We start from the raw sequence: 72089 nt of genomic DNA on the forward strand, positions 1-72089 counted from the left end.
AACATTATCCATGTTACGTGGTTTTAACAAGAATCTTCTGCGTAGCCGCGGATGCAGGCACCCAGCTCGTGGGCTGTTTCTTTATCAGCGACTGAACCAACGGAAGATAGTCGCTCGGGTGTCCTGGTTAAAGACACGAGGTTCTCTGGAGGGGGGTGAAGAGCACCCCGCCAAATTCATGTCAACCTGGGACCTCATCATGGGGCCTTATTTGGGGATACGTCTTTGCAGATGGAATTAAGCGAAGGATCTGAGATGAGCTCGTCCTGGATGAGGGAGGCCCGATGTCCAATGACAAGTGTCCTTGCAAGGGACAGAAGAGGAGACACAGACCCCGAGGAGGACGGAGGCGGAGACGGGAGGGACGCGGCCACCAGTTCAGGGACGTCTGGGGCCCCAAATGTTGGAAGAGGCAGGAGCGACCCTCCGCTGGATAATAATGGTAATAATAAAAAATCGGAAAAAAACATTAAGGTCAGTGGATGTAAGTAGGATGTGTTCCGGAAGTAGCAAGACCCTTCCTTGTCTTCTGCTGTATTTTAGAGAAACAACTCAAGAGTCTTACTACAAGTGAGAGGAGCACAGAAATAAATCCACAAATATGGGAAACTGGGGTTAAAGTGGTGGAGACGGTAGCCTGGTGGAGGCACAGCGCACACTCCCCGCTCAGCGCAGGGAAGAGGACGCGCCACCCCGCCGCCTGCCATCGGCAGCCAAGCAGGTTCCCTCGCTCCGGGCCCGGCGGTACCTCATCCAATAGGTGGTAGCGGTCCTTCAGCTGGAGGTTAAACCATGACCCCCGTTAACGTGGAGCTGGGTGAGGGGCTTCTAGAACTGTCCATATAGTGCAAGATGGAAAAACTCATCTCAGCCTGTCCATCCCCTGGACCCTCCGTGTATCCCTCCAGGAGGGACAAGGCTCCGGGGACCCAGGTCAGCCTGTCCTTCCCCTGGACCCTCCGTGTGGCCCTCCAGGAGGGACAAGGCCCCAGGGACCCAGGTCAGCCTGTCCTTCCCCTGGACCCTCCGTGTGACCCTCCAGAAGGGACAAGGCCCCGGGACCCAGCTCAACCTGTCCGTCCCCTGGACCCTGCATGTGGCCCTCCCTCCAGGAGATAGCCCTGGGAACACAGGTCAGCTTGTCCTGTCCTACTAGGGATTGTGACCCTCCTGGGGGTACAGCTGGGACCGTGCCCGGGTGCCCCTGGGGTGTCATCACCTGCTCCTCTGTCCCGTCCCCTCCGTTGCATTCACCGGGCCCAGCTCAGCCCCTGCATCTGCCCACTAGCAGGGCTCCGACCCGCCTCCCTGCGGGGTGTCCCGGAAGTGGGGGCAGGTGGGCCCCAGTCCCTGTGCCTTCCCGCCCTCACTCACTTAAGCTCCTAACTTTTGCTTTGAGCCGAACTTCCCCAGATTTTCAGAGAGAGAGAGAGAGAGAGAGAGAGAGCGAGCGCTACTGACCCCTAGTGACCAAAACTTCCCCCCAACGGCAAAGACGGGGCTTGGTGGCGTCTGGGGATGAGGAAGCGGGCGCCTGGCACTGGGTGGGAAGGGGCTCTTCAGCCCCTGGGGACCCAGTCTCAGTGGCGGGAGCTCTAGGACCCCCGGCCGGCCGCACCCACGAGCGAAGCCTCTAGTCGCCGCCGGACAGCGGGTTTAGTAACAACCCCACTAAATTTAATACTGAAACCCTGAGGCCTGGTGCCTGGGATAGTGACCCTTTTTGGAAATAGGGTTGTTTTTTTTTTTTTTTTCTTTTTCTTTTTCTTTTCTTTTTTTTTTTTTTTTTTTTGCAGATTCCTAATTTGTGAGGAGACATTGGACACTTCCAGCCGTCCCCCCTCAAATTTTTCGAGGTCAAGTTCTGGGACAGGAGAACCTCAGCCCGCCTTCCTGAGACTCTGGGTTTGAAGTGCCCGCAGGTGAAAGGCGAGCCCGCGCGTGTCCCTTTCGGTATTTCCCTTATAAATACCTGCATTTAAGGCCAAATGCCCTCAGGACAAGTGATTTTTTTTTTTTAATTATTTCTTTTCCGGGGGACTTTGCTGCCACCTGATGGCCGTACTTTGTGTTCTGGTCACTGAGAAGTTGACTCAGCACTTTGCGGGTTTTAATAGTTTTTAGGTAAGAACAATGGACCCTGGACTGAGGGGTTTAAAGAAGCGGGAATGCATCGTCCCCCAGCTCTGGGGACCTGAGTCTGAGGTCCAGGGGGGACACGCTCCCTCCGGAGGCTCCGGGGAGGGGCCCTCCCGCCTCTTCGGGCGTCCCCGGGCTGGTGGCCGCAGCCTTCCGGCCTCCACCTCCGTCCTCCTTAAATTGTCTCCAGTGCCCGGGTCCCTTCCAGCTTGTTTTCAGGGCTTTGCCTCGATTTGGAAGTTTTGGTCACTAGGGGTCAGTAGCTCGCTCTCTCTCTGTCTCCGAAAACCCGGTGGGCCCGGGCGAGCCGAGTGCTCTGCAGACCAACGATGGATGAGGGGTGGTCACCCCGGGAGGGGCATCCTCCCTGTCACGGGTGTGACGCCCCCTCGTTACCCGAGCGCACCCGGGAGGGGCTGGGGTGTTCTCACCACCCGAGGACACGGAGTTTCCCCCCACCTGTTACACGCAGAGCTGGTTCTGCAAGTTTGTGCTTTTTGTGTTTTCAATAAGAAATTAGCATCCTTATCTCCCCGGGTGTCTCCAGCGGAAATCACCCCCGGGCCCCTCGCCTTCCCGCGTCTCTGCTCCTAGAAAAACCTTGGCAGAGCTCGGAGAAGCGGGATGCACCAGAGATGCCTGGGGCTTGGCTCCCCTTTGTCACTTATCTGAGGATCCCCAGACTCACCTCAAATGTCCATCACTCACCTTGAGGCCCCCAGAATCACCCCAGGTTTCCATCTGTACCCCAAGTCCCCCCCACTCATCCCGAATTTGCACCATTCCCCTGAGAACGCCTGCATCACCCCAAACGTGCACAACTCTCCCCAGAGACACACAGGTTCACCCCCAAATGTTCATTGTGCACCCACATCCCCGTTCCTGCCAAATTCCCACCACTCACCCTGAGACCCCGAGGGTCACCCCAGGTTTGCATCACCTACCCCCAAACCCTCAATTTGCCCCAAACTTGTGCTAGCAAAGGTTTTTGTAGCTGAAGAATCAAATAACACGTGCCTGTGGGAGAGACCCCAGAAGGCCACCCTCTCCCCCCTCCCCCGGATGTGACCAAGGTCACCATGTTAGGGACAAAAGCAGAGGGTGGACGCGATGGGGGAGCAGGGAGGTCTGGGGGAGGTCCGCAAGCGGAGCCAAATCCAGGCAGCCCTCCCGGAGGAGAGCTACCAGGCTTCAGACCCCTCCCCTGCTTCCTGTTCCCCAAGGGGAGACCCTCCCCTTTCAAATGCAGATTTCCTTATCAGTGCAGAAGCGCCTCGCCGCTGCCACCGCGGATGCCCGCTGCTGTGTCTGCACTTTCTTCAAAATAACGGACTCCAGATAGTCAATGTGGCAAAGATGCAGATCTCAGGGAGGAAAAGTTATCTCCCCTACGTTTCCGTTACTCATTACCCCACCCTCAGCTCCCTTCAGAAGCTTCCAGACTCACCCTCAATTTCCATCCCTCACCCCAGAGACCCCAGACTCACCCCGAATTAACATCCCTCAGCTCAGAGAGACCCCAGATGCACCCTGAATTCCATAGGTCACCTCAAAGACCTCAGACTCACCCCGTATCTCCATCCCCCCAGCCCAGGAAGCTCTAAGTCACCCCCAGTTTCCATTATTCACCCCACATACCCCCAGACTCACCCAAAATTTCCATACATCACCATAGAAAATTTCAACTATGAATTTCCATCACTCATCCCAGAGACACCCAGACTCACCCCAAATTTCCATCACTCCCCCCGCCAAGACCCCAGACACCCCCCTCCAGTTTCTACCAGTCACCCCAGAGACCCCAGACTACATGATCCCAAATCAGGGTCCGGTCCACAATTCCCTTCTTGCCGTTTCTTCCCTGATGTGCCTCTGAAAGCATTTTTTGGTTTCTACGGCTTTTGAAACCGGAGCGCAGAGGGGATTCCTGAGTCCTAGAAACTGTTGCTGTGCTGCTTCCGGACCCGCCGGCAGATTATTAACACGGGGTCATGATCCTCCGGGGCTACTCTGTGGGATTTCCAGATCCTGCCCCCGGGGGAGGGGAGGGCAGTGACGTCCCACTGAGCTGCATGACCAAAGGTTGGAGAATGTCCAACTCTGCTTCTCCAGCACGTTAAAAATAATAATAAAAGCAGACAAAAACCCAATAAAATCCACGTCTCCCTTTGCCAGACACGCTCCTATAGGGTCTTCTGATGAACACAGGTCAACAGCCTCCAAACGCTTAAAATTACTTTCCACCCAGAGTCCTTAGATTTAAGTGAAATGGATAAATGAGTGGGCCACCCTCTGAGTGAAGCCACGTCGATATTGCTCTGGGGTCTAGGCATTTGGGGTGAGAGAGGAGCAATGCACGCCCAACAATGATCAGGATCATTGCTTCGAGGGCCCATTTCTTGTCGTCCTATAGTAGGTGCAAAATGTGCTTCCTTTTCAAGGCTGCATCATGTTCCAGCGTATGGACCGCGTCCTATTTACTCATGACCTCGTCAGAGGTCAATTCTCCCCTCCCCACGTGGTAAGAGGGGTGTGCAGATCCTGACCCAAGTGGCCCTGCATGGGTCACGTCCACCGTGTCCTGTAGATATTTTGCTGATGGTGTAGCCTCATGGTGTCCTCCATGACCCTCCTGCATGAGTAGATCCGGTTGGCCAACCCCTTTGGTTTGCTAGCTTGGGGTATTGGTGTCTCCATTCCACGAGGGCATGTTACCCGCGGGCAAGACATCCTTGGGTGGTCAACTACTTGTCACCCAGCATGGGCAAGCGCCCTTGGATTTTACGATATCATTGGATTTATTGACCCAATCTCTCCTGATTGGCGGATGCTTTTGGTTCCCCAATGGATAGACACGAAATACTTAAAAGTCCCCCAAGGAAAGAAGCCATAGGTTTCTCTTACCTTCTTCCACAATGTTTCCGCAGCAAATCCTGTGGAATGGGGCAAAATTCATTTGCTGATGAGGGTCTCCAATTTAAGAGGGTCAGGATTTTATTTATTGTCCGAAAGCTCTACCCAAGACGGCTTGCCCCTCCATGGCCTCGGAAGTTCTCTAGAAGGAGGGAGAAGAACAGGGCAGCCTGGGTGGCTCAGTGGTTTAGCATCTGCCTTCGGCCCAGAGCTTGAGCCTGGAAACCCGGGATCGAGTCCCACGTCGGGCTCCTTGTATGGAGCCTGCTTCTCCCTCTGCCTGTGTCTCTGCCTCTCTCTCTCTCTCTCTATCTATCTCTGTGTCCCTCATGAATAAATAAATAAAATCTTAAAAAAAAAAGGAGGAAGGAGAACAAAACCAACAGCTAGCACTCATTAAGACATCTTCATGTGCTTGAAGCTAAGTGCTAACACGCCTGACATGTCAGCCCCCTGTCACTTCCACTGTTGAGTGAGAAGAAACTGGGGCAGATCCTGACAAAGTGGCTTGATCTATGTGACTCAGACACCAAGAGGAAAGCAGGCATCCAGAGAATCAACTGTGTGTACACACACATATATACATATTTATATACATTTACATAAATGTATATTTATACATACATATATAACTGTTTTAAGGAATTACTTCACGCACATGTCGACCTAGTAAGTCTGAAATCTGTAGGGTAAGCCAGCAGGCCGGAAACTCAGGCAGGATTTCTTTTTCGCAGCCTTGAGGCAGCATTAGTTTCTGCATCTGGAAACCTCCATTTTTTTTTAATTGAGACCGTGCCCTGATTGGATGAGACCCACCTACCATATGGAGGGTGATGGATCGAAACTCAACTGGTAGTAGATGTCAACCTCACTATGACCAATATGCTCCTCCAACCACTGGCCCCTGAGCTCTCTATGGGTGTCCTGCCCTGTGCCCATGTAGGCCAGCATCTTGCCCTCACATTACGGGACACTTTTCAATGTCTGGGGACATTTTTGTTGCCACAATTTTGGAGGGCTATTGGCAGCTGGTAGGTGGAGACCAGAAATGGTGCTCAGCACCCAACAGAGCACAGGATGCCCCACATCAGAGAGTCATCCAGCCCCAGATGTCAGCCATGCTGAGGCTAAGTCCTACCCTAGCACGAGAGACCCTATCTATCTATTTATCCATCCATCCATCCATCTATCCATCCATCCATCCATCCATCCATCCATCCATTCATTCATATCTATATCCATCCATCCATCCATCCATCCATCCATCTCTATATCTATCCATCCATCCATCCATTCATATCTATATCCATCCATCCATCCATCCATCCATCCATCCATCTCTATATCTATCTATCTATCTATCTATCTATCTATCTATCTATCTATCATCTATCTATAGATGTTGATAGCAGCTCTATTCATAATTGCCAAAACTTGGAAGCAACCATGGTGTCCTTCAGCAGGTGGATGGATAAACAGACTGTGGCCCATCCCGGCAATGGAATTATTCCACACTAAAGAGAAATGACCTTTCGAGCCATGAAAAGATATGGAGGATCCTTAAATGCATGTGAATAAGTGAAAGAAGCCAGTCTGATAAAGCCCCATCCTGTATGATTCCAACTCTAGGACATTCTGGAAAACTCAAAATCATGGCGACAGAAAAAAAAAAAAGAACAGTGGTCATCAGGGGTTCAGTGTGGGGAGGAATGAGTGGCTGGAGCACAGAGGATTCTTAGGGCAGTGAAGACATCCTGTATGCTACTATGACAATGGGTCCATGTCATTGCACATTTGTCCAAACCCTTAGGATGGGCACTGCCAAGAGAGAAAGTTAATATAGACTATTATTAACTATTTAGTTAATAACAATGTATCAGTGTATTAACAACCTCACATCAAAACTTCATTGATAAAAGTCAATGTATTAATGATAATGTATCAATTACTGGCTCACCTGCTGTAACAAATGTCGCACACAAATGCAAGATCTTAACAATGGGGGAAATATGTGTGTGAGCACATGGAAACTCCCTGTACTTTCCGCTCAACTTTGCCATAAACCCAAAATCACTCTAAAAATAATTAAAAAAAAAGCCACTTCTGCAGGTTCCCTCCCCACTCCTTCCTCTTGTCTTCATGAATCTTCTGGAGTTGGCGGCTGCAGTTGTCTGCATAGTCCCCGTAGGAGTTTCTCCTGTGAGTTATAGCACCGGGAGCAGATTCTATGGGGAGAGCATGAGAGCATGTGACCAGAGAACGAGGAACATTGACTTATGATGATTCTGACTCATGTCTGTTGAGGGGTTTGCAGTTTTTTCTGGGACTTGAACTTTTGAAAAAGGTTGTGGGGTCAGCGCCCAGCCCACTGAGTGTTGGGATGAAATAGGAGATGGGGACGGGTTGCTGACCAGAGTGTGGTTCTTGACCTGGGTTCTGCCCACCATGGAAAAAGGCCATCGGGCAGCCCGGGTGGCTCAGTGGTTTAGCGCCGCCTCAGGCCCAGGGCCTTTCATGATTTCACCCAGCCACCCAACCATGCATCCATCAATTCATTTATTCATTCACGTATCCATCATCCATCTATCTATCCAGGCAGCCGTCTATCCATCCATTATCCATGTACTTATTATCCATCCATCCACTCTTTCACCCTTCCATTCATCCTTTTATTCATCCATCCACGCATCCGTCCTCTCCTCCATCCATTCATCTGTCTACTCATCCACCTATTCATTCATCCACATACTCATTCATGCATCCATCTATTCCCTCTATCAACTTTTAGGGTCATACACTTTCTGTGTGTTGGACACAGGGTGGACACCATGTTCCTGGGAGGTGTAGACCCAGACTGACAGAGCCCTACTACATCAATCATCATCACACTCTATTTATTTAGGCCTCCGCCTAGCTAGTGGAGGCCTAAATTAACAAAATTAACTTGTAAGTTTGTGTATGAGACTTTATCACAATACAAATGGAAAAGTTTTCCTTAGTCCAATTGTATTTCCTTCATCTAGGAAAAGTCTGGAGAACTGGTTTAGTTCTCCCATAGTTACCCAGGACATTGGATGGCAACTTGACCCTGTCCTGGTACTTCTGTGAGAAGCAAGACTGGCTTGGGTTGGGGGTGAGTGGGATGGAACAGGGGAAGTCAGGATACTGGGATGGAGGTCAAGAGCAACAGCTCCTGTTCAACTCTCATTGGGAAGATCCTGTTGTTTGTTTAGGGAATGTTATTCAGCACAAGCATGATATTGTAATTATGTGGCCCAGAAAAAACCATGCAGTTAAGGAGTCTCAGTTTTCTTTGATTTGTGATGTCAGCATTGTACGCAGGTCCGTGCTCCATGTGGATGGTCGGTGTTGGCCAGTCCTTGAAGAAGAAAGGGGAACAGACATAACCGTAACATAAGCACATGTGGACAAGGCTCCCTTCCCCCAGGTCAAGACATGTGTAGCCCCATGTCTCTTCATGCACCCTCCAAAGTCAACTCTCCCGCCACTCTAGAAGGTTCTGGATAGGACCTTGTGCCTCTGCCCATCTTCCAATCCCTACTAAAACAAGTGAAATACTAAGGGGACTTTTCACATGGTCCTGTAATATAAAAACCCTGCTGTCCAAATGCCTCTCTCCCAGTGCAGTCCCCTCACTGGGGTGGGGCCATGTTTCTCTTATGTAATATTAAGTAAACTTGGACAGGTTTCTGCTCAGAGATAAATCTGATAGCTAACCACATTGCTCACGATTTCCAGCTGCACCTATGCCTTTTCACGATTACATCTAGCGTGTTGGGCAGATTTAGAAATAAAGCCAGCCCGGGTCAAGATAAGAGATCATTTCATCGTGTACATTCTGACACAGTTAAGTACAGAAGAAGCTTGACATGAAAGGCTAGTGGAGGCTTAACCATGTCTAGAGGCAATTGTCATTGCCATAAACAGTTGTTATCTTGAGACGATGTAAGAATTAAGTATCTCTTTTGGAAATAACACTAAACCTTATTAAAAACAGATGATGACCGTAGAACAATCAAAATGAGTGTGACTGCTTTACAGCAACTCTCAGAGAGAGGTGGAATCCTGTTCCTCTCCTCTTGAGTCTGGGCTGGCTCCTTGCCTGCTTTGGCCAATGGGAAGTGCTGGAAGTGACAGGTGTGCCATCCAGAACATTCCATCCAATCAAGTCTTCCAGTTGGTTGAAGGTCCCACTCAAGCTTTTGGCTGGTAGTCAGCTGAGCTGCCAGGGGTATGAATGGGCCATCCAGAACATTCCACCTAATCAAGTCTTCCAGTTCGTGAAGGTCCCACTCAAGCTCTTGGCTGATAGCTGAGGTGCCAGGGGTATGAATGGGCCATCTAGAACATTCTATCCAATCAAGTCTTCCAGTTGCCTAGAGCTTCAGCCACCACCAAGTAGAGCAGTTGAGTCCTGTTAACGCTCAGAATCCAGAGACATAACAACAGCTGGGTGTTCATCTAGGCTACTACATTTTATTTATTTATTTATTTATTTATTTATTTATTTATTTATTTAATTTTATTATTTTTTTTTTGCTACTACATTGTAGCTGATTTCTTCCATGTAGATAACCAAAATAAATAAGCAAAATACCACTTACATCAGGATGCGTGAAAACAAATACATGAAAGAAATAAGAGAAGCTTATTCTTCAGAGAAGTGGTGACATTTTTAGCTACATGCAAATCAATGGCTTACAACCCCATCTGTTGTTTTTTTTTTTCCCTTGGTTGCTGACTCATTGCACATGTCTGGCATTGTGAAATATGAACAACACAATATCGGTTTGCGGTTTTGAGTGGAGATGAAGAACAAAGGTAGTAGGAGGCATGGTTATATGTCATCCCCATGAGAGACGATGATAGCCCTCACAACTCACATGGGATGGCGTCCACATCCAATAGGGAGTACAGTGCTTACTGCCCATTTTCTCCCAAATTCCCCTGATTATTTTCTACCCAAGTGAAAGGGCAAGGCCAGAGAATACCAGAGATTCAGTGGCAGTTCATCAAGATGGCCCGACTCCAGTGATAACCCTTTTTCCACCCATCGACCTTCTCGGACCTGGTATTTTCACTGTGTGCAGCAGTAAAACATGGCGGGGGCTACCTCTTGGCTTACGAGGAAGTGGTGGAGAACGTCGTGTATTCCACATTGCTCCTTGTGCTTCTTCGGTGCATCCATCCAAAGGGCAAACACTGTTTTTCATGTCATAGACCTGATTAGCTGTGATAATCCGTTTTCGGTGAATCACACATGTTTCTTTCTCCATTAGATTCTAGTCTCACCAAATCATCACTCCCAAGTTACAGAAGAGCCAAACCGACACTTGGCCATCTTCTCAAATTGGCCTGCCCTGCCATTTCTTTTTTAGCCGTCGGCCCCGCATTTCTACCTTTTGTATGTAAACATCCTAAAATGAAGTTTCCACAGGGCAAGACTCTCTTTGGGAAAGGGCTAGAGCATCTAGCTTCCTTGAGGGCAGCAGGGAGGATGGGGTGGGTGGAGGGGAGTTAAGGGGATGACACTCCCCCTCCAAGGGGACACTTGTCTGGAGACATTTGGGTGTCATGATATGGTGGGAATGCTATTAGCCCCTGGCAGGTGGAGACCAGGGATGCTACTCAACACCCTACATCTTAGATTATCTATCATCTATCATCTATGTATCAATCATCTATGTATGTATGTTTGTATGTATATATCCATCTACCATGTTTCATATCCATCCATCCACCCATCCACCCATCCATCCATCCTGGTCTGTCCACCCATTCTATTATCTATCTATCTATCATCTATCTATCTATCTATCTATCTATCTATCTATCTATCTATCATCTACCTACCTACCTATCTATCATCTATCAGCTATCACACCAGGATATCCACATCCTAATCCCCATGTGATAAACAGAACAATGTTCCCCAAAGACATCCACTCCCTAATCCCTAGAACCTTTGAATATGTTACCTCACAAGGCAAAAGTGCTTCTCCAGATGTGGTGAAGGATCTGGAGATGTGGAGAATTCATCTGGATTATCCGGGTGGGCACAGGCTCCTCATTTATATGGGAGAGGCAGAGGGATCAGAATTGGAGAGAGAGCTGTGACTATGGAAGCTGAGGTTGGAGGGATGTGGGTCTGCCAGCCAAGGAATGCAGGCAGCTCGAGCAGCTGGGATGGCAAGAAATCCGATTCTGCTTCAGAAACCCCAGCAGGAATGCCGGCCTGCCAACACCATGATGTTAGCACAGGGAGACCCGTGTGGGACTCCTGGTCTTCAGGATGCTCAGGGTGGAAGGATCTGAGGTCAGGGGTCAGGGAGACTTGAGTCAGCCTGCATTTAATAAGTGATTGGAAGTCACTCTGTGCAAGCTCAGCTTCCCAGAAACACAGTTTTTCACTGTAAATTGAAGTTACTGCAAATTTTTCCTGTTTTTTTTTTTTTTTTTTTGTGTGTGTGTGGGGGGGGGAGGTTTTTTTTTCCCCTATGTCCTTTTGCTCATGGATTCTTTGCTAATGAAAGTGCTTTGTCACCATGGCCTATTTTTATCCATACAGTAATCACTGTGAGTATTATTTAAGAAATTAAAAAAAATGTTTTTAAATTTAAATTTAAAAAAGTTGTTTTAAGTAATCTCTAACCCCAAATGTGGGGCTTGAACTCACAGCCCTGAAACTAAGAGTCACATGCTTCCCAGACTGAGCTAGCCAGGCGCTCCCCTTCTATAATTTTACTTTATTTATTTATTTATTTATTTACTTACTTACTTACTTATTTTTTCCCTTCTATAATTTTAGTATGAGCCCTGGGCAGCCATTCCAGGGAGCGCATTTGTTTTTTTTCCTTTATTTTTTTTAAAAAGATTTTATTTGTTTGAGAGAGAGAGCATGAGCAGAGGAAAAGGCAGAGGGAAAGGGAGAAGCAGGCTCCTTGCTGAGCACGGAGCCTGACTTGGTACTTGATCCCAGGACTCCTGGATCATGACCTGAACTGAAGGGAGATGCTTAACCCATGAAGCCACCCTGGTGGGTGTCCCCCAGGAGCACCTTTGAAGGCAGAAGCTATGGACAGAAATTGGCCACTGACAGGTGGCCAGTCTCAGGTTCGTGCTCGTGAGCAACACACACCAACCAGTCTCCCCATTAACACCCCACGAACGGTGATTCTTCGTTGGAGTTCTGAAAGTCCCTGAAGTATGAACCGTAAGAACACCAGGCTCACCTCCTTCCCTGCAGCTTGGCTGGAGCCACATGGGTGGAGGTGGGGAGTGCCAAACGTCCACACCTCTTGATGACCTGCCATGCTGGCCATCCACAGCATGGCTGCAGGACTTTACCAACCAGCCAGAACCCTTTCAAGCCGAGCTCATGGGCAGCGAGTATACAAGAGTGATCTTACATTTTTGTCGTGGTTTTTTTTTTTTTTTTTTTTTAAAGAGTCATCGTTTTAGGTCAAGATTGAATCCGCTTCCCGTTGTCATTTCCTTGTTTCTGTTCCACTCTTTAAACAGAGGGTAGCCTCTGTAGATGAGCCATGAAGTCACACGGACCTTGTGCTCGCTCTGTTGTGGGTCTCCCCAAGAATGAGGACGGTGCTTCTGCCTTGGGCGTCTGCCGCCGTCTTCCTGCTGGCCACTGTGACGGTTTCGGGGGACGAGGCACTGGGTAAGCCCTGCTTGGAGATGCGGCTGCTTGTGTGCCTAGAGTGTCCTTTACTTTAGCATGCCTTCCTTTGGTCTTTCCTTCCCTCCTTCTGCTCTTTTTCTCTTTCTCTTTTGCAACTGTAGCATCTGTCGTCTTGTTTTTGTGTTTTTCTTTCTCTGCTTCTTAACAGTAGCAAGCAGCTCGCCCAGATTTCCCAGCCCCTGCAAACCCAAGTTTGCCTCTTTGCAAAGGGCTCATGTTGGATCGACTTCCAATGCATTCGGTTCTAATGTGCAAAAAAAAAAAAAAAAAAAAAAAAAAAGACGCCAATACAAAGAGTCCAGGTCCATCTGTTGCACGCAGGCTCTGGGTGGCTTCCCTGTCCCCTTTGCTTTCCCAGAGAGCAAAGCCTTTATGTTTACGTGAATATTGGTCTGTCCAAAATGAGCTCGTGTCACATCTGAGAAAAAGGTGAGGGCGAAAGAAGGCGGATGGAGGGATCAGCTGCCGTGGGGATTGTGGGGGCCGCTCTTGTGCCACACGGGATTTTCTAGCATGCGGGTGGCAGACACAGGAACTGGGGAAGGTGCTTCAGGGACCTCTCATCTGTGAAGGGTCACGTCGCGTCACTCCACGCTCATCCCTGTGTGTCTGAGCTGCCCTCTTGCTTGCCTGGTTTGTAAGGCTCAATCCAGAGACACCCCATTGGCTACAGTCTCTTGATGGCACACTGGGGGTCCCACTGGCCCAGCACTGACTCCCAGAGAGTCTGAGTGCGGGTTTCCCCTAGACTGGGCTACAGCAGCACAAACACGATTCTCGAATTGCATGTATCAGATGCTCCACTCACATGCACCAGGCACACCCTCAAAACTCTTCTAGTAACTTCTTGGGGAACACCGGAGCTCGTTTTGTTCCTGAAAGCTATTTGTGGTTTGCTTGCTTTTCCTTCAATGGAGTTGACTTGTACCCGAGTCCTTATAGGCACAGAAGCCTTAGAAACTAAGTAGTCGAGGGAACGGGGTCTCACAGGGGTGCAGCCCTGGGAAAGCTCCCCGCACGGCTCCTGGGCTCCCTGGTGTCCCCGTCATTAATCCACTGGCACTTGCAATATGCATGGGTCATACGCACTGATGGGACCAGTCGGGATCCCACAGATGTATGGGGAGGCCACTGTCGTGCCGACTGTTTGAGACATGAGGACCCATTTTGGGCTTCACATTGCACGTGTATCAGGTGCATCAGGACGATGTCCATTCTCCCAGAACGTGCCCAGGAACAGACAGGGGGCTCGTGCAGATTTAGGGACGGAGAGCTGTGTGCAGCTGAGTGCAGATGCTCAGCTCACATGCAGCAAGACTCAGGGGTGGGTGAGGGTGGAGGTGTGTGCAGGGGAGGAAGCTGAGTGCAGATGCAGAAGGGGTCCCATGTGCACCTGCTCCCTTAGAAGACAGGAGGGACACAGCCTGGGCATCGGGCTTCCTCTGCACCACGGATGTGTGCAGCTTTCACCCCTGCTGCCATGGTGCTGATGCTGGAGGAGCCTTGCAGGGCGTGCTGAGGTCAAGTGTTCCCACACTAGAATAGGACCAGACACATCCAGCCCCGCTATGAACACCCACTTACCCACCTTTCCTCGGCAACTGTGGAGCATCTTAGGAGCATCGAGGCCTATGATGATCGTTCCCATACCCTAGTGCGCCACGTGCCCTTGCTCCGTGGGCTCAGCTGCGACCCCTAAAATCATCAAGTCTGAGCCCCTACAACCTCCCCCTGGACTTTATTTGCAAAGAGGGTGTTTGTAGAGGTTCGGGCGGCCAGCTCTTAGCTGTGGGCGGGACCGACCTGTCAGCACAGAGCCCTGCATGCCGCATGTAGACCGCGCATCTGGGTGACAGAGCGGACCAGAAGAGGGAGGAGCGCCCAAGCGGGGTGGGCAGACGGGCTGACAGGTGTGAGCTTGGTTCCAGAAGGTGTCCACGTGGACGCGGCCCTGCAGGGCGGCACCGCCGTGTGGCTGCCGTTGCATTTGCGTTGAGCAACCGTTGCTGGCACTTCAGCTGCCTGGTAAATAAAGTAGGTGGAGAGAAAGTAAGAGAGAGAGAGAGTCCAAATCACACGATTCACATTGCAGACCCTATCAGAACCATCACACGGGTTGACCGCTCGCCGCTGTGATGTCACGCGGACCCGCTCTGCCTCGGGGAGGGGTCCGTGAGGCTGCGTTTTCTGCCACCCTCCTTCCACCCGGGGAGCCCGCGAGCGCCCAGGAGGAGGGCATGGGGGCATCCCGATGTGACTTCATGGGTTCTGGAGCTCGGTGCCCTCGCTCTGGGGACACACAAGAACCATCCGGAGTTTCCTGCGTGACTAATGCTGTGAACCCTTGTGGTCTCTGCCCGCGTCTCTGCACTGGCAGCTGTGAACCCTGCTGTGAACCCAGAACTGCACCCCTGCCCACCCCCTCAATGGGGAGCGACCGAGGATTTTTACAGGACGCCGCCACCGTCCGACGGGTGCATCCGTGGTTTCCCCACTGGGCCTGCCACTGCTTTGGTGGCCCACTGGGTACTCACCCCAAAAATACCCAGCGCTGCATCCAGTGGTGGCGACACCCACACTTGTGGTAGCAGGTTCTCGTGCTGCGTCCATCATCTTCTCTGTTCCTCTGTCTGTGTGTCTTGAACTGGGACGTGGGTACCACACCCAGAAGGAGATTGTTGGTGTTCAAATGACGCACCCTCACCCACTATTGTCACTATTTGCAAATGCTCCGAAATCCGTCAGTTCCGGATTTCCCTGCAGCTTTCTGATTGGGTGTTACAGAAACAAATGCAATTTTGCTAAAGATCCGCAGGGTCCTTGCAACCGGGGAGCTGGTGGTCCCAGCACGTTCCTATCGCAACATGTTTGTGGGGGGGACCCTGCTCATCACAATGGAGGGGGGTTAGCTCTCCCTCAATAGAGGAGAAGGCCACAGGCAGGGCAGGGCAAGAAGGTGAAATGGGACACGTCTTTCTGTTTTATTTTATTTTTTTATTTTTTAATTGGTTGATTTGAAAACAGCCTTATTGATATATAATTGGTCCATTTAAAAATGTAGATTTTAGGGATCCCTGGGTGGCGCAGCGGTTTGGCGCCTGCCTTTGGCCCAGGGCGCGATCCTGGAGACCTGGGATCAAATCCCACGTCGGGCTTCCGGTGCATGGAGCCTGCTTCTCCCTCTGCCTGTGTCTCTGCCTCTCTCTCTCTCTCTCTCTGACTATCATAAATAAATAAAAATTAAAAAAATAAAATAAAAAAAATAAATAAAAATGTAGATTTTAGTAGATTTTAGTAGATGCATAGATATGTGCAACGAGTTCTAGAGCATTTCCGTCATCCCCAGAGGGAACTCTAAAACCCTGCTAATCTGTCATTCTGGGATCCCGATCCCGTACCCAGCTCCTGACAACCACTAACAGGCTCTCTGTGTCCCTGGATTTCCATATCTGGACACTTCCCATCCATGATATCACACACTCTGTGAGAATTTTTGTGGGTCCATTCACACGGCTGCTTATTTTCATATTTCAGCCACATTGTAGAAGTGTTTTTTTTTCTTAATTCCTTGTTATGAATGATGCGCCATCATATGGATGGATCGCAGTGTGTTTGTCCAAAGAAACGGTTTTCAGAATTTTGCCCAGGGGTGCCTGGGTGGCTCAGTCCATGGAGCATCCAACTCTCAGTTTTGGTTCAAGTTGTGTGACCTCAAGGTTGCGAGATTCAGTGTGAGGTTGCAGGGAGACTTCTTAAAGATTCTCCGTCCGCACACAGTCTCACTCTCACCCTTTAAAATAAGTCAATAAGTAAAATAAATAAATAAATAAATAAATAAATAAATAAGGGGACAGAACGTAAAGACTGCTAACTCTGGGAAACGAACTAGGGGTGGTAGAAGGGGAGGAGGGCGGGGGGTGGGAGTGAATGGGTGACGGACACTGGGGGTTATTCTGTATGTTAGTAAATTGTACACCAATAAAAAATAAATTAAAAAAAATAAAGAAATAAATTTAAAAAAGAAATAAAAAAGATTAAAAAAGAAATAAAAAAAGAAAAAAGAAATTAAAAAAAGAAATAAAAAAGAAATTAAAAAAAGAAATAAAAAAGAAATTAAAAAAGAAAAGAAAAAAGAAATTAAAAAAAAAGAAAAGAAAAAAGGAAATTAAAAAAAGAAATTAAAAAAAAGATAAAAAAAAATGGTTTAGCCCCGAATGAAACAGGGTGGAATACCTGTCTCATTGGTATCAAAACAAGGCAGCAAAATTCATTTCAACCATTTCTTGGAGACACACGCTCCCAAATCTAGAGCATGAGCGATTACTTCAAGAAGTATCGTAAAATTATGTTGCCAAATGCAATTTTTGTACAAAATTAAGTTGCTTATTGGTTTTTTAAAAATGATGGTTAGCTATATATAGAATGTTCTGTCTATAAAGTGTACATTAAGTACATTCACATGGTTGTGTAACCACCTTCACCATTCATTTCTAGAACTTTCTCATCTTCCCAAACTGAAACTCTGTCTCCATTAAACACCGAGTCCCGTCTCCTCCCCATCCCATGGCGTCCACCATCTAGTGCATGTGGGGCTCTCCTGAAAAGTGGGGATTTTTGAATACAAGTGAACTATTGATGAAGTCTGGACATTGGTGTCCGAAGCATCGTTCTCTGCCTCTTCCTCTCTCTGTACAGACAACTTCTATCGCTAGGACTGCCTGCATTAAAGGGCGTCGGCTACCATGTGCAATTTTACGCCTTTGCGTCTTGACGCGGCCTAATAAGTTCACCACATCTCCTAAAGCCGACGCGTGCTTTCCGAGCAACAACTGGAGGGGGAAAGCACATTTCTGGCATCCGTGCATTCCTTTTTGTTGAGGAAAATCACTTTATTATAAAATAGGCATTGAAGCAGAATGCGACACACGTCTACCGCACACAGTGCACCAACGAGATCTACAAAGACGAGACATCTACAAACACAGAAACCCTTTACTAGAGCTCGTGGACACAACTCATGACACACGTAATCTGTGAATAAATAATGATTAGTCCTCGACCTGGTGACCCCTCAGCACCTTTTGTCAGACAAGGTTTTCCCTAACTTCACCTGGTAATTGGAGACACTGTCTGTGTTAGCTCATTGGATTTATCCCATGGGGGAAAAAACTCCTATCTTTACGACAAGATGTGTTCCAATGTGGAGCCAGACTTTCCCTCACACTACAAGTGGGAGGTGGAGCATCACATTCCCTGGTATTTGCATTTCAAAGAGTTGGTTTCCTTGAGAAAGATACCCCTGGGTCCTGAGTCTGGTAAAGATCTTATTAAGTTTTAAAAGGATTTGCATGGATGTCAAAGACATGGAGAAAGATCTGACAAGTTTCCTAAGTAAATTCTCAAGAAAATGGAGGGGGGAGGTCTCTCTTCCTGTATTTCATTTTATTTTATTTTATTTTATTTTATTTTGTTTAATTTAATTTAATTTTACTTTTTATTTACATTTTACTTTTAATTCAATTTCATTTTCATTTTATTTTATTCTATTTTTCCTAAGATTTTACTTATTTGGGCAGCCTGGATGGTTCAGGGGTTTAGCGCCAACTTCAGCCCAGGGTATGATCCTGGAGACCCGGGATCAAGTCCCACGTCCGACTCCCTGCATGGAGTCTGCTTCTCCCTCTGCCTGTGTCTCTGCCTCTCTCTTTCCTTGTGTCTCTCATGAATAAATAAATAAAATATTTTTAAAAATAGATTTTATTTATTTATTTGACTGAGAGTGAGCACAAGCAAGGGGAGGGGCAGAGGGAGAAGCAGACTCCCCACTGAGCAGGGAGCCCAACTGGGAGCTCAATCCCAGGACCCTGAGATCCTGACCTGAGCTGAAGGCAGGTGCTTAACCAACTGAGCAACAGGGGTGTCCCAAGTCTTTTGTTTTTAAATTTTGATTTGCCCTTTCAAGGCACAGGCAGGGCAGGGGTAAAGACCAAACATGCAAAGCAAAAGTTCTCTTTCTATTTTGCAAACTGCACACAAGACCTCACAAATATCTTCCTAATCTTGGACCGGCTTTTATGCCCAGTGCTACCTGAAAGAGCAACCCTGTGCTACATGAAAACATTTTGTAGGATCAGCGGGAGACCTTCTGTGCTTTCCTTTCCCTTCTCAGAGAAGTCTCGCCCACACCCCAGTCAGGAGAACCCCAATCACGTCCCTCACCTACACTGGTTAGGAACATCTGAATCCGTTCTGAGAAGTTGACAAAGAAGTAACAGAGACAGGGTGACTTGCTTTTTTTCTCCCCTTTCCAAGTCTGATCTCGCTCCCTCCTGTCCCCGCAGCTGACTCATCCTGTGGGGGTGGCAGTGAAGTGCAGAACAGTTCTGCTTTCCTGCTGGTGCAGGGGCATCAGGCTTTATCCATTAGATGTGTTCCACAGACAGAGGTCCCAAGATCTGAAATAACGTTGACACCTCAGCTGTAAACTTCCCTCCCTTTCAGACCCAGGAGGTGTTCACTGTGAGGGATGGATACTGGTTCCTTTCCTGAAAGTCAGAGATTTCCAGAAGCCATGACGTCCTTCCTGACATCTCCTCTCTCTTTCTGGAACCAATGGATCAATAGGTCTGAGGTTACCTGTCTTGTGATCAGTCACATCAGGAACAATGGTCAGCACAGAACAGAAGTATTCCATACACCTCGGGCATCTGAAAGGCTTTCTTAAAAATTCAAAGAACATTTTCATCTCTCCTTCTACCTTTAATTGGACACCAAATGCACTTGATGGTGGTCCACTCCCTGGTACGGCAAGCTTTGAATAAACGTACTCTCCTTGTTCTTATTTGGGTGTCTTTTGTTCATTTCTACAATGTAGATGGTCACTGGCCGATCACACAAAAATATTGTTTTGGGAGGTCTTGAAAAACATCAGTGAAATAGCAGATTGAATTTGGATTGGTGAGAAGGTGTGATGGGAAAGCATGGCTAATTCTGGACCATGAAGTAGGATGCGACCCCATGAATGTTCAGCAGGCCAAGTCTTCCAGCCCAGAGACCTTATGGGGTGTTGAGCAAACAGGTCCAAGGTCATGATGTATATTTGCCTCCTGCTTTAGGGGTGGGGTTGCTGAACCCAGGACTGAATGTGAAATGTGAGTCCCTGACCTGGAGACTTCGAGACCCTCTTTCTCAGCATTTGTGAACATGTATCTCTTCAGCTCATCATGTATCTCATCATACTCATGACCTGCTGGGTGCTAGAAATGTGTCCATTGACCATCCATCCATCCATTATCTATCTATCATCTATCTATCTATCTATCTATCTATCTATCTATCTATCTATATCTATCCATCCATTCAACCATCTGTCATATCTATCATCTATTATCTATCTACCCATCCATTATCTATCTATTTACCTATCCATTCATCATCTACTATCTATCCATCATATCTACCATATATCATCTATCTATCTATCTATCTATCTATCTATCTATCTATCTATCTATCCATCCTATTGTCTACATACATAACCTGATACTTCCACTTCTAACTCAACACCACCGGGTTCATTCTAGCCTTCCATATTCCCGAAATTGTCACTCCCTTCCCTGGCAGTTGGGAACTTGCCCTTTCTTATCCGCAGCATCACAGCATATTTACTTAATCCTAGAATACACCCATTAACTACTTTCACAATGACTAACCCAGGCATGTGTGAAAATAAAAACTGCCCAAGCCTAAGTCACTTTAAAAGCAAAGACAGAGGGTTCATTTGTCTGTGAACCTTTCCTCAAGTTGTCATGTGTGAGTTGTAAGTTTTCTGAGTGAGACCACGAGTTTGGTGGATGGGGCACAGTGTCTAATGCCCCCTGTGTGCCCACAAAAGAGGAGGTCATCAGACACAGAGTCAATACTCAATAGCTGCTCTTCATACTAATTAATGGTCATTACGTCTTGCAAACATATGAAGAAAAGCAGCCGTAATCTTGCTCCTGACTTATTCCTCTGTCCCCAGTAACCCTTTGTATATCCTGCAGCTCTTAACTGACATAATTAATGCCGGCTTGTTTGAGAAAAATCTTGATTTTATCCATCCCTATAAAGCATTCTATTATTCTTATGACTCAAGTGCTAATGTCCTTTTATAAATTTCCAACCAGTTTCAGCATTGCCTCAATGGATCCTCTATTTGTCTCTTTTTACCCAGAAGGAGTATTGCAGCTTCAGATGATCAACTTTAATTTTGAAGCTGTGCAGGTTACATGGAATGCAAGCCAATACTCGGGGACAAATTTGACTTTCCTCTACAAGTAAGTGCCCCTCAGGAAGGGAACACCATGCCTTGTGCTCAAATAGTTCTTCTCCTGAGATACCAGCAATTGCGTGTGAAGGGCCAGCTAGTGAAGGTGTGAAGAATCAAGAATGTGCAAGTGTCAATGTGTGTGCTCTGTTTCGCCCTGACCCCTCACCACAACCGCAACCACACCTCTTAACCAAGTGATGACTAAGTCACACTCTAAACCACCTAGATTCATCCAAGGACATCCACAAGGTGCTTATTCATCCAGGACCATTCACAATGTCTTGACAGATACCTTTGACGGGAACCCTGTTCCCTTGAAACAAGGTATGCAACCGTGGCAAAGGTTGACCTTCTGAGACGTTTCATGCCAGCTTTCCAGCAGCCACCTTCCAAAAGTGTGTCTCCCTATCATGGGCTTTTTTTTTTTTTTTTTTTTTGGTCTCAGTATAAATGTAGGAGAGAAGCATTCTCCAATTAACTTAGCCTCAATTCTGTGAATGGGAGAGATGTGTGATTGATTCTTCACAGTTTGATAGCATAGGAGATGAATGGGAAAGTGTACACAGGAGGGACATTTTAAGGTGAATTGGTTGGGAAATAAACATTTAAAAAAATCTGCTGGGTCTCCTAGATGGTCACATAGGTAAGTCACTTGAGCGTCAGTTTCTTTATTATAAAGGACATAATTCTCGATCAAGTCACTGCTTGGATTTGAGGACCTCAGGACAGAGCCTAAACTGGTCCCAACTGGGCACCATATTTTTTTTCTTAATATTGTAGGAAGCCTCAGGGAGATCTCCAGTGTTGGTTCATCCTTATTAAAGTGCCTCCTCAAATCAAGGGCATGGTGACTCTGCAAGTCAAACTGTACTTTTATTAGTTTTCTGGGGCAGTCATAACACAGTACCACAAACTGAGCAGCTTAGAACAACACAAATTCATCGTCTCCCAGTTCTGGAGACCAGAAGTTTGAGATCCAGGGGAGGCAGGTGCTTCCAAGGAGGGTCCGTCCTGCCTCTTCCAGCATCTGGGGCTGCAGGCATCTCTGGGCTGGTGGCTGCATCCCTCCCATGTCTGCCTCCATCTTCACCTGGCTTCTCCTTTGTGTCTGTGTCTCGTCTTGTGTCTCTTATAGGGACAGTGTCACTGGATTTAGGACCCACTGTAATGCAAGATGACCTTATCTTGATATCTTTCCTTTAATCACACCTGTCAAGACCGTATTTCCAAATGAGGCCCCATTCACAGATTCCAAGGATTAATGCATGAACAGACCTTTTGGAGAACCACCATCCAACCCACGACAGGGGGCCTTCAGGGAGCATACTGTGTTGAGAGAGGGGGTATTTTTCTATTTGGACAGTTCTTGCTGTGCTTTAAGAAAGGGTTCTTGAAGCGAGTGAAGGGGGTTCCCAATCTGTGGCAGAGATATGGAGCAGAGGAGTGAGCCAGGAGATGTGTGAAGATGTTATTTTCAAAGACTCTCTATGGCTGAATGGTTCTATGTTTTAACCACAGGTTAACCAGTGACGAGACTGATAGCCAATGCTCCAACTATATTCTTCAACAAAGTCGCACTGCTGGATGCCTCCTGGAGGCAAAAGAAGATGAAATTCTGTGCTTTTCCATCTGGAATGGAACACGTCTCCTTCTCAACAAATGTCAGTGGATCAGTGCTTACTGTAAGTACCAAAAATGAACTCGTTGCCAAGTGCCCCTTTCCTACTCCAACTTCGAAGAGACTGGCCTTCTAGAAAATTCGTCTTGATACACACATTGGACAAAGATGTGTCATGGCACTCTGTCCTCCAACAGAGAGAGAGAGAGAGAGAGAGAGAGAGAGAGAAAAGCCCCCCTTTCCCCTCGATACCACCCCCATTGGTTTTCTTAGGTGCATTCAGGGTTGGCTGTCAATCTAGGGTTATAAAACACTGCAAATAAAAAGACCACAAATCAGGCAGCTTAAAACAACAGAAATTAATCATCACTAAGCTCTGGAGACCAGACTCTGAGCTCCAGGTTGGGGAGAGTTGTGCATCCTCCAGAGGCTCCAGAGGAGGGTCCTTCCTGTTTCTTCCAGCGTTGGGGGCTTTAGGTGTCCCTGAGCTGGTGTCCGCATCCCTCCTGTCTCTGTCTCCATCCTCATGTGGCTCCTCCTGTGTCTGTGTCTCTCTTCTTCCATTTAGGGACACTTGTTCTTGGATTTAGGACCATCCTGCTCCAGGATGAACTCATCCTATCTTGATTAGATCTGCAAGGACCTTATTTCCTAATAAAGCCACATTCACGGTACCAGAGATCAGCTCATGAACGTACTTGTCGGGGGACACCGTTTAACTCATGAAAGCGTTCATTTCCCAAAGGACAGGCTGGTGGGGAAGGAGTCTCATGTGATGTTTTCCATGTTCTGTCTTCACTTTAGTTTGCTGAGGCTACTGCAACAAACTGCTACAAAGCAGGTGGCTTAAAACAACAGAAATTTGCCCTCGCACAGTTAAGAAGACCCCGGGCATCTGAAATCAAGGTGTGGGCAGAGCTGGTTCCTTCTGGAGGCTCTAGGGGATGACCTGTTCCATGTCTCTCTCTCTTGCCTTCTGGTGGCTGCTGTTCCTTAGCTTGTAGATGCATCAGCTCCATCTATACCTCTATCTTCACATGCCCGTTTCCCTCTGTGTGTCTGTGTCTCCTCTTATGAGGACACTAATTATATAGGACCAGAGCCCACTCTACTCCAGTAAACCCCATTTTATCTTTAATTATCATGCCTGCAATGATCCCAAATGCACATATTCTGAGATATGGGGGCTAGGACTCCAACATATCTTTCTTAGGGGGACACTATTTATCCCATAACAGACATTTTCACACAATTTCAAAGAGTTCATTTGACGATACACATTCAGGTCCTTGGAGCTATGCTATAGATGTAATGAGGATGAATAACACCCTCATCCTCAGTCTAATAAAGTATTTTTTAAGATTATTTATTTATTCATGAGAGAGAGAGAGAAGCAGAGACATAGGCAGAAGGAGAAACAGGGTCCCTGCAGGGAGCCCGATGTGGGACTTGAACCTGGGATGGCAGGATCACACCCTGAGCCAAAGGCAGATGCTCAACTGCTGAGCCACTCAGGCGTCCCAATCCAATAAAGTATTAAGGAAAAGATTAAGGCAGGCCAGAGAACGTGAGTCTAAGCAAACTTACCACTATAATTTTAGAGATGTGGAATCTTTATCTTTGTAGAGGTGGTGATCATTTTTTTGTCTCTCCTTCTCAGTGAAACCCAGCTCCCCAAAAGACTTGAACTTCCAGTGGCATCAGGAAGCCATTACAGTGACCTGTTCTGATCTGCCCTACAAGCGTCTCCTCTATGAAATCCAGTACAAGAGTATGTTCGACACTGAGTGGCAGGTGAGCATGGTAGCATCTTTTTCTCAGCCCAAGGGTGAGCGAGGATCCCCAAGTGGTAATCAAGAGAGACGTGGAGAGACACAGAGACAGATGTTGGCATTTGTTTTAAGGAATTGCTTATGGGATTATAGGGGCAGACACATCTCAGGCCAGCAGGCTGGAAACACAGACAGGTTTCCATTATGGTCTTTAGACTTCTCTGGGAAACTCCAGTCTATGTCCTCTCAGGGCCTTCAATGGATTGAGTAAGGCTCACCCACATTATAGAGTGACCTAAAGATGGCTGATTAAAAACATCAATCATTTCTATAAAATACCTTCACAGTAACACCTAGGGTATCATCTAAGTAAAAAACTAGACACCAACCTTGGCCAAGTTGACAAATAGAATTAACCATCACCATACCCTGTACCACCCACCCCTCTTTGCATGCCTTTTGAACATGTGAGAACCCTTTCTGGTACTGACTATTTGGGCGTAATCAATGGAATAAATTAAAATGATGTAAATATCAATGACTCAAGGGCTCACAGTTGTCTTCCAATAATCACATGACCACCATATAAACAAAGTATTAACATCTTTGCAAAAGCAGAACTGGAGCCAATGGGCAAAATCATCTGTAGAAGGCAGATGGAATCACCTGGATCAGGTATAGTGAGGTGCCCACCCCCGGAGGTGCCCAAGGAGAGTCTTGAAGTTGGCTTGGACGGGATCTCGGAAAGACTGCCCTGGAAAAGTAGTTAAGCTACCTGGGCTATGAGCCGCCTGCCTATCCCAGAAGTCAATGATTCCACAAGTCTGCAAGGACACCTGTGTCCATCAAGGTTTGCAGACTTGGATGATGGGATCAACCAGAAGCATCATATCTCATGGGACCATCTAGGGAGGAGGGGGAGCTAAGGCAAGGTGAGTATAACTGAACATCTCAGACTAGGATAGTCGATGTCTGCTGTGTCTACAGGTGTTGGGAGGGGATCCTTTCCACATTCACTCAAGATTTACTTACTGAGGATCTACTATGTCCCAAGCACTGAGGACATAATAATAGCACCTAGCCACAGCAACTTGGGGATGGATGTGATAACACGTGAAAAACATTGAGTAAGTTCACCCTTACTATGGTTACTCTAATTATTTTCACTACTAGGCTCACATCTACTACTCACTCCTACTACTCTTACTCACCCTTATTATATTTGCTGGTGTCTGCACCAGCAAGGAGACAGCGAGGAGATCTGTCAACAGATGGAAATCCCTATTCTTATGAAGAGGCAAATCCTAAGTGCCCATATAATACATCCCTAAATCTGGAAATGGTGCAATAAAACGCAGCAATAAGAATAAAAATGAGAATACCGTTGAAGGCCGTTGTATGTAACCCAAGCAGGAGGGGACCTATCAGAAAAGAGAAAAGCTGACCTAATGCTGGGTCTAGTAGAATACCGTCACTGAAATGAAATTTGATGAAACTCGTCAAAGAAATGCAAAGTAAAGCAATCGATGGGTACTGGAGAGCACCTAAAGAGTGTGGTAATAATAAGATGTGATACTGGTCAAGGATGTTGAGCATTAACAAACTTTAAGAGCTTATCAGTTGTCCTATTTCTGACCTATTGAGCCCCTTTTTAGAAATTGATCTGGGCACCTGGGGGGCTCAGTGGTTGACTGCCTTTGGATCAGGTCATGACCCTGGGGTTCTGGGATCGAGTCCCACATTGGGGTCCCTGCATGGAGCCTGCTTCTCCCTCTGCCTGTGTCTCTGCCTCGCTCTCTGTGTCTCATGAATAAATAAATAAAATCCTGAAAAAAAAATAGAAATTGATCCTAAGGAAAGAATTAAAAATGCGGATGTGGTTTTATACACAGAGACATCTGTTGAGGCATTATCTAAAATAAATACAAAGCATTGGAGGCCACCTCTATGCCATACAATAGGGAGATGGTCAAATAAATAATGGTACATCTGTATGATAAAATATGTAAGTCACCAAAGACACTATAGTGATAAATGATATTTAGTGATGAAAGCAATGTGTACAGTAAAACATCGCATTATATGAATACAATATCAATTGTTAATGGTGATTATATGATGGAACTGGAATAAAGGTTCCAAGGAAAGAAACAAGGAAAGAAACAATATCAATTTGTTAATGGTGATTATATGATGGAACTGGAATAAAGGTTTTTACCGTTTTTAATTGTGTGTTTGTATGTGCATATGTTTTCTAAAGTCTCCAAAGTAAGCATGAGTTACTGTTGTATTCATACAAAAAAAATTACTTTTTCTTTTTAAGGAGTAACTTTTCACCAAGTAATTCTTAAAAGCATCTGTAGTACTATCTGTTACGAAGGATTGTTTCTTCTTGGAGGGGAGCATAGAGATTGTTGGCTGCGTTTGTTTTCCTTAGGCAGACAGATGAAGTGCAACCGGAATGTGAATGCTGAAAAGTAGGTGCCTTATGTGACTCCCTAGTACAAAGACAAAGAGCTTAGGTCAAACCACTGATCCCGTGCTTGCTTTTTTTCCTTTCAGTCCAAGGAGGGAGAAACCTGCAATGTTACGACAGATGGCTTGGATGCTGAGAAATGTTATTTCTTCCGGGCCAGAGTGAAAACAATGGAGTCCAGCTATGGCCCCGACACATACCCAAGTGACTGGTCAGAGGTGATACACCAGCAAAAGGGGGAGCTGAGAGGTAATGCTTGCTACACAGCAGCGCTGCACCTGTACATGGGCCAGCGCCTCGTCTTTTGGGGGAGAGAGGATTGGAGGTTCCTAAAAATGAATGACCTCACCTCCTACTTCAGAGATCAATTTGAAAGCATTTGTTTTGTTTTCCAGACCCCCTACGTTATTGGGCTAGTTTTCACTTTTATTTCTATTAACAGCAACAATGATAATAAGTACTATTTATGAATGCTGATTCATTGATATAGGCATAGATCATAGATATATAAAATAGATGATAGATGACATCGACATATAGATATGATAGATATGTAAGTGAATGATAGTTCATAGATAAGTAGATGGATAGATGAATATAAGTGGATGGACGGATATATAGGTAGATGATAGATATGATGGATGGTTAGGCAGACAGACAGATACAGATGGACAGATGGATGGATAGATAATAGATATGATGGATGGATGGGTGGATGGATGGATAGATATAGATGGACAGATGGATGGATATAGTATGAAAGATGGATGGATGGATGGATGGATGGATGGTTAGATAGATAATAGATAATATATAGATAGATAATAGATAGATAGATAGATAGATAGATAGATAGATAGATAGATAGATAGACAGTAGCCTAAAGCAAGCCTCAGTTTCCTCAAACACCCCTGGCAACACAGGTACTTGAGAGCAGTGTGTTGAGTCTACACCACTTGTGCGGTGGCTACCCTGATGGGTGCCTGTCCGGAGACACCATCTCTCTTTCCAGGATATGTCCCACCGCAATCAAGATTTACTGTCATTGCTGTTTATAAAGGAAAGAAAGTGGGGGATTGGAGCCTGACCTACTATCATCTTGAAAACTGACAGCAACTCATTCTTTTTTGCTTTAGATTCGTGCCAGGAGAAAAAACTTTTCCCCAAATTTATTTTAGTTTCTGGCATGGTTGCGTTGCTGACAGTGTCCCTTCTTCTTCTGTCTTTATGGAAAGTACGGAGGTAAGGATGACTCTTGACAGCCTTGTCATACACACAGGACGGGAGGCTTTGTTTGCAATATGTCCACTAAGTAGAAAGGGAAAAAGAATCATCTGATAGGGTTATTCGTCCAATAGGTGAGCATCCCATTTCCCACAGTGCACGCTTCGCCAACAGCGTCTTTTAAGAAAATTGAGGGAAACAGTGCCGAAAATGCAGGGATACCTGGGGTATTTGTCTTGTAGAAACAGTAGAATATATGAATGTTAACTCCTACCAGAGGATTAGCTGGCTTCACACACACACCCCGCTGAGCCATTGTCCGCCTACCATATTGGAGCAACAGGTGCTTAAAACACCTCTCAATTATTATTGAGACTTATCAAACGGAACTGTTGGGTGAAGGGAGAAGAATCGCACGTAGAAGCTCGTCTCGTTTTCGAATCAAGTGACAGATGTAGCGAAACAGAGCCCGTAGACAGTTTTTCATGAATATCATATTAAATAGTTTTCTTTGCTCAGCTTTCTTACAACCACTTAACCACCGCCATGTCCATCCCTATGTAAACTGAGTCACGCTGCCCAGGCGTCTTGGCTGTGAATGATGCATGAAGGTACCGATGCCCAGGGTCATGGGCACCATCTTGGGATGGTGGTTTCTTGGGATGAGGTTTTCATAGCAACTGCAGGGGGCCCGGGTAGAGAAAGATGGAGCAGCACTCGGGAACATTGAGCCTGGGTCTGCACCAGGGTGAGTTGGACAACTCCACAGGGTCCCCCACTGAGAGCCAGATTCAGCACCGAAGTGCCTCGTTTAATTCTTGCCCACGACCTTTCCAGCCTCGTCACCTCTCCTTTACTGACTCACATGCATGCCACCCAAACGGAGCTCTGCTAGGGTGGAGATGAAGCAATCAGATAAGGGTGCCTACCGGTGACAGGCCCGGTGTTTTCAATAGAGAGTTGAAAGCACCCCTAGGGGAAACTGAGCCCCATGATTCTTGGAAAACACTAACGCTTGCCCTGCTTCAAGGGAATCCCCTTTGCAATGACGGGTGAAAAGTCAACTATATTGGTTGGTGTCCTAGGGCGGCCGTCACAAAGGACCAGACACACGGAGGCTCAAACCAGAGGCATTTATGAGATGTAGGTGTGGGCAGGTTGATTACCCGAGGCCTGTCTTCTTGGAGTGTAGACGCCATCTTGTCCCTGTGTGCCATCCCTCTGTGAGCACACACATCCCCGTAATCACTGTCTTTTTATAAAGACACCGGTCATGTTGAATTAGGACCATACTAGATCACAACCCTTTAAGTCCAAGACCCGGGGGCCTATGAACTAAAGTGGCCAAAGGCAGACCAACAGGAGAAAAGCCAACTGTTTCTCTATTGATGTTATCATATTACGAGCGGGGAGGACCCAAAGATAGGAACTGAAAACCCAAAGAGGTAGTTAGTCTGGGGAGCCTCGCATACCACTTGAACAAAGGGCAATGGTTGTAGAGACGTGAGTAGGTGGAGGAGAAAGGGTTCTGAAGCTGTGGTGGAGATAAATTCTGGGAAGGTGACTACAAAATGGAGACACAAAACAAATGACACAGAAAAGTTGTGTATGTGGAAAGATCTCAGCGAAAGAGAGATCTCAGCTGGGGCGGGGGTTGGCAGGGGGCGGGGAACCTTTACAAATGGAAATTTCTATTGCAAAATGGTAAAGTGACGCCTTGTGTTTAGGCAGCTGGAGAAGAACACAGAGCTCCTCCTATGTGTCCTGGATCGTAATAGGCTTCAGCCTCAAATAATCAATCTTCGGAGGGGGGGGGCGTATTTTAGGGGGCAGCCCCATGAGGCGCGTCCCTTATGACTCGTTTACGCTCCATTGTTACCGCTTGAAAAGCACAATCTCCCCACACGAGTCCCAGAGAGGGTTACGGCTTTTGACCTATGATGTCAACCTCTATGACTGACACAGTTCGGCCCATTGCATCAAGCAAAGAGACGGGATGGTCCGTGGGTGGTGGGAATCGATATTGCGCATTAAGGTGCTCTGTGCCCCGGACATCACAGTGTCGGTGGGAGGTGTCAAGTGGGTGCTGGGAGACGAGTGTCTGCGGAGTTGAGGTGGGGGGAGCACATGCCTTGACACGACAGGTACAGTTCCCTGCAGGCACCACATCTCTGCGGTGCAGCTGTGTCCCCATCCTCGGCCCCTTGGAGGTCCCCAGCCCTGCTCGGGCATGCTCGCCTGCCTGACCAGACTCTCCGTGTCCATTTCAGAGTCAAGAAGCTCCTCATGCCCAGCGTGCCCGATCCCAAATTCACCTTCCCTGGGCTCTTTGAATCCCACCAGGGTAACTTCCAGGTAACTACCACCCCCCCAACCCCATGCATGTTCAACACGATTCCTTTATGTCTAATCCCTCCCCGTGCACCTTCGTTAGAACTGACATTTCTTCCAGCTATCTCCTTTACGTACCCGCGAGCCTTTTCTGAAATGAGAGCCGTGGCTTCATCATTTTCTCCTGGTCGGAGAGATACCAGATCCAGAGAGGGGCTCAAGGGGCAGCTCGTCTTTAAACCAGCCCCACAGAGCTCTGCCCTCCCGGGATTTTCCAGCCCAATCGCCCTCTCATCTCAGCAGGAAGTTGTGTTCTTCGTGGGCTCACCCTGCACGGCTGAAAACAAACCCAAGACTTCCGCTTTTAAACGGTTTACAGGCATTGTTTCATTCACTTGATAAAGGCTTGCTTGTGGAGGGCTGGGCATGAGCAGCTAGGAACCGGGGAGAAGGGTCCAGCCCCCCCTCCCCAGGAGCTCGCCAGGTGGGGTGTGCATTTTCCAGGATAATGCATTAGAAGTTTCTCCGGAGATGTCACCAATCAGAGGCTTGAAACAACAGAAATTAATCATCTCCAAGCTCTGGAGACCATAGTCTGAGCTCCAGGGGGGGCAGGACCCCTGAGGTCCAGGGCGGGGCCTCCGGGGAGGGTCCCTCCTGCCTCTTCCAGCGTCTGGGGCCCCAGGCATCCCCGGGCTGGTGGCCACATCCCTCCCATCTCTGTCTCCGTCCTCACGTGGCTCCTCCTCTGCGCCTGCATCTCCTCTTCTGTCTCTTCCGAGGACCCCTGTCGTTGGATGTAGGGCCACCCTCGTCCAGGACGAGCTCATCTCAGACTCTTCACTTATATTTGCAAACACCCTATTTCCAAATAAGTTTACATTTATAGGTTCTGGAGGTTAGGATGGACAAATCTTTATTTTGGGAAGGGGTGTGCACCATCCGACCTCCCACAGGGGCAAGTTTAATTTCCAACCTCCTTAGACATCAGGGACAAAACAAACAAACAAAAAAAACGGGGGAAAATTTTTTCCTACACCCTCTTAGTTTCTCTGTTCAGGGCCTGCAAATTAAGCAGATGAGGACAGATTGGCATAAGAAAAGGTTGACTTAAAAAAAAAAAAAAAAAGAAAAGGTTGATTTCATAGGCACCTGGGGGCGGAGGGGTGTTCACAGAAAAGAAGTGAAAACCCCAAAGAGGTAGTTAGAAGCCCGGGCTCCGGCGCCATTTTCACACAGCGTGACAAAACGGGGAGAAGTGACAGGACAGTTATAGGGCAGGGGAGGGTGGGACCTGTGGGTGGCAGGTGTCATGTGGGAAGGTGACTGGGGTGAAAGTGAGGTTTGTTATGCAGACTGCAACCCTCTGGGGTGACGGGGGCTCTCCCTGCCCCTGTAGTGACACCTTTACACATGGAAATCTTTACTAAATGGAAATTCTTGCCCAGACTTTTGTGCAGAAAAGGGGAAGGCAGACAGCTCCACCCGAGCTTGTTCTTTCTTAATCACCTTCAGCTCAAAATAATCTTTTGTCCAAAGTGCCTTCTATGGGGTGGGGGTTTCCGGAGGGAGGGGCACGTCCTGATCCTCTTCTGGGGGAGATCCTAGGGAGAGAGGAGGGGGTTAGAAGAGCATTTTCAGGACAAAAGACATGAAGGAGAGGAGGGAGGCTGGGCAGGGGAGAGCAGACATAGGGCCGGAGCAAGGACACCCCCACCCGGTTGGCATAGCGTCCCGTGGAGACCCCTCCCCTGCCAGTATCAAGAACGTCCCCCCACCTAGGTGTGCGTTAGAATGGCAGCGTCCAGAACCCGCCTGGACCCGCTGGGGGATAATCCCGCTCACGAGAGTCCGGGCAACTCACAAACACAATTCAGTCGTGTTCCTTGTCGTTGCCCTCGTTCAAAGGGCCGCGGAGGTATTTGCAGATACAGCGTTTTGAGGGTGACGGTAAATGCAGGTGTAAGAAGAACCACGGGGCGGGCTCAGGGATGCTGGAGCTTTCTGTTCCCAGGGGATTGCTGTTCCTGCCCAGGGATGCTGGCTCGGGGGCCTGGCACCTGCCAACGGGCGTCTCCCTGAGTCCGAAATGCTCTGTGTCATCCCCGCAGGAGTGGATCAAGGACACCCAGAACGTGGTCCCCTTGAATAAGATGGAGGGTGCGGAGCACGATTGCGGCCCGGAAGAGGCTCTCATCGTCCACCTGGCCACGGCTGAGGCCGAGATGCCCATCCTGACGACCGGCCCGTCGTGTCCGCAGACCGAGGAGGAAGAGGCCTCCGGGGACCCCAGCCAGCTTCCTGGCCGGCCCCTGCAAGGCGGCGGTGGCGGCGAGAGGGTCTCTCTTGGTGGCTTCACGTTCGTGATGAGTGACAACTCATACGTCATGTTATGAGGGCTCAGAAGCCAACATTGGGGTTTACGTTGACGTTACAGCATCTCGGGGGCTCAGCACCACCGACAATGCCGTGTTCAGGGTGGGGTTCAGGGTCACGGAAGACCCCCAACGCCCAACCGGTGCGCTCCTTGTGTCCGCTTCCATCCCACGCATGTCTACTCACGGGCTGCAAGGCAGACTCCCCGGAGATGGGGCCCGCGGCGTGTTGGAGCGTTTCTTGCTTTCAGCTCACGTCTCCTCGTGGCTGATGTTTTCATGTAAATTGTATGGCAAGATGGCCCGGGTGCCCGGAGGCCTTCTTCCTCTGTGTGTGTCACCCACGCCCCGCCCTTACAACGTCTTCACTCGCGAGCACTTTCTCCGCACTTTCGAGATGCGGCCCACGGACCCAGCAAGCGGAGCACTGGGCCGAAACGAATCCTGCCTTACAGACGCCAACCAGACACCCAGCTATTAACTGTGCGCGCCGGAAAAACACCCACTTTTCAACAACGGCGGGGAGGGGAGCGCTTATCTTCCGGAGACTCTGTTTTTGTTGGCCTCTTTGCTCACGACATTCATCGATGAGGCAGGTGAATGCAAACGTGCCAAGTGCGGTCACCCGGAGCGTCTTCCCCTTGGGTGGGGCCTATCACACTGTATTTTGCAAAATGGAAATAACGAGACAAAAGAATTAGGCGTTTGTAGGTTTTCAAGGTCGTGGTTCTTCGCTCCAGCAGGGAGGGTACCTGCTGCGTCTCTGTGGGCTGCAAATAGGATAAGTTGGGAGCCCTTGTGGGGGAGTTTGTGTGTCGTCACGCGGTCGTCCCTCTGTGAGTGTCTGCGTCCCCATTCTCTCTTCTTATAAGCACCCCAGTCCTATGCAATCAAGGCTCATCCTACTGACCTCATTGTACCTTAATTACCTGTTTAATGACCCAATTCTCTATTATAGCCACATTCTGAGTTCCTGGGTTAGGGTCTCAATTTACGGGTTTTGGGGGATGCAATTCAGCACCCCCATTTAATCAGAAAGAAGAGGTGAAATTAAGAAATGCAAGCCGTGCACCATGAGGGCAACCCGCCCACAGGTGAGGTGCCAGGGAGCCCTTGCACGTGCATCCCCCCCCCCCCCCCCATTTCCCGATCCTGTAAACATCACCATTTTGTGATGGAGAGAAGCTCACAAGAGCTGCACCGGCCAAAGCAAGAAACGCGAGGGATGCGTCTCTGTCACCCGCGGGACAGTCTTGGAGAAGCAAGTGTGTTCTTCGCTTATGCGTTCAGTGCTCATCCTCCGCGGGAGGATGGATTCCTCAGACGCCACCGTCAGCACCTGCTCAGGTGGGAAGGGAAATAGGCGGAAACACAGCCCAGACGAGGGGAACCGTGCGTTCTCCAGTGATGCCGAACGCCTGTTTATGTCACACAGAAAGCAGGTTTTGCACCTGCCCAGGAACATCCCCCTGTTTCACGGGCTGGCGATGCCCTAGCGCACGTTGGCCTGGGGCTCGGGGGCTCACACCGTCCTGTGTGAAGCATCACTCTGGCGTGTGTGTTTTACTGCTGGTCCCGGCCGGTGGGCAAGTGGGCGGAGCTGGGGGCAAACACTACCTCCAGGCAGACGTGAATCAGCACTATTAGGGAAAATGAGCTTTGTGCAACTGATTATGAACCGTGCGGGGCTGGGCAGGGGGTGCGGGTGGTGGCGTCCACAGTGCAGGACAAGCCTGGCTCCTGGGTTAGGAGAGGCCCCCCTCCTTGGAACATGAATGCCAAAGAGGGCATGGGCTTCCTGCACATGAGTGCTGGGTCTGCACACACGCGCACACACACACACATGCTCACATCCCTGCACAGAGGCACGGTCAAGCGCTCGCCGCGTGGTCAATATCAATAGCTTCCAGAGGCAGGAGGAAGACCCCAGCTCAGCCCTGCTCCCACCGGCTCCTCCACAGTAAAGCCCGTGTCCAGTTCTCAAACCCCATTCGGCCCCATTTGCAGGCGTGCATGGTGCCAGGCACCCCCGCACGATGAGTTGTGTGCTTTCAGTGACATGCGTTAAAAAAGAAAAAAAAAAAGGAGAGGAAGAGAGAGAATAGGACGGTAGTTACAGAGGGAAGAACAGATTTCATTCAGGGACGTTGCAACAGAGGAAAGGAGACCCCGGTGGAGAGCTGGCTCGGCTCTGAATACACTGTGAGAAAGTGGGGTTTACAGCCAAGGAGCAGGTGCATTCATGGATGGACAATTACCAGTGAGCAGATCTGCAGTTGATCAGGTATCCAGGTGACCAGGTATCCAGGTGAACAGATATTGAGGGTGGTGGAAGATGAGGAACCCAATCAGACATCCAGGTGACCAGATATCCAGGTGAGCAGATATTGAGGGTGACCAGATATAGGGGATGGTAGGCAGTGAGGAAACCTATCACATCTGTAGGTGAGCACATCTCCAGGTGGCCAGGTAGCCACGTGAGCAGATAACCAGGTGAGCAAGTACCCATGGGAACAGATATCCAGGTGACCAAGTATCCAGGTGAGCAGATAGCCAAGTGACCCAGTATCCATGTGAGCAGATATTCAGGTGACCAAGTTCCAGGTGAGCAGATCACCAGGTGACCAAGTATCCAGGTGAGCATTGACATGACCAGAAATCCATGTAAGCAGATATCCAGGAGACTGGGTATGCAGGTGACCAGGTATCCAGGTGACCAGTTATTGAGGGTGGTGGGAGATGAGGAACCCAATCAGACATCCAGGTGACCAGATCTCCAGGTGGCCAGGCATCCAGGTGGCCAGGCCACCTGGTCCATTGACCAGATATTGAGAGTCAAGGGTTCCCATGAAATGGAGTGAGTTGCATTTTTGGTAAAACTGGGTGATGCAGAGATGAACCCAGAAGCCCAAGAGTCAGGCCTAGTTGAGAAGGAGCTCAGCAGAGGCTGGTGGAGTCTGGTGGGGGAGACAATCTGTAGAGTGCTAGCCCCATCTTTGTCAATGCCCTGCATGGGTTTCCTGTGGCCACAGTAACAAACTACCCCAAACAGGTGACTCAGACAGTGGCTACAACAGAGGCCGGGAGCTGAGAAAGGGTCCTCCCCGGAAGCCAACGCCATCAGTGTCTGTTGTCCCAGCCCCGGTTTGTGGGCATTTGGCAGTCCCCCCAGAGACAGACAGTTGTATGGACAAAGCTGAGTCTGTGTTTGGGGTCACCAGGCCACACTCAGGATTGGCCCCGGGGGCCGGATGTTAATTCTCATAGTGCTGACTTCTCCCAGGGACATCTGTCTAGTGTCAGGAGTGCCCTGCAGGTGCACACCGCCCCAGGGGACCCCGTGTCCTGCCCTTTGGTGGGTTCTGGTTTGGGGGGACATGGCCGTTCTCTGCCAGGAGGTGTACATGGGGGCCCTGGAGCCTGGGGTCGGGGGCTCTTCAATGTGAGTGTTTGAGCTTCAACCACATGCCACTCAACTAACTGCACAGGTGATCCCAGGGACAGACCCTGGGCTCCCTCCCTTCACGGCTAGCCTCCCTGCCCCACAGAACGCCTCCCCAAACCCAGGATCTATGAACCATCACTGGGTTCCGAGGACATGCATTCGGAAACGGGACCCCCCCACACACACCCCCCACCCTGTAACGCGCACACCAAGCCCTCGGGTTTGCACACATCATGCATTCTTCTTCAGCCTTGGCGAGTCTCCGGGCACATAGCTGGGGGCTGGCCTGACACTGGGTCTTGCGTGCATCCTGAGAACCTGTAGGACAAACAGGCGGATGTTCAACAGAATCGTCGTGAGTCATAGATGCTATCTGTGCCCTGTGTTGGCATCCCGTTTCCCACCACGGCCCCGTCACCCCCACCGCAAGCTGTCCCCACCTCCACACCCTGCTTATCGTGATCAATGGCACAGATTACAGTTAAGAACTGAGGATGGTTCCCCAGCTGCTAACAAACCCAAGTCCCCCATCTCCCCGGCGACCACCCTAAAAAGGAGAGGGGACGTTGCCACGTGCAAAGCCCTTTCCACTTGGGCCGAGGGACACCTGTATTCAGCCTAAGACAAGTGTAGCTACCGCACACCCGCAGGAGCGAATCCTTTGCTACCATTCGCGATATACAATCTATGGCAGAAAATCTGCATGCAGACCTACGCATCCAGGCTCATAAAAGAAAATATTTGCACTTTGTTGCAAGGATGTTGCTGAGTTAATCAAAAACCCGACCCTCTTGGTGCTAGGAAGCATGTGGAGCTCACTGCATGGACGCGTTGTAGCAACATTCATACGCATCAAGCGCTTTGTATCCTATGCATGATATTATGTATCACGCACAGGCTACAATATGCGCACAAGACGTTTTCCTGCAACATAGTCTCTATAGCAGCTCGGAGTCCGTGCAAAATCATCCCAAGTCGACCAGAATTTTCCAGAAACAGAGAGCTCCATTTTCTTTCTTTCTTTTCTTTTCTTTTCTTTTTTTTTTTAAACTCCATTTTTTAAAGGAGTTTAGAATGATCGACGCAGATCCTCCTGGAAGAACGTGGAATTGCAACGCCTCAAAAACCCCATAAAAAACGCTCACTTCTCCTTAGATGCGATGGCATCAAGTGGGAGCTGTCACGCTGCGGTCTGCGTGGGAGCCCCCGGAAGGCTTGTGGCCATCCCACCAGGGCTTCTGATTGTGCAGGTGCCTCTGCAGGTGTGTCCCAGGCAGGTCCAGCCCCGCTCCGCACCTCAGGTGAGGTCTTGGATTTGGACGAGAGAACGTCGGTTCACTTTGGATGATGGCGCTCCAGCAGCCCGGGGTGTAAAACCCGGGGTGTAAAACCCGCGCTTTGCTGACCATCATGGAGAAAACCCACAAGGTGATGCTGTCTTGTGAAATAATAAGAAAACAGCGTACCATCCGACAATGCGCCCGCTCAGTGTTTATCTGAAGGAAACAAAATCCCTAATTCAAGACGACACCTGCACCTGCACGTTCACAGCTCCCGGATTCACAGCAGCCAAGACATGGAAGCAACCTAAGTGCATGGATGGGTAGATGGTTTTGATGCTTCTGGCGCCTTCTGCCCCCATTTTCAATCCAGTGCACACCCCAGAAGGATGGAGAAATGCAGGAATGTGGGCTTCATCACCTCATAGCCGGGTGGGAAACCCGCAAAAGTCTCTGTGGTCAACTCCCCCAACAATGACCCTGGTCACCAGTGTCCACTCCCAACCCCAACGACACAAATCCCCACACTCACACGAGGAAACTGCAAAGCAACCCCTACATCCACTTTTCTACTGGGATGGCTCATACCCTTCACGAGTATGTCCACCACCCAGTGACCCCAAACATACCTCCTAAAAACCCTACTGATGAGAGACTCTAGGCACACACCTCAGAGCTTCAGAAAGACACGTGAGTTAACTGTTGCAATCAAATATTGGAAGAAGTTCACTGCTTATCAGCTGAGCAGGTATGTATAGGGTTTGTACTCAATGTGAGGGTGTAGTGAGTGGGATGGTGTCCCCCCAAATTCACGTCTACCCGAGAACAGGACCTTATATGGAAATGGGGACTTTGCAGATATGATGAAGTGAAGGCTGTGAGATAAGCTTGTCTTGGATGAGGTGGCCCTACATCCAATGATGGGGGTCCTCGTAAGAGACAGAAGAGGAGCCGCAGACGCAGAGGAGGAGCCCCGTGAAGATGAAGGAGGAGACAGGAGGGACGCAGCCACCAGCCGGGGGATGCCTGCGGCCCCAGATGCTGGAAGAGGCAGGAGGGACCCTCCCCGGAGCCTCTGGATCTCAGGGGTCCTGCCCCCCTCCATCCCCAGAGTTCAGACATCTGGTCTCCAGGGCAGGATACATATCTGTGGTTTGGGGGCCCCCTGGTTTATATTGTTTTTCTATGGTCGCCCTTGGGTGACTCACACACTGATAACATCCCAACCCCAGTCAAGTCCTCTGGGTTCATGCCCCCGTCCATCTTTCCATCTGCCCAAGTCTGTCCCGGAGGGTGAGAAATATGACTCTCATGATCCCCATTAAACCCGTTCTTCCGCCCGAGCCCAGAATGCACAGGACGTGGTTTCAGGACACACACACCGAGCTTGAATGATCCTCGTTCAGCGTTTCTGTATGTTCAGCATTTAGCCTTAAAAACATCTGCTCAGAAATCCCTGCAGACAAGGTGGCCCTCGTTTTAATGAAAGGCTCCGTCCCGTATCCCCCGTGAGAGCAAGGCTGACAGATGCTTTCGGTGGGCGCTCAGGTTACACAGGAGAAGCAATTAGGATGCTAACAGGAAAAAAAAGAAGAAGAAAAAAGTCGAGACATTTGCCAGGCATCGCCAGATGCCTCCTCTGGTTATTTTGGAAAAATACGTCGTAAAAACGTCCGTTGCGTGAGCATCGCAGCTCACTACATTTTCACCATTTTTTTCAATTAAGAAAAATCCCTGACGATGAATCTTTGAAGGCGACACGTTGCATCTCTGCATGCCTGCCAAGAAAACATGAATTTAAGAGGTGCCGAGCTCCGCGGCTTGGGACCCTCCAAGTCTTAAGTCAAAAATCGCTTTTTACGAAGTTCTTCCAACGTCTTATGTCAAAAGCAAGTGAAACGCGCACAGACACTCCAATCATTCACGTCCTAAGAACCCAGACCTGCGAGCGCCTGCTCTTGCAAATAGTTAAATTTTATAACGCGCAGGCCAGCGATTTCCTATTTTGCCTCTTTTTCCCTCTCGGCTCAGCGTTGGCCACGCCAGGGTTGATGAGATCAAGACATCCGTAAAGACGGCATTTCCAATTTTCCTCTGGCTTCCTGCCCGGATCTCACATCTGGGTGGTCACCGGCCTGTCACGCTGGAAATCCCGGGATTCAGGGAAACGCGTGGTAGCAAAACGTTGAGGACTTTAAAAAAAAATTTTTTTTTAACGTTGGCATCATTTGCATTAACGTTTGCATCTTTCGCGCATGCCTTTGCATCCGATACCCCTTGGAGGGAAAGGCTCGTAAATATATCGTAGGACGACCACACGTGTCACGTGGAGGCAGCCCCGTGATCGCCCATGGCTGAGAAACTCTGGCCGGCCACAGACTTCTCTGGATTCCTTCAAACATAAAAACTGGATGGCGTTGACTGATGACCTACACTGACAACCGTGCACTCGCTCGGGTGTAAAAGAATATTTTTTAACAAACTCACTCAGCTTCTCTAGAGGGCTGTCTGGGATCCGAATTCCCCAAATCTGCCGAGGCGATGACTCGGACCTGGATTCCTTTCTGTTACGGATCGCACTATATCCCGCGCGCCGTCAATAGACCGTCTTATTCTTTCATACACATCCTCTTCCCTGCAAGTTATAAGAATTCTCTATTTATACGTAGGTGCTTACTCCAGGACACGGCGGTGTATGTAAATGCCGAGTTAGAGGTTGTATTAGTCAGCTCTGCTGTGTAACAAAACAAACCTGGCAGCCTCACACAGCATCCACGTTGTAGCCAGCTTTGTAGCTAACGTTTCTCTTTTTTTCATTGCTTTTTTATTTTTTTATTTGTTTCATAAATTTATTTTTTATTGGTGTTCAATTTGCCGACATATAGAATAACACCCAGTGCTCATCCCGTCAAGTGCCCCCCTCCGTGCCTGTCACCCAGTCACCCCCCCCCCCGCCCTCCTCCCCTTCCACCGCCCCTAGTTCGTTTCCCAGAGTTAGGAGTCTCTCATGGTCTGTCTCCCTTTCTGATATTTCCCACTCATTTTTTCTCCTTTCCCCTTTATTCCCTTTCACTATCCTTCATATTCCCCAAATGAATGAGACCATATAATGTTTGTCCTTCTCTGATTTATTTATCTCACTCTGTAGCTAACATTTCGTGGCACCAGCTCGACGCTGCCACATGGGGTTTTCAGCTCAGAGTCTGTTCCTACACCTGGAATCAAGGTGTCGGCACAGATATGTGGCTTCCTGGAGGCTCCAGGTAAGAATCCACTTTGGAGGGGGGCACCTGGGTGGCTCTGTGGTTGAGCGTCTGCCTTCGGCTCAAGGTGTGATCCCAGGGCCCTGGGATCGAGTCCAGCACTGGGCTTCCCACAGGGAGCCTGCTTCTCCCTCTGCCTGTGTTTGTTGTGAATAAATAAATAAAATCTTAAAAAAACTAATTCACTTCATTCTCATGGTTTTTTCTGGCTCACTTTCAAGGGCTCATGTGATTGATCATATTGGGTAAATAAATCTCCCCGTCTTCTATGCAGTTGAGTAGGAGCCTTAATGATATCTTCAGTCTACCTGACGAGCATTGCGATATATGCATGGGGGTGGCAGCAGCGTGAGACAGTCCTAGGGGCCCAGGTCATGCTCATCACAAAGATTTAACCTAATTTGCTTTTTTTTAATTTTTAAATCTTAATTTTTTTTAATGGATAGCTGGTTCTACACCATCTACCCAAGCATCCATCCTTCCTGCCACCCTGTTGCATGGTGATGCTGTCTCTGTCACCAACAGAGTTGCCAATTACATACAGATATGTGTCTGTTCTTTTTTTTTTAAATATTTTATTTATTTATTTGAGAGCAACAGCATGAGGATGAGGAGCAGCACAGAGAGAGGGAGAAGCAGACTCTCTGCTGAGCATGGAACCCAATGCAGGACTCGATCTCAAGACCCCGAGATCATGACCTGAGCCAAAGGCAGGTGCTTCACTCACAGAACCACCCAGGTGCCCTGACATGTGTCTGTTGTGTTACCCTATCGATTCTCGGTCCAATCCTTCACGCTTAAAATAACTTTTTTTTTCAAGTTTATTTATTTATTTTTTTTGTAAGTAATCTCTACACCCAACATGGGGCTTGAACTCATGACCCTGAGATCAAGAGCCGCACGCTCCACTAACAGAGCCCACCAGGCGCCCCTCACTTGAGCTTTATATATTGATATTCAGTAAGGCAAATGCAACCCCTCTTTTTTTTTTTTTCTTTTCCTTCTTCAAAAATCTCTGCATCCTTTTTCCTTTTATCCTGAGTTCAATGTCATCTCTCCAAGTCCTGAGAGACTCTGTTTGGCTTTGCCTAGAGATTCATTCAGTGAATCCATCAGCCTCTCTGCCCATCCACACAGCTGACCTTCCTGTTTTCTGTTTTTGTTTTTTTTTTGTAGAGGTTCTTTTGTGTTCTTCTCTAAAAACGTCTATTTTTTCCCAGTAAACGATTCGCTTGCCATTTGTGAAACCTCTTTGGGGTCCTCACTGCCAGTTGTACCAGGTCAGAGAGGCTCTCTCAGCATCCAGCCAACAATTGTCTCCCTGGAGGAACCGTGCTAGACCCTAGGCCCACCTGGACCACAGGGCCTGGATGCTGTGATTGGCCGGCACAGGTCACAAGGACAGCCCTGCATCCCAGGGGATGCTCTGTGGATGCAGGAGCTCCCTGACAGGTGCAACAGGGTGCAACAGGGATGCCTACACTACAGATGTCCTCTGGACTGATCGCTGTGTCTCTATGGGGGAGGCTCAGAGTTTCCCCACTGATGGGGCTATGGGACCCAGAGGAAGTAATTTCTATAGACATCACATACCTTAGTCCTCTTCTCCAAAGGGCAAATCAGCCTCTTAGCAGTCCCGCATTTCAGAGCCAATCCAGCTCCATTTTACCCACAAGATCCTGTTTTGTGTGACATCTACTAAAGTGAAGGAAATCTCCTTTCCTTGGTACATATTTGGGGATCTCTTTCCACCCCATCCCCTAAATATTGGGCCCTAAATTGATTTGCAATGTGTATTCTAGGAACGGTTGCTTCAAGGGGACCCTGGGTGGGCTCATCAGTAAAACATGCAGTTCTTGATCTCGGGGTCATGAGTTTGAGCACTACATCGGGCATAGAGCTTCCATCCGTCCATCCATCCATCCATCCATCCATCCATCCATCAATACAGTTGTCTCAATACATATGTGTATTAATATTCTTTATGTCAGACTATTTATTTATTTATTTATTTATTTATTTATTTATTTATTTTTATTTACTCATGAGAGACCCAGAGAGAGAGGCAGAGACACAGGCAGAAGCAGAAGCAGGGATTAGTCTCAATATGGGACTCGATCTCAGGTCCCCGAGGTCACCCCCTGAGCCGAAGGCAGATGCTCAACCACTGAGCCACCCAGGTGCCCCTCTCCAAAGTGGATTCTTACCTGGAGCCTCCGGGAAGCCACATATCTGTGCCGGCGTCCCAAGGTAATATAATTTGGGGGGCGGCGGGCTGAAGGGAATCTGAGAACATGGGGCATCTATACCGTCCTAGCAGGTGTCGGGCGGGGTGTGGGAGGGGAGTCAGGATCTTACAGGAACACAGGTGAGTTTTGGGAGCCATCGATGGGTTTTCTGAGGATAAACAGCACATCAGAAAGTTTGCAGTGATGTTGTTCTGCACAGATATGCATGGTCTCTGCGGCCCTGGTCTCCTCAGGGCCGTCCTCTGCCCTGGAGGAGGGGTTTGGGTGGGTTTGACTGCTTTCTGCCTTTGGGGAGGAGAGGTGTCCTCAGGAGGAGTTTATGGAGCTTCGTGTTAGAGAAGGGAAGCTCGGGACAGGGTTCATGCTTTCTCTGTGGATTCTCAAAAGGCTTCAGCTCCAGGTAATGCAGACCCCCTGCGGGTCTCCAGGCCGCACAGAAACACAGGAAGGGGGGACAAACATCAAGCTGTGAAATGAGTTCTGGGTGCATCTGGGGAAGCCTCTTTGGGGTTTCTTTTGAAAAGCAACAAGCACCAAAAAGAATTTGTGCGGAATGCAGTTTTCTGGTCTGCGTCTGCAGGAAGGCAGGGTCGGGTGACCCTTGGCGCCAGAGGAGGGGGAGGGGTGGCCCGGCTTCCTGTCTGGCCTCCGGTGGAGGGGGACGGGGGCTTCGGTGAGCGCCAGCCTGAGGCCTGGAGGGCACACGGGGACCTAGGAACACACCCCAGAGGAGCTCATTTCTCCCAAGGGCGCTCGGGACGGCCGTACCCAGACTACAACAGAGCATCCCCCCAAATCAGGACCCGTAATTCCGCCCAAAACAAATGGTCTGATACCACTAAAATATATGTGTGGGACAGTTATGCTAAAACGGTGCAAAAAAATAAAATAAAATAAAATAAAATAAAATAAAATAAAATAAAATAAAAAAAATAAAACGGTGCCGAATCATCCCCCAAATAAAAACGAATTCTGTTAATAACAAAATGATTGGATAACGTAAAAAAATATATTTTTATTATATATATATAAAAAATATATAAATATGAATATATAATATTTTTGGCCAGGTGCTGAAACTATGCTGAATCATTCCCTACAGAAAAAAAAAAAGATAAAATATCAAAGTCATCAGATAACATTAAAAAATATATATGGCAAAGGATAAAATTAAAAAAAAATATATATATGGTACAGTTATGCTAAAACTATGCCAAATCATCCCGCAAATAAATAAAAACATAATTCTGCAAATAACAACATAATCAGATAGCATTTAAAAAATACATATAAAAAATAAAATAAATAAAAAATACATATATATATGTGACAGGTGATAAAACTATGCCAGATCCTCCCCTAAATAAAAAGCCATCATTCTGCCAATAACAAAATGATCAGAAAACATCAAAAATATATATACGCGTGCACACACACACACATATATATATGAATGACAGATACTAAAACTATGTGAAATCATCCCCCACATAAAGAAACATTTCTGCCCCATATAAAACAATCGGGTTAGATTTTTTAAAAAACCCCACAAAGGATTCTTTGGCGCTGCTGTTCACTGTGGAAGCAACAACTACTTTACAAAATTTGGGGCAGAAACATCACAAATGGTTTGGGACTGATTCCTGCAGGAGCAGGAGTTCTTGCCCTACTTCCCAGCAGTGCCTGCAGCCCCTCCTGTGAAGCTGAAGTCGGGGGGCGGGGAGGTGGGTGGGGTGGGATCAAACCTTCCTTGGATTTAGGATATTTGACATTCCCCAGGTAAGAAGATCTCCCTTGTCCCAGGCAGTGAGCACACCGTGCCCTACGGGTTTCCCGGGTTTCTGTAAGGGGGTGGCTCAGCCTCCACTGCCAGCGCTTGCCATCCTACAATCCTCCGGGAGACCCCACATCGGTGTGGGGTGGGAGGCAGGGATGCACGGTGCTTTCTCCAATGGCCACCTGTCAATCCCCTTGTCACCCCTGCACCCTTCCGGTCAAAATATGCATGATGCAGGTGACCACCCAGATGCTGTCCACTCTTGGGGGTTCTGGGGCCTCATCCTGGACCTTGGCCTGATTGTCACCATGATGGTGGTGGCGGTGACGTTGGCCTCACTGTGGCATCTCCCTGAAGCATCCTATTCTCAGGTTTCTCTTGCTTCCCCTGCATTTCCCACAGCGGGACGTTCTTCTCGGCCCTTTACATTCCCAGCTTGTCAAAAGGGCATTAAGACCCAATCCTGAGCATCTGAATTCACCTGTTGTCAGCAGATCAGAGGCTCCATCAGGGTGTTGAGGTTTTCCCCCTGGAAAGTCCTTCCCATCTTCCCTTGTAGGGTTTTTCCTAAGTCCTTAATTTTATGCTATCCTGAATGGGATCGTTTCTGGGACGTTCCACCTCTACTTTTTTTCTTCTTTTCTTTCCTTTTTTCTTTTTCTTTTCTCTTCTTTTTCAGAACAAGTACAAAGAATCCCTATTTTGTACATCAGTCCTTCAGCTCTTGCATGATTCACTCAATCACTCGTCAATGTATTTAGATTAGATGTACTTTAGATTATTTCGGGATTTTCTACGTAAGCAATCATTTATCCCCTCACAATCACTATTCCACTTCTTGTATTCTAGCACTCGCAACTTTGTGTTTCTTGTCTTGTTTGCTTTTCTGATATTGGCAACTTCAACCCTCTTTCTTTTTTGGTCTCCCTCCACCCCCACCCCGTTTCCTTTTTTCCCCCGTTTGTTTTGTTTCGTCTCCAATGCTCTCAGCAGGGATTTGTCATTGTTCTCAGTTTTCTGGAAAAAACAAACTTCAGTTTCAGTTGTGTTTCTTGTCTTTGCTATTTTCCGGAACCCACAGCTTTTGAGAGATAACCATCCTCGGCGTTTAATTTAAAAACAGTTAAAAAAAAAAAAACAACACACCACATTTTTTTTTCCATTGCAATTTCTTTAGGCTCCAAAATTAAATGTGTGTATTCAAATGTCCACACACATGGAAGTTCTTGGTTTTCTGTTTCTTAGTGATTTCTGGGATCCCTTGATGGCTTTCAGAGAAGATGCCTTATTCAGGCTTATTGAGATTCATTGGATAAGTCTGTCTGTGGTTGTTGGGGAGGAAAGAATTTTCCTTCTATCCTACTTGGTTCCATCACTGGATCCCTGCAACGAGGAGGCCCATGCAGGTTGATGGGGAAAAAGGTGAAACACATTTGTCCGTGGTCACTTTTACAACAAGGGGAAAACATGGTACCTAAAAAAGCAGAGAAATCTGAGAATTTAAACAGGCTCTTATTAGGGGACAGGGAAGGTGTGTGGGCTTTTTGGGGGAGAACAGGTGGTTTTGGGGACAATGACTTGTCCACACAGGAGGTATTATAGTTTGTAGACAGAGTCTGTGTGGCTGTGGGGTCCATGTCTGTGTCCTCTGCCGTGACCGGAGTCCACCTTTCTGGGTGAAGACACCCCACGAGGGCATTGGTGACCATTTGAGTTCCTTTTGGGGGAACAGGAGGCAGGTAGGTTCACAGAGCAATCCTCTCATGCACCTGCTGGTTTCAAATGCCTGCAGCTCCCAATAATCAATACACCAAATGTGCCCATTCTGGGGTCTGGGGCGCGTCCCCAAACTCCTTCACAGTCCATCATGCTAAATTCTTTTGTGTTTGTCCCCAAAAGAGAATGGGAGCCTTGGATCCTTGGCAGTACTTCGGGCAATCTCCAAGGCCAAAGGACCCTGTTGTCACAGCCTTGGGGAAGGGGATCTTCTTTCAAAATCCCTTTTATTTTGAAATCATGTGTAACTTTCAGAAAAGTTGCAAGAATAAGATAGGAATTCACATGCATTACTTGGATTTGCCGAGTACATTTTGTACACATTTTGTACACACATTCGGTGTACATTTTGTCGTGGGTGTGTGCAGGAGGGTGGGTGGGTGGGTATAATGCCTTTCAGTCCCTAAACAGGGAAATCACTGGGAAGCAAAAAAATTTTACTTTTTTGGAGTATCTACCACAGTTCTTTATATAAATATTAGATAAACATATACTCTACATAGTGGGGGAGTGTAATTTGGAAAAATGTCAAAAAATAGTCCTTGAGATGGATAATTAAAAAAAAAACAAGTTTATTTATGAAACGGGGAAAATACTTGGAAACTACATATCTGATACAGGGTTACTAGCCAACATATATAAAGAACTGATACAAATGAACACCAAAACTGCATATAAGCCCATTTAAACATGGGCAGAAAACTTGAGCGGACATTTCCGCAAAGAAGATGTACACATGGTCAAGAGATACAGGAAAAGATGTTCAACACCAGTCAGCATCAGGGAAATAGGAATCAAAAGCACAATGAGGTCCCACCTCACACAGGTCAGAATGGCTAAAATTAACAAGTCAGGTAACAACAGGTGCCGGAGAAGATGCAGAGAAATGGGAACCCTCTTACCTGCTGGTGGGAATGCAGGCTGGTGCAGCCGCTCTGGAAAACAGTATGGAGGTTCCTCAAAAAGTTGAAAAATAGAGCTACCCTATGACCTCACCATTATATCACTGGGTATTTATCCCAAAGATACAGATGTCATGATCGGAAGGGGCACCCGTACCCCAGTGTTCACAGCAGCCATGTCCACAGTAGCCAAACTATGGGAAGAGCCCAGATGTCCATCAACAGATGAATGGATAAAGAAGATGTGGCCTATACATGATGGAATATCACTGAGCCATCAGAAATGATGAAATCTTCCCATTTGCAACGACGTGCATGGAACTAGAGGGTATGAAGCTCCGTGAGATCGGTCCAATTCTGCATCGACTCATTTTTACGTGGAAGCTAAAATAGTCAAACTCACAGAAGCAGAGAGTGGATGCGTGAGGCCTCGAGGTGATGGAGATGCAGAAATACGGAGACGAAAAAAAAAAAAAAAAAGAAATACGGAGACGTGGGTCAAAGCCACGCACGGCCGTGACTGAGCGAACAAATCCGGGAATGGGGACCGCCATCAGCAAAGCCGAGTTGTGCCCTCCAAGGTGGCCAAGAGAGTAGATATGAAATGTTCTCAGAGAGACATTAAAAAAAAAAAAAAAACAAGTAATGATGGGAGCTGATGAGTGTGTTCGGCCGCGGTGAGGTGATCACCGTTTGGCACCTTGCGGACACACCAGCCAGTCACGTTGTAGGCCTTAACCTCACACACTTGTCGATTATATCTCAATAAAGCGGGAAGGAAAAGGCAAAAAAAAAAAAAAAAAAAAAAAAAGGTAGAGAAGCACCCATCGATGGAATTTTTCTCTCTAAGAATGTTTGAGGGTGAGCGACACCCAACCTGTGTCGTTCCCGCGAACACGTCAGCGGCTGTTTACGGAGATCGAGGGTTTCCCGTGACGTGACCCATCAGAATTTCCAAATTGCGAAATTCAGCGTGGATGGAATTCTGCAGACCTCCTGGAGATTTTACCTGCTGCCATAAATATGATGTCATTTTTGACATTTCTGCCTCCAACCGCTAGGATTCACCCCAGGATTGTGTGTCCGGATGGGCTGATCCCTTTCCTGCCGAAATCCTGCATTTCTTTCTTTTTTTTTTTTTTTCCTTCTGCATTTCTCTTTGACTTTCGCGACCCTGGCTTTTTCACTGATTCATTTCAAGAGCCATTCGGGGCGGGGACGAGCACGTACCCGGGGATCTATGCCCTTCAGGAACGAGGAGGGCGCCATGACGTCTGGGACTCATTCATCTTCCTGAATAGAAACTTTATTCTCAGTGATGAGCATCTCTGTTTCCTCTTCCACCCCAGACCCTGGCAACCGCCACTCCACTCTGACTGTACGAATTGGACTCTCATATTTTTTTTATTTTTATGTATTTTTAAGGATTTTTAAATTTTATGTATTCATAAGACACAGAGAGACGCAGAGACACAGGCAGAGGGAGAAGAAGGTGCGGGACTCGATTCCAGGACCCTGGGATCACGTCATGAGCCAAAGGCAGACGCTCAACCTCTGTGCCACCCAGGTGTCCTTATATATTTTTTTAATCTTTCTCTCTTTCTCTTTCTTTCTTTCTCTCTTTCTCTTTCTTTCTTTCTTTCTTTCTTTCTTTCTTTCTTTCTTTCTTTCTTTCTTTCTTCTTTCTTCTTTCTTTCTTTCTCTTTCTTTCTCTTTTCTTTTTCTTTTTTTTGGAGAAAGATCGAGAAGGGGCAGAGGAAGATGGAGAGAGAGAGAATCCCAAGACGACTCCATGCTGAGCGTGGAGCTCTGGTGGGGTTTGCAGAGAAGAAACACATGCAGGTGAGCAACGGGTGCCCAGGAAGATGCTGTGCTTCACTGATCATCACAGAAATGCACACACGAACCACAGAGAGGTACCACCTCACCCGTATTTATGGCTATTGTGTATTTATAAAAAAAAAAAAATAGCACGTGACCATAAGAAAGTGGAGAAAATGGAGCTCTCACCCGTTGTTGGTGGGAATGCCCCACGGAGCCACCACCGTGGAAGAGAGTTTGCAGCCACTCTGTATTACCTTTCCCTCTATTAATGTTGTCAGGTAGGAAAAACCTTTCCTCTACCCTCTTAGGCTCTGTCCTTGGGGCCTGCAAATTAAACTGGCAAAACCCAGATTGTTTTTCCCTCTATGAAACTTCTCCTTTGCCCTTTGAGGTTCTGTACCGGCAACTTAGAGTGACAAAAGCCAGATTAGTAAGAGAATAAAATAGATTTACTTGCACACACATATGCACACATATGCACACGAGTTCACAGAGAAATCTGACTCGAGGAGGCAGTTAGAATTTTGAGTTTAGGCACCGTTTTAATATGGGATGAGCAGGGGCCAGAGGGCACCTAGGAGCCTCAGTCAGGTGCGGCGGCGCCGGAGGTTCCTAAGCTGTGCCCTGCATCCTCACCTCTTCTAATTTATTTCCCACATTTCCAGATGCCGCTCCTCACCCCCAGCCCTTAGCCTTCGGAGGGGCATGGGCTGCCTCTTTTCCAGTCCTGGCCCCAGATGCGGAGCTCTGCCCCTGCCCTCTTCCTGAACCCCTGACCCCGGGGCACCAGCCAGCACAGCCATCTCCTTCTCAGCCCTCTGCACCCCCCCGCCCCAGGGGCTGGTCGCCACACGTGCCCCCCCCCCCAGACGGTTGGTAATGCTTGTTTTCTGCATTTCTAGATTCCGAGCACAGCAAGGGGGCTGAGTGCACGCTGCCCACGGTTGGACGCTGCTGGTTTGGAACTTCCCAGAGGCCCAAGGGTCTGTGCATCGTCTCTGCCTCCCCGCGACATCTGGAGCTGTGCTTGCTTGCAGATATCACTTCCTTCCAGGGTGAGGGAGTGCACGTCCTGACGTCTGTGCTCCTCTTTGTGCTTCAGGAGCACAATTCCCACCTCCACCCCCCCATGAATTTAGTTTGCCCGTGAAAGGACAGGCAGCTGTGAAATGCACCTTATCCTTGTGCCCTGGCACGTCCCTGCATCACAACCCCCTCACCTGTCCCTGCATCACAGCCCCCTCACCTCTCTAGACGGGCTCCGTGTTTCCGCCCTGGCCTATCGCCTTCTCTGAGCTTCTGTGACAAAAATCACATTAAAAACAAAAAAAAAAAGATTTTATTTATTTATTTGACAGTGAGAGAGAGAGAGCACAAGCAGGGGGAACTGAGGCCGGAGGCAGAGGGAGAAGCAGATTCCACATGAGACTCCATCCCAGGACCCTGAGATCATGACCTGAGCCAAAGGCAGATGCTTCACCGACAAAAATCACACGTTTTTAAAACTAGAAAAATATGCTGTAGATCACAGCACGCCTGCGCCCCGTGCAAACCAAAGCTTCGCCATCGGAGAACACGCCTTCCCCGCGCACACCCTGGTGGTACCTGCCACGGCGCCGGGAGGTGGCACCGGTGCGTGGGACGCGCAAAACCCGACAGGCGAGACTGGAAATGACTCTTTATGAAGAGTCGAGAAGCCTGGTTCTGGGGATAATGAAGCTGTCAGAGTCGTTGTAAACGCGCAGTCTGTGTAATCATGTTTATAACGCATTTAAACAAAAGCTCCCTTCATGCAAGAAAAGCAACTCTGAGCTCCCCTACTTGCAATATCTATTTATTAGGCAAATAAATATATAAAGTCAGGCAGATACACTTGCCCTCCTATGTGTTGCGACCCAAATGCACGGGATCGGATATTTCTGACCCTACTATGAATTTCGACTTCGGTGCGTAAGATTAAGATGCATCGTGCTCCACTCGGCATTTTCCATCTAACTGCATGGAACGACATTTATTTGATTGTAGCATTTATTTCTACCTCCACGGGATTCGATACATTTTTATGTAAGGTTGTAAGGTTGGATACAATGTATCCTACTATCCATTTGTCCCTGGATGCATAAGGTTATATTATACATACATGTTTTTTCCCTTATTTCCACACTCCGGTAGTTGCATCCCTAGACCTGAAAAGCGTCCTTTGCAAAGTCAGAGGCAGGTAATTTCTGCAAAGATGTCGTAGCACGTGACGGTAAGCATTGCTCACAGGGATGTGGATTGCTGACTGGGCACCTGTGGTGGTGCCTCTGGACTGGGATTTGGACAGAAGGTTCAGAGGAAGGTGCTCAGACACTCGTTTTTTTGGGTCTGGGGTCACATATACTTTCTGAGCAATGATTATCCCTCCCTCCACCTCTGTAATTCTGCATCAGGTCAGCAAAGCACTTTGTTTTATCATCAGGTAGGCTTGCATCCTAAACAAATACATATGCCTCCCCTAAGGGGGGGTCCAGGGCCAACCCCAAATACAAAAAAAAATGATTAACTGTTCTTCCCAAACAGAAAAAAACTTATCTCCTAACGGCAAAGTCCTTGGTAACAAGAGTAACACTGCGTTTGCTGCTCCGAGCCACCTCAAATCAGAGTAGACCCATTCACAAATAACATGGCCCTTCCCCAAAAAGATGCCAACTGATTTTTAATTTTATTATTTAATTGCATTTTATTTTAGTATTTGTTTTATTCTATTATTTCGTTCATTTTAATGTTTAGTTGCATTTTATTTTCTTTATTGTATTTTATTATTTATTTTATTTTATTTATTCTATTATTTTATTTATTTTAATTTTTACTTGTATTTTATTATTTTGTTTCTTGTATTTTATTTTAAAATTTATTTTATTATTTTGTCTATTGTATTTTATTATTTCATTTTGTACTGTATTTTATTATTTTTTATTTTATTATTTATTTTATTTTATCTATTGTATTTTATTTTATAATTTATTTTATTTATTATTTTTATTGTGTTTTATTTTATTATTTTATTTATTGTATTGTATTTTATTATTTATTTTATTTAATTATTTTATTTTTTCATTTTTTACTGCATTTTATTGTTTATTTTATTTTATTTATTCTATTATTTTATTTATTTTAATTTTTACTTGTACTTTATTTTATTATTTTGTTTCTTGTATTTTATTTTAAAATTTATTTTATTATTTTGTCTATTGTATTTTATTATTTCATTTTGTACTGTATTTTATTTTATTATTTTTTATTTTATTATTTATTTTATTTTATCTATTGTATTTTATTTTATAATTTATTTTATTTATTATTTTTTATTGTGTTTTATTTTATTATTTTATTTATTGTATTGTATTTTATTATTTATTTTATTTAATTATTTTATTTATTTCATTTTTTACTGCATTTTATTATTTATTTTATTTTTTTGTTCTATTATTTTATTTATTTTAATTTTTAGTTATATTTTATTTTATTTATTGTATTTTACTTTAGAAATTTTTTATTATTTTCTTTATTGTATTGTATTTTATTATTTATTTTATTTAAATTTTATTTATTTCATTTTTACTGGATTTTACTTTATATTATATTTTATTTTATTATTTATTTTATTTTATCTATTGTATTGTATAATTTATTTATTCTATTTTTTAAAGCTTATTTTTTTATTTTTTTAATTTATGATAGACATAGAGACAGAGAGAGAGAGGCAGAGAGACACAGGCAGAGGGAGAAGCAGGCGCCATGCAGGGAGCCCGACGTGGGACTGGATCCCGGGACTCCAGGATCGCGCCCTGGGCCAAAGGCAGGCGCTAAACCGCTGCGCCACCCAGGGATCCCCTATTTATTCTATTTTTATTGTGTTTTATTTTATTATTTTATTTATTGTATTTATTTTATTATTTATTTTATTTCGTTATTCTATTTATTTCGTTTTTTACTGTATTTTATTTTATTACATATATTTTTATTTTATTTTATTAATTTATCATTCTATATTTTATTTTATATTTGTTTTATTTCTGCTAGAGCTCCTAGGTGTGACCGCAGCGTGTTCCTCTCCATTTAAAGTCTGGCTTTGTGGGATCCCTGGGTGGCTCAGTGGTTAAGCACCTGCCTTGGGCCCAGGGCGTGATCCTGGGGACCTGGGATCGAGTCCCACGTCGGGCTCCCTGCATGGCAGGAATCAGCAAAACCTCATTTACCACGGCCAGGCCTCCTTGTCCCCCGAAGCAGGGCTGGCCGGACACGGACGCACGGGCTCTCTCCTGTTCGTTTTGCACGGAAACGCCGCAACCGTGAACATGTCCGGGACACACACAGCCGTGCACAGGGGGTTGCAGGAGGTGGAGACAGCAAGGGAGGCTCCGGGGACGTGCACCCTGCAGGGGGGCTCTCTGTGTGGCTCTGGCGTGGGGCCTGCAACCTGGGGAGCGGCGGGGTTGACTCCAGCCTCAGGAGGCGGTTCGCAGCAGGCTCCTTGCAGGCCGGCCACGCGGCCACGCTCCCCACATGCCACTGGGTGGCAGCAGGTGTCTGCGGCTTCTCAGAGCTGCCTGCTTCCCGGACGCCGCGGGCGACAAGCAGTGCGCCCCGACTGCAAGGCTCCGACCCACAGACTCGGTGGCGTGGGCAAGGACCGCAGAAGCACGGCCCCGTGATAACCCATCCACCCCTCCGGGGACTCCCACCTCTTCCTCGTGGAGGAGTCCCCGGCCGGCCGGGGGGACGGCTGGAGCAGCCGCGTCCTGTAACAGACCGATGTGAGGCTCTCTCTGCAGGAGCAAGTGACCTCGGAGACGCCCCGCGTGCTTCGAGGTCACTTGCGGGGGGTTTGCTGCAGCTGGTGGGTCTTGCACTCAGCTTGTCTGACGCAGGATGCCCTTGGACGGGGCAGCGGCAGCCCGTCCACCTCCCCGGTCCTGCACACAGCCCCGCACGTGTGAGCACACAAGCCGCCTGCCCCTGCCCGCGCCCTCCCATGACCTCCCCTTGCCCCCCAAGCCCTGGCAGCGGGAACCCCAGGCACAGGCGCCCCTAGCTCCCTGCAGCAGGTGGACGGGCAGCTCCTCTGGGCCCGGACTGACCCTCTTGTGCATGGAGGGGAGTCCAGCAGCCACGGTGGCTGCAGGCGGGGATCGTGGTTCCCCACGGCCGTCGGCCATGCCGGGGCGAGGCACGCGTGTTGCCTGCATCGTTTTCCAAGCCTGATTGAAATGGGGTCCCTTTTATGGGGAGGACAGTCCCCTGCGACGCTAGATGAACCGCCATGAGCCTTTGCCTGGGTCCCTGATGCTCGTGTGCACCCTGAAGCCAACCCAGCATCAGAAAGCGTAAGAAAGGGGAAATTTGGGGCACCCGAGTGGCTCAGCGGTTGAACATCTGCCTCGGCTCAGGGCGCGACCCCGGGGATCCGGAATCGACTCCGACATCTGGCTCCTCGCACAGAGCCTGCTTCTCCCTCTGCCTGTGTCTCTGCCTCTCTCTGTGTCTCTCGTGCATAAATACATAAACATATTTTTTAAAAAATTAAAAAAGGAAGTGGAAACTTTTCCAAAAAAAGGGAAAACTTGCAGTGGGTTCCAGTGTCACCAAACGCATTGTTAAAATGGCGTCAAATCCAATGCCCACCGTCCCCCTTCCCCATAATCCCAAACCTCCTAGTGTTTTTGTTGGTTGGTTAGTTCGTTGGTTGGTTTTTCGTTTTTTTGGTTGCTGTTGTTGGTTCTTTTTGATTTGACAGCACACTGCGCAATGATTTGCTATTTACCCAGACGGTCAAGAGTTACCCTCTGTCGCCTGCGTCTGAAATTCGTGGGCCCCACGCCACGGACCCCAGGCAGGCGACACCGGTCAAGGTCGGATTCTGGAGGCGCGATGGAGGATTCCGAAACGTGGACGGCACCCGGGCGGGCGGGAGGCAGGTGCTCGGGTCACGGGGATCCCGCTGCCGACGCCAGGACGATTTTTCCTGCAGATAATAGGGCTTTGTGCGAACTGGCAACAGAGCAGGCCAGACGCGTCACGACGGGCTCTTAGGCGCGTCCAGGTTTTCGGCTCAGACAATGCCCGCCTTGAAGGCTCCCGCCCAAACGCTTCAAACGGCCCACGTTCTCACAGGAAGAGGGATGGTTTGTATTATTCGTAAGTGGGGTTTTATTGCATCCCGAGGGCAGCGTTCATTTGGGGGGCGGTCCATTCTGTAGGGAGCCGCACGACAAGGAGAGGCAGTGAAAAATTAAAAAAATAAAAATAAAAAACCAAGTGACTGCATTCAACTTTCTTCTCTTTTTTTCTTGCTTAAATGCTGGTGAAATAACACAAGTGTGAAGTTTGGCATCTCTAAGGCCGCCACGCTGTGGCATCGAGAACACTCACGTCGTCCCGCGCCCGCCGTCCATCCCGTCCCAGCGTGGGACCTTTTCATCGCCCCAAACTGAAGCCTTGTGCCCATCTAACTATTTTTGTGATTTTTTTTTAAGTTTTATAAATTTATTTTTTAGTTTTTTAGGAAAATTTTTTTTTCCATTACACGATTTAAAGAAAAAAAGTCGCCCCTCCTTTTTTCTTAAATGTTGGAGACATTTATCTAGGAAAGAAAGTCTTCCCTGGAAATGTTAGTGGCTCGTTTTATTTTTTTATTTTTATTTTTTGTTTTCTTTTATTTTTTATTTTATTTTATTTTTTTATTTTATTTTATTTTATTTTATTTTATTTTATTTTATTTTATTTTATTTTATTTTTAGTGGCTTGTTTTAGTTCGAATCCGTTAAACTTGAAACTATCACCACCAGCATCCTGAGTGTGGACGGTCTCATCCTCCCAAACTGAAGCTCTGTACCCTTTAAACAATTGTTGTGATTTTTTACTTTTATTGATTTATTTTTTAAGTGTTTTAAACACTTCTTCCAGTAAACAATCAAAAAAATTTTTTTTGGGGGGTGATGAAGACATATATCTAGGAAGGAAAAATTTCCCTGGAAATATTCGTGGTCTGTTTCAGTTCAAATATGTTAAGTTTTAAATATGTTAAGTTTTAAAGTCTATCCCTCCAGCATCCCATTGGAGCGTGGACGTTTTCATCATCTCAAACCGAACCTCTGTAACTATGAAAAAATTTGTGTGACTTTTAAGTTTTATTTATTTATTTATTTATTTATTTATTTATTTATTATTTATATTATTTTATTATTATTATTTATTTTAAAATACTTAAAAATCAAAAAAATATTTAAAAATCAATTTTTGTAATTTTTAAGTTTTATTGATTTATTTTTAAATTTTTTTAAAAAAGCTTTTCCATTAAACAATTAAATACAATTAAAACAAAATAAAAACGTATATCTAGGAAGGAAAAATTTCCCTGGAAATGTTAGTGGTTCATTTCAGTTCAAATATGTTAACTTTTAAAGTCTATCCCACCGGCATCCGATCTGAGCGTGGACATTTACATCACCTCAAACTGAACCTCTCTACTCATGAAAAAAATTTGTGTGACTTTTAACTTTTATTGGTTTATTTTTAAATATTTTCAAAAACGATTTTTGTTAAGCTTTAAGTTTTATTAATTTATTTAAAAATATTTTTAAAAAAGCTTTTCCGGGCAGCCTGGGTGGCTCAGTGGTTTAGCGCCGCCTTCAGCCCAGGGCCTGACCCCGGGGTCCCGGGATCGAGTCCCACGTCGGGCTCCTTGTGTGGAGCCTGCTTCTCCCTCCGCCTGTGTCTCTGCCTCTCTCTGTGTGTCTCTTATGAATAAATAAATAAAATATTAAAAAAAATAATAAGGGACGCCTGGATGGCTCAGCGGGTTAGCATCTGCCTTCGGCCCAGGTTGTGACCCCCGGGGTCCCGGAACCGAGTCCCTCGTCGGGCTCCCTGCAGGGAGCCTGCTTCTCCCTCTGCCTGTGTCTCTCATGAATAAATACATAAAATATTCTTTAAAAAAAAAGTTTTTCCAATAAACAAATTAAAATCGATTTTTTTTGTTTTTTTGGAATGATGAAGACATATATCTAGGAAGGAAAAATTTCCCTGGAAATGTTAGTGGTTTGCTCTAGTTCAGACATGTTAGGTTTAAAATCCTACGATCAGCGGCATCCCATCTGAGCGTGGACAATTTCATTATCCCAACCTGAACCTCTGCGCCCATTAAACAATTTTTATAATTTTTAAGTTTTCCTTATTAAAATTTTTTTTTTTAAAGTTTTTCCATCGGGGGCAGCCCCGGTGGCACAGCGGTTTGGCACCGCCTGAGGCCCAGGGTGTGATTCTGGAGACCCGGGATCGAGTCCCACATCGGGCTCCCTGCATGGAGCCTGCTTCTCCCTCTGCCTGGGTCTCTGCCTCTCTCTGGGTCTCTCATGAATACATAAATAAAATCTTAAAAAAAAAAGTTTTTCCATTAATTTTGATTTTTTTAATGATGAAGTTATATCCAGGAAGGAGCATTTCCAGGGGAATCTTAGGGCTGCTTTCAGTTTAAATCTGTTCCGTTAAAAATTCCAGTTTAAACCATGTTGGGGGCACCTGGGTGGCTCCGTCCCTTACGAGTCTGACTCTTCACCTCCACCCAGGTCTTGATGTCAGGGTCATGAGTTCAAGGTCTGCGTGGAGGCGACTTAAAAAAAATAATTTAAAATACATTTAAAATTTGTAGAGAAAGATTTGGGGAAGGTCCTGAGTAGGAGGTGTTGGGGGTTGGCCAGAGATTGGAGTTTTGTGTGGATTAATCTCCTTCCTTGGAAGAAGCAGGACACCGAGTCTTCTGATGGCCTCAGAGACAGGCTGCCACGGTGCCCTGTGGAACCGTCCATCATGTTCGCACGGTGGTCCCGGGGGCGTTTACATCCCCACGAGCTGGCATCCTTTACGCACAATAGGATCGCGGGACCAACCAGTGCGCAGGCACGTGTGGGGAGTCTGAGCTTGGCGTGTCACCTGCCACTGCGTGGACGTCCACGGGGACACAGAACTGTGAGAAAGGTGCACAAGACGGAAGGACCGCGAGCTGACCCACCGCGCACCCCAGGAGCACCAACTGCGCCCTGGAGAAGCGCCTCCCGCCGTGCCTGCTCTTGAACCCAGTGCACCTGCTGGCACTTTGCCGTGATGACAGGGATCCAGCTCCGTCTCTGCTCTTTGAACAGGACACCTTGGTGTCACCCAGCCCACGCCGACTCCCCCCTAAATGCAATGTGTGGCGCTCCGTGCTGTGCACCTGTGCACCCTCTCTGGTCACGTCCCAGGGGTGCAGTGCACGCGAGCCTCCCTCTCACGCTGCAAGATGGGAAGTCCTGCTGGCGGTGGGAGCCACAGGAGGGGACAGAGAAGGAGGAACAGAACAGCAGGTGCAGGATGCTGTCAGGCCAGGCTGCGGGACGGTGGAGGGAAAACGCGCCAATGGGTACGTGGGAGCTGTGGCTGTGCGCAGGGTGGGCAGGGCCTCCCGACAAGGGATCGCTGTGTGCATGCAATCTGCCGCTGTGATGGGGCCGCGGTGCAGGCAGGGAGCAGGTCAAGGGGGCAGGACCCTTGCTCCAAGCCCTGCACCCAGGAAAGGACAAGGCAGGAGGGGCCCTGGGGTCGATTCAGAGTCCGCGGTGAGCAAACATGCACCATTATCCCCTCCAGGGGCGCAGAGAGAGAGCCTACTCATGCACAGCTGGCCGAGGGGGCTGCCTGTCCTCCCTCCCTCTCGCGTGAAGCCACAGAAGCCCTTTTAGGGTCCACCCCACCCCTCCCCGCCCGGCCGGGGCCGCCTGCACAAGCCCCCACTGTTGCCACGTTCTGCGCCCAGAGCAGGACCAGCCAGGACCTGCCTTCAGCCGCGGGCCAAGCTTCATAATTCATGACTTGACCACCGAGGTGAGAAGCCAGGGACGACATTCGCTAAATAGATTCTTGTTGGGGGAGAAAATAAAAAAGGAAGTGTTCTACAGTGAGTTCTAAAAAAAAAAAAAAAAAAAAAAAAAAAAAGGTTGGAGAATGTGAGTAAAAAGGAAGCTTTCTTTCCCCGAGGGTTTGGTCAGGCTTGACGCACACACACATCACGGTGGATGGCCCGTCTGTTAAGTGGAGAGTTCGCACCCCATCCTGGGTGTGGGGACCATGTTGGGGGGCAAGAATTATTTCCCAGATGGTGAAAGTAGAGGTGTAGTCCGTCTGCAGGCTGAGTAGTTTTGTAGGACCAGGGAGGCGGCAGGGCGAGTGGGGATGGGGGTCTAGCCTTCTGCTCCCAGGCGAGAAAAGGCTTGGGAACAGGGGTTCTCAAATGGGGGCGATCGGGCCTCCAGGGACACTCAGCAAGGCTTGGGCATGTTCCTGGGTGTCATGGCTGCCGAGGGGAGGACCCTACCTGGGTATGGTGGGTGGAGACCAGAGATGCTGCTTATCACTAGGACACCCCACATCACACAGTCATCCAACCCCAGATGTCACCAGTGCCCAGGCTGAGACATCCTGACCTACCATGATGCAGTCTCTCCATCCATCCATCCATCCATCTATCCATCTATCATCTATCTATTCATCTATATATCCATCATATCCATCCATGTATTTATCATCCATCTATCCATCCACCATCTCTCATACCCATCCATCCATCCCTCTATTTATCATCTATCCATCCTTCATCTCTATCTCTCTATCCATCTATCATCTCTATCCATCTATCATCCATCCATCCATCCATCCATCCATCCATCCATCCACCCACCCATCTGTCATATCTATCTATCTATCTATCTATCTATCTATCTATCTATCTATCCATCTATCCATCATGTATGTGTCTATGTATCTATGCCCCTGTTATCCATCCATCTACCTACCTACCTATCTCGACAGTGATTTGAAATTAGGGATGACTCTGCCTCCAGGGAACATGGCACAATGTCTGGAGGCAGATTTCACCTTCTCCCCTGGAGGTGGGAGCACCCTTCTGGCAGGTGGAATGCAGAGATGCTCCTCAACATCCTGCAACACACAACACCCGCCCCACAAGTGTTGAACCCCAAATGCCAACATGGCCCAGGGAGACACGTCCTGGTCCAGCCTAGTTTGGTTTGAGCGCGTCTGAGCAATGAGCACTTGTGTGTGAGGGGACACTTTCTGTCTACGTGGCCGTGGCTGTGACATTCAGTCTTGAGACAATTTTTGGGTAGAACACAACCCTCCCGATCTCCAGCGGAATCGAGGTTTGCTTTCCTGAACTGACCCGATTGGCACCGGAACATGGGTTCCACCTGCCATAGTCATCTCCGTTGCCACGTGGACCCCTGTAACGTCGATCATAGCACCAGCCTTCCCGTCACAACCTCCTTCACGCACCAGTCAAGGTGGGCGGGAGGGGGCAAGAGCATGAAGAGGTTCAAAATGATAGAAAATGCTCCCAACTCCCCATTACTTGGAAGAAAAAAAATGCCATTTGCACGCCACCTGATTAGACCTAAACCCTGCTTTGTGAGAAAGGAGAGTTTGTGGTGGTTGGAATAAAAGCGCTGAGCGTGACAAAGAAGATGGCAGGGCAGATGCTCGCATGTCTGGGCCCCGAGATCCAGGTGGGGCTCTGGGTCGGTGGAGGCAGGCTCTGCTCCCTTCTGCAAAGACGTGTGTGTCCTGATCCCTACGTGATGCACAGAGGATCATGACCCGAAACCATCCATGTCCCGATCCCCATGTGGTGGGCAGAACAACGGCCCCAACGAGGCTCACAGTCTGTGTCATAATTCTTGAGGACTTCCAAGTTTAGAGCCACGTACACACACGCTTTTGCGGAACGGTGGCTAATTTTCCGTGCAAATGCAAATGTAACTAAAACAGAACCTGCCCCCCGAATGAACCAGGATTGTTGTAAAATAGTGCGAGGAGGGAACGTTCTACTGATATTTTGCTACCATTTCCAGTTCATGGCTGGTGAGTGTGATGGTTATGGGTCAACTTGACTGGCCGTGGGGTGTCCAGATGTCTGGTTCAGCATTATTTCATACGCGTGTGTCCATGGGGCCATCTTTGGATGTGATTGGAATTCCAATCAGTGCACCGGCTGAAGTGACTCGGCCTCATCAGCATGGGTGGGCCTGGTCTAATCAGTCGAAGGAGGAGGGACGTCACTGTGGTGCGGTCTGTGCAAAGGCAATGGGTTTCACAGGTGACGTTGGACCCAGCAGAGGGCTTTGCAGACGGACTCGCTCTCATTTACTCGGCGTCCTGTTTTACGGGCCGTGGCGACGAAGTGCGAGGCAAGAGGGCTCACGCGCTCCAACGGTCTATGTCGGCCTCGGCAGCCGTTGGGCCTTTGCTTGCTTTTACTTTGTGCCGGGACTCAGGGTGCATTTGTGGGGTGACGGTTCCCGGGGCGGGTGGGGGTGTCAGGAGTGACCCGGGTTACCGTCCCCTGGGTCTGTTTGCACACGGAAGATGCGGGAAGCAGCACTTGGCCTCCTGTGTGGAGGCCGCCATCCCTCCACGCCTTTCGCATTCGGGTCAAAAAAACCCACGGTTGTCCCGGGGTCCCACCTCCATGGTGCATGGCGAGGCGTCAGGCCAGACGACACTTGGCTTTGCCAAGTCCCATGACGCTGGACCATTTCCTACCCGCTGCACCTGTCAGAACAAACCCGACGTCCCGTTCTTTGCCTCAATTTTTTTTTTTTTAAGCATCTTTATCGTGTTCGCTCCCTCTCCTTCCTACGGGCGACGTTACATTGTTCACCGTTTCCTCCATCTTCCTTTATTTTCTCGTCGATGATTGTTTTATTACAGACACAGCACCCGGCTATCGTCACCCCGGCAGGTGCAGCCCACCCCCCCGTGACCACGGCAAGCCAACGCCATGAAAGTGCATTTCAGTGATGACTATAACTCAGTTATCCGGGTTGCCCTGGACCTGAATGAGTCCCTGAGGACTCATTTCCTTTGTCTCGAATATGTTTATGATGCTTAAAAACGGGCTAAGTTCCTGCGCTTTTATTATTTATTTATTATTATTATTATTTTTAGTTCCTGCGCTTGTAATAAAACCCTTCTGCGCACCTGTTCAGCCCTGTAAAGCGCGTCCCTCAAACGTCTCCGCCAGTCGCCAGGCGTTTGGACGTCGTGGGTTTCCAGGAGACTTCCGGGTCGGGATGCCCTGGGTCTGTTACCTGTAGCCTCCTCCTCCAGGAAGGCAGCAGCAGTGCACCCCATTGTCACAAGGACATGTCTGCGGGCCGTGTGCGCTGGTGATAGGGGCCGGGACACTCTCCGATTTCCACCACCGCAGAGCCACCAATTAGCACCGAAACCAATTTGACTGACAAATCTCACTGGGTTTTCCATGCGCCGTCACCAGAGGGAGGGCACCGATCCCCTCGGTTACTTCGGGAATGTTTGCTTGAACAAGGTGCGTGGATAAATCCCAGATAAATATGAAACTGTGGATTAACTCAACTGCGCACCCCAGAACTCACTCCATTGGTCATCTTCCTCCACAGAGGCCCAGCCAATTTTGGCCCCGGGCAGGGTGGGGTTGGAAATCTTTGAAAATGAATAAATAAATAAATAAATAAATAAATAAATAATAAACAAAAGGAAATCTTTGAAAATATACCACTGTCCCCGATTTGGGGCACATGCAAAACTTTGGGAAATTTGATTTGTATCCCGTCTTAGGATCTTCAGAAACGGGGGAAGCCCGTGCAAGAATGGCGGCATTGCAAACCAGTGTGAGGTCCCAAAGCTAAACTAAAAATCAAAAAAAAAAAAAAAAAAAAAAAAAAGAAGAAAAAGAGAGAGAAAAATCCCAGAAAAGCCAAACAGGCGAAGCAATCGTGCATATTAAGGTCACACATAGACACACTCAGGTCGCACTTCCCGAAGTGACCAGGCTGAATATTGAAATTCGAAGTCTGCGGTCACGCCGCCCACGTGCCGGTGACATTCTGGACACTGGGAGAATGACCCACAGTCTGGATCTCAACCCCAGAGCATCGCGTCACCTGCTTGGCGGCATCTTCCAGAAACAGCTAGAGACGTCGCTCTCCTCCTAACACCCAATGTGGTCCCGGGACACGGGGTCGCTGAGGCCACGGGTTTACGGCAGACACAGTTGAGGGCTAATTCAATTAGGGGCATTTCCCGGAACCCCGGGGATCACTTGTCAATGACGGATCAATAGTTTGCTGAATCCTGGTCTTCCACCAAGTGAGTCTGGAAATGCCGCCAAGTGGGAAACTTCTGAGCAAGTGGGAGACACATCTTGGCGGCAATGGGATGATCATGGGTTCAATGGCATTTCTCCAAAATGCGTGCCCACTGGGAACCTCGCAATGGGGCCTTATTTGGGATGGACCCCTCCTGGATCTCAGAGTTCTGGCCTCCAGACCCAGAAAGCACGAATTCTTGTGTGTGTGTGTGTTTTTTTTTTTAAACTTGTCATTTGGGGTCGTTTCTTACGGCCACCTCATAACAAATAAAGAAAAAAAAAAAAGATACCAGAAGGCAGTTGTTAGGGAAGGAGGTTTGCTTTGGATATGCACACACCCATTTCAACGTCAAGGAGCCTAATATTTAATGATATTGGACAGGTTTGGGGGATTAAAGCCATTTTTGCACCCGTGACTCTTGCCTTGTCCGCCCACACGCACACCTGCTTGCCAGGCAGGGGGAGGAGATCCCACACGAGCTCACGAACGCACACCACATGCGTCCACACTACGAGAAAGCCACGGAGGCGGGAATTCACAGCTTCAGCAAAACCACCGAGCGGTGCCGATTTCCGGGGTCGCACCGCAGCAGGCGGGGCCGCCACCCTGCAGAGAACGGCTTCCCCGCTCGGCTCCCCGGAGGGAGGCATGTGTAGGAACCAACGCACGTGGTTGCCAGAAACCTTCGGCGGCTTCTCTTGGAATCCAGAGCGCAGGGCACCGAGAAGGAGCGTCCGGAGATGGTGGCAAAGGGAGGCGAGAAGAACGGGGAGGCCGTCGGCCCCTGGGGAGGTGGGCAATCCCGCCGCGCACGGTGTTCAGGAAATCAGCCACAGACGTTCAAAGGCTCCGGCCCGCGGCGAGGGCAAAGGCCGGTTGGGGGGGGTGCGGTGCAGAGCCGCCACGCATTCCTCCAAAGCGCTACATGAAAGTCCCGTAGATTAGGGCCGTAGATCATACCGACGTGACACAAAAATGTCCAGGGTTCCCCGGCTTCCACTGTATTCGATTAGCACCTCATCAGGCCGCAGCTCGGCAGACAGATGCCAACCGGACCCCAGAAGGAGCCGCCGAGCGCGGCCTGCTCTGTCTCCCATTAGGACCAAATGCAATTTAATAGGTTGAGAAGAGGCAGGAGGCGTAGATCGGGCTAATATATCACGTGCGCCGAACACGGAGCCAGCCGGGGGAGGAATGCGGGCAGCCTGACGCTGGAAACCACGCCGATGACCTGCACACAAAAGAGAGGCCGAGACCTGGGTCGCCACCCCCCCCCCCCACCCCCGGGAGCTGGGAAGACAGCACGTGGGAGCATCCGAAGGGCCCCTCAGCCGTCCAACCCCGCGCGTCCTGTCGCCAGTGGGGGTTTTGCGGGAACAGAACAGACATGGTCCTTTTCGCGAGTCGTGTAGGTGGTTGGAGAGGCCAGAGGGAGATGTGAGAAATCACATTTTGGGGTGAACAGGACCTACGTCCTGTGGGAAGAAGGTGCAGCAGGAAGACGCGGGGCGGGGACGCACGAGCTGTTTGCACGTTAACTATGTATGGAGGGACAGTGAGCATGTATGCAGCTGGATACCTGGGGAAGAATGTTCCAGAAGGATGAGCAGGTGTGTGCAGACAGGGAGGAGCAGCAGTGGGAGCCAGGTGAGTCAGGAGGAAGGAGTGGCCGCCAGGTGCGCGTTGCGGGTCGGTCCCGGAAGGCACTGTCTCCCCGCACCATCAGCGGCCTGGATAGGAGCCACCTTGTGCGCAGGTGAGGGGTGAGGCAGTTCCCGACAGGGGCGCCCCCTGCGGTTGGAACAGGGCACCCACAAAACGGGGTGGGCGCTGCGGCGGGGGGGGGGGGAAGGTGCTCGGGAGGAGGTTTAGACGAGGAGCGTGTTTCCGTGCTGGCGGGAGCGAGCGTGTGGACCGCGAAGACCCGTGGAGGGGGCTGCTCCGCCGGTTCCCTGCACGAGTCCACGTCGCTGGCCCACGGGGTGCCAGGCATTCGGTCACGGGGTGTTCTGCGCGTGTCTGTGGGGGTTTTGCACTTGCATCTCCGTGGTGGAAAAGGCAGGAGGGTGGGTGGGTCTCCCCGGTGTGGGTGGGCCTCATCCGATCCGTTGAGGACCTGAGCAGGGCCGCACGCAGAAGAGGTGAGAATTATTCACGCTCTCCGCTCCATGCCATTGGAGCTGGGGCATCAGTGCCCTCCTGCCCCTGGACTGGGGCCCGTACCATCCGGTGCTGGGCGCCCAGCTACCCCATGGCGCACTAGGGCCCCCCAACCCGGCCTGTAACGCCACTGGTGACCTTTGCTTCAAGGAAATATGGGATGATGACTGCGCCATAGGCACGTCCTTCTGTACCTACACCTGTGTCTACACTTACACTTGCAGATGCACCTACAGCAACAGTTACACCCACACCTCCTTACACCCACTTACATCCACACCTACACCTGCATCTACATCTGCATCTGCACCTACACCTCCATGTACACCTGCATCTATACCTGTATCCACACCTGCACCTCCACCTCCATCTACACCTGCACCTCTACCTCCATCTGCATCTACACCTCCATCTACACCTGAACCTGCACCTACACCTCCATCTCCATCTGTGTCCACACCTGCATCTACTCCTACATCCACACCTACACCTGCATCTCCATCAAAACCTGCATCTACACCTGTATCCACACCTACACCTGCATCTAAACCTGCATCTGCACTTACACCTCCATCTCCATCTACACCTGAACCTTCACCTACACCTCCATCCACCGGCCTCTAATGGCACTGGTGACCTTTGCTTCAAGGAAATATGGGATGATGACTGCGCCGCAGGCACGTCCTTCTGTATCTACACTTACACTTGCAGAAACACCTACAGCAACACTTACACTCACACCTCCATCTACACCTGTATCCACACCTACACCTGCATCTACACCTGCATCTGCACCTTCACCTCCATCTACACCTGTACCTATACCTGTATCCACACCTGCATCTCTGTTGAAAGCTGCATCTACACCTGTATCCACACCTGCACCTCCTTCTGCATCTACACCTGCACCTATACCTCCATCTCCATCTGCATCTACACCTCCATCTACACCTGAACCTTCACCTACACCTCCATCCACCGTCCTCTAATGCCACTGGTGACCTTTGCTTCAAGGAAATATGGGATGATGACTGCGCCGTAGGCACGTCCTTCTGTATCTACACCTGTATCTACACTTAACACTTGCAGATGCACCTACAGCAACAGTTACGACCACACCTCCACCTACACCTGCATCCACACGTACACCTGCATCTAAACCCGCATCTGCACCTGCACCTCCATCTCCATCTCCACCTGCACTTATACCTGTATCCACACCTGCATTTCCATGTACACCTGCACCTACACCTCCAACTCCATCTGCATCTACACCTCCATCTACACCTGAACCTGCACCTACACCTCCATCTACATCTGCGTCCACACCTGCATCTACTCCTGCATTCATACCTACACCTGAATCTCCATCAAAACCTGCATCTGCACCTGCATCCACACCTGCACTTATACCTCCATCTCCATCTCCACCTGCACCTACACTAGTATCCACACCTGCATCCACACGTCCATCTCCATCTGCACCTGCATCTCCATCTGCACCTGCTACTTCCATCTACACTTGCATCCATACCTGCAACTACTCCTACATCCACATCTACACCTGTACCTCCACCTCCATCCACACCTGCATCCACACCTACAGATGCATCTCCATCTCTACCTGCACCTGCAATGACACCTGCTTCTCTCTCTGCTTTCGTGTCTATCTCTCTCCCACCGTGGGGACACGACTCAGTCCTCCACACAGGGGTCAGGCTGTGGGCATCTTTGGGGCCACTATTCTGTCCCCCACAGAGGCCACTTGCCTTCCACGTCTGTGAACGGAAGCGAGCATCCTGCGTCCTGCTCCTGAAGCCACGTGGCCCCTGAACCCGCATCTCGCGGAGTCTCGCAGTTTTCACGTCCTGCACAGTGCAAGGAAGAAGATCCCCGCTGTCCCCCTACTGGACCTGGACAGTTTCCCCGGGTGCTCTGTTCCCACCTCCGCGGGGCAGGGGGGCAGACTCAGGGCACAGAGCCAGCTCCCAAGGGAGGCGAGGCACCACGGCCATCTCAGGAGGTTCCAAGCCCCTTCCAACAGCGCGTGGACGGGGAGCCTCCCGCCACGTGTGGTTCTGCGCAGCGCGCACATCAAAGCGCTCTTGCCGCCTCCCGCAGACGAATCCCCCCAGCGCGGAATCCGGAACGAGAAACACATTGAGACGCCGAGTGCCAGCTAATAACCAGGAGCGTTGGTGGGTAATCCCGTAGTTATGAGACGTAGGTCCTCCTTGCTCTCACCTTCAAAGGGACTCCCAGATCCCAGGTGGCAACAGAGTCGCTGAGTGTTTCCAGGTCAGGGGTCCCTTGGACGCTGTGGAGTCTGACGTCTCGGGACTAGTTGTGCACATGTACGTGCATGTGTGTGCATGTGGGCTGCTGGCCGCCGTCCCTCATGCTCAGACGGATGGGACCCCGGGGTCCCCCAGGGTGCACAGCATCCCGGTGAAGTCCCAGCCCTCCATGTCTGGCTTCCCATCCAGCCCCGCCGTCTCCGCCGACCTGTCCTGCGTGCCCTCTGCTCTGGAGACCTGCCCCCCAGACACCAACGTGAACTCCCCCTTCCACTGACAACGGCCCAGCCATAATGCACACGGCCTGGCTCAGCGGCTGTCACCACGGCACCCCCCACCCCGAAGGCACCCGGTGAACGGTGCTGGAAACCATGGGCACGCTGCACGATCTCTGTGCTTTTTGTACAAATCTGAGACTCACAAAACTAAAATTTGTTTTTACAAGTTCACAATTAATGCACGTATATGCATATATTATGTGCATGTGCCTCCCGAGGGAATATGTTATACGCTAAAAAGATAGACTCACATAAAGTTTAACGTATATACGTTGCACGTGTGGCTTGGTTAATCTTGTGTTATCAGGTCAACAGGGACATGAGATGCCCAGATATTTGGATAAATAAGATTTTGGCCGAGCTGCGGAGGGTAGTTCTGGATGAGAAGATCATTTGCTTTTTTCTAATTTTATCCATTCACAAGCGACATAGTGAGAGAGGTAGAGACACAGGCAGACGGAGAAGCAGGCTTCCTGCGGGACTCGATCTCAGGACCCTGGGATACAACCTGAGCCCAAGGCAGACCCTCAACCACTGAGCCCCCCAGGAATCCCAAGAAGAGCATTTGTAATGGTAGATAAGTAAAGCAGGTGGCCTAGCTCAATGTGGGTGGGCCTCGTGTCATCAGTTGAAGACCCGAATAGCTCAAAAAAGGTGGCGGAAGGGAGAATTTGTTCTCTGTACATGACTGCTTCGGTTGGACATCAGTCTTCTCCAGGCCTTGGACTGGGATTTATGCCATCCGCCCCTGGGCCTCAGGCCTTTGACGATACAGCATGGGATTCTCACCTCCTTAATACTGTGAACCAATTCCTTGCAAAAAAATAAAATAAAATAACAGTCCGTATATGATGTATCTTGTTGGTTCTGTTTGTGTGGAGAGCTGTGACAAATACCATGTGCGTGGACGGTATGAACTAAAACTTTATTACGCGTATATGCACATGTCGGTGCACATAGATACTAGGCTTGAACATTATAGAGCTTAGTATGTACACCTGTATGCATGCGCATAGGTGTATGTGCAGGTCTACACACACAGTATGCTTTATAATGTGCACGGCGTATGCAGTACATAATGTACCTGATGCACACATATAGCACGTGTAGGTACGAACACGTGTGTCTATAGCGATGTTGGTCATCTATCATCCACCCACTGATGTATTGATCCATCCATTTATCTATCTCTCTATCATCTGTGCATCAATCCATCATATCTATGCTTCCGTCATATCTATCTATCCACTCATCCACCCATTATATCCATCCATCCATCCATCCATCCATCCATCCATCATATCTATCTATCTATCTATCTATCTATCTATCTATCTATCTATCTATCATCTGTGCATTAATCCATCATATCTATCTATCCACTCATGCACTGATTATATCTATCCATCCATCATATCCATCTTTCCATCTATTAGTCTATTCATCGTCTATCTATCCATTCATTATATCTATGTATCTACCTTTCCATCCATCATCCATCCATCATATTTATCTATCTATTCATTCATCATGTATGTGTCCATCTATCAATCCATCATCAGTCCATCCATCCATCCATCCATCCATCCATCCATCCATGTGTCCATCTATACCTATCAGTTATCTAGGTCTATAAATCTATCTATACATATCTTATCTATCCATCCATCCTTCTACTATCTATGTATCTATCTATCATCTATCATCTATCAATGTGTCCTTCTGTATCTATTTAGTTATGTCTATCCATCCATCCATCATCTATTCCTTTATTTAAAAAAGATTTTATTTATTTATTCATGAGAGACACAGAGAGAGAGAGAGAGAGAGAGAGGCAGAGACACAGGCAGAGGGAGAAGCAGGCTCCATGCAGGGATCCTGATGTGGGACTCAATCCCAGGTCTCCAGGATCACGCCCTGGGCTGAAGACAGGTGCTAAACCACTGAGCCACCCGGGCTGCCCCATCTATATTCTTATCTATGCATCAATACATCATATCAATCTATCTATCTATCTATCTATCTATCTATCTATCTATCTATCATCTATCTAATCTATCTATCTATCTATCTATTTATCTATCTATCTATCTATCTATCTATCTATCTATGTATCTATCTATGTATCTATCATCTATCTAATCTGTCCATCCATCTACCTACACAGCCATCCATATAGTCACTTCCCATAGGCTTCAATAAATCTCCAAATGACAGGACCACAGTGCACACAAACCACCCCAACCAGTGTTCGGCATGTGTTCACCATGATCCGTGAGTAAATCTGCAAACCCCCTTTGACGCCGCCATCAACAAAAGACCCTGTGTCTGCCGCCATCTGGAGCCCGGGCATTTCCCACATCCGTGTGGTTTTGTGCAGACAATCGTTTGGAGCGCACACACACATGCCTTGTAGACTTCAGCGGGCTGGCGGCTCCCATGAGCAGCTGGCCTGTACGATACTCCTGATATTTTCATTACCTTTTAAAACGCGAAGACCGGCCTGTGATATATAATGTGAGATGGGAACCATGTTTTTCCTCCCTCTCTTCCAGGGGTCAAACACTCCTCATAGATGGATGTCACGGCACGGAGCAAACACGGGGCCCCGCGCGTCACTACTCCGTTGCAAACCTTGTGTGGCGTGTGCTCGCCATGTGTGTGAAGCTCTGGGCAGCCCCCACGTCTGCAGAGGAGACGGGGTCCCCCGGGGCCATCGGTCAAGTGTGCACATCGCTTAAAGTCGGTGCATCTCGGATGAGGAGAAATGAGCTCATTCCAAGCAGGGCCTCTGCGAGGTTTCTTCCCCCACCCGTTTGCAAATTCCAGAGTTTTAATTACCAATGCACAAAAGGAAAGGAAATGAAACCATTGCCCTTCCCTGGCCCCTCCCCAAGCCCAGAACATTAACTCGACTGGAGCTCGTAAAAATGATGCTGATCAGAGACAAGAGTTTTTCTGTCCATGGTCCCCTGTGCGTGCAGGTCCCGATGCCCACGTGTTGGAGGAAATCGTGTCCCCGAAGACGTGCAGGGCCCGATGACCTGTGAGTGTTCCTTTATATGACACAACGGACTTTGTAGAGATGGTGGCATTGCGGATCCTGGTTGGGGGATGACCCCCGGGGCCCCCGGGGCCCACTATCATCACAGGCAGGCAGGGGGCTGCAGATCCCTGAGGCTGCGGGCACAGAGGTCGGGGCAGATGTGCTCTGACCGCGCAGCAGGCCCAGGGATGCACAGCGATGTGGCGCCTCCAGGAGCTGGAAAGGGGAAGGAGGCCAATTCTCGCCTGCATTTTCCTAAAGGAACCATCACTTCCGACCCGGTGACCTCAGCGAGGGGACTCCTGTCACCTCTCGAAGGGCATGGTGGTCACTGTGTGGAGTTACTAGCGCATTCTCTAGCAGCAGCAGCTGCACAAAAGCACCGTGATCACGTAGGATTGAGGGTTAGGACAACTGGGGTCCCCATCGCGGGCCCTGGTGACCAGGAGGTGTGGGTTCTGCTGGATACGGGACTTAGCGCTGAGCACCCCATCCATCCCTGCATGCGGCCTCTGGCTCTGCTGCCTTTTCTGGTCATTTCAGGGGACTGCCACCAACCAGCACGTACGCAACGTCTGCATCCTCAGGAGGTCCCGTCCGAAGATGGGCTTCCAGGGTTCTCCTGCCCCTGGCTCTTCTCACTGCTGTGGCCTATCCCAGGAGGCGAGCCTGGGCCACCCTCTCCATGGGCTCC

The 72089-nt window shown here is 48.5% G+C and overlaps 1 protein-coding gene across 2 annotated transcripts; it reads left to right on the forward strand.

The window, feature by feature from the left end:
• The first annotated feature begins 12564 nt into the window (after window positions 1-12564).
• LOC140628794 (cytokine receptor-like factor 2) lies at window positions 12565-33595 on the forward strand. 2 transcript variants are annotated; one of them, XM_072818311.1, is made up of 8 exons: window positions 12565-12748; window positions 20985-21087; window positions 22599-22762; window positions 24359-24492; window positions 27033-27195; window positions 28083-28188; window positions 30441-30525; window positions 32613-33595. In XM_072818311.1, exons 1-8 carry the CDS (start codon window positions 12667-12669, stop codon window positions 32895-32897), a joined length of 1122 nt encoding a protein of 373 aa, XP_072674412.1. In that variant the 5' UTR covers window positions 12565-12666; the 3' UTR covers window positions 32898-33595. The 2 variants fall into 2 exon arrangements, with proteins under 2 accessions (XP_072674412.1, XP_072674414.1); XM_072818313.1 differs by lacking the exon at window positions 20985-21087.
• Window positions 33596-72089: the final 38494 nt, after the last annotated feature.

Source organism: Canis lupus, chromosome X, assembly GCF_048164855.1.
Source record: "Canis lupus baileyi chromosome X, mCanLup2.hap1, whole genome shotgun sequence".
NCBI classification, from domain to species: domain Eukaryota; kingdom Metazoa; phylum Chordata; class Mammalia; order Carnivora; family Canidae; genus Canis; species Canis lupus.

What these genes read in the sequence shown, in the direction of transcription:
- LOC140628794 (XM_072818311.1), top strand. Translation starts at nt 12,667, where the DNA reads ATGAGGACGGTGCTTCTGCCTTGGGCGTCTGCCGCCGTCTTCCTGCTG. An exon ending in TCAGTGGATCAGTGCTTACT is followed by an intron (nt 22,763 to 24,358) that starts GTAAGTACCAAA and finishes TCTCCTTCTCAG; the next exon opens with TGAAACCCAGCTCCCCAAAA. An exon ending in GCAAAAGGGGGAGCTGAGAG is followed by an intron (nt 27,196 to 28,082) that starts GTAATGCTTGCT and finishes TTTTTGCTTTAG; the next exon opens with ATTCGTGCCAGGAGAAAAAA.